General features: G+C 36.1%; 1 protein-coding gene across 1 annotated transcript; it reads left to right on the top strand.

Moving 5' to 3' along the window:
• The first annotated feature begins 15,695 nt into the window (after positions 1 to 15,695).
• On the top strand, positions 15,696 to 20,339 carry LOC147396142 (uncharacterized). The gene is made up of 9 exons (XM_086449725.1): positions 15,696 to 16,373; positions 17,546 to 18,073; positions 18,219 to 18,284; positions 18,396 to 18,562; positions 18,679 to 18,835; positions 18,924 to 18,999; positions 19,086 to 19,465; positions 19,564 to 19,668; positions 19,769 to 20,339. Exons 1-9 carry the CDS (start codon positions 16,245 to 16,247, stop codon positions 20,051 to 20,053), a joined length of 1,893 nt encoding a protein of 630 aa, XP_086305851.1. The 5' UTR covers positions 15,696 to 16,244; the 3' UTR covers positions 20,054 to 20,339.
• Positions 20,340 to 60,948: the final 40,609 nt, after the last annotated feature.

Genomic DNA, 60,948 nt, shown 5'->3' with positions numbered 1-60,948 from the left:
TTGAATTTTTTACTTTTTTACATCCTCCTCCACATCTTCATAATATTTGAGTTATCCCCCAAAAGTTTTGAACTGATAGTGTACCCCTTTGACCTTAATCTTTATTAATAGACTAAAGAAAAATGACTAAATACCATCATTTGCAACCTATAAATAAGAAAAGTTGATTTTTTCTTCCCAAAATTTGCTATCTTTAGTCTAATCATTACTTCAACTTTCAAATGCCTTTATCTCTGTCTATCAATGCGAACCGGATTCATTCTCAAGAGGTGAACCACTGACCATAAACCTGATTTGAACCGAATGAACCCATGAATCAGGTAACATAGATCTAGACTTGTTGGATGATAGACTTATTCATCTTTATAGGTCACCCACTCAAAGTTTATTTTTAATTAGTGTAAAAGTGCACATGATTTTGAGTTATTTTCCTCAAATAAGGAGTTTTTCTCTCATCATTAAATTTATAGAAGAAGAGATTAAAAGGAAGAAAATACAAGAAAATGAAAGAATCTCCATACAAGTCTGTAAATGCGTGATTTTTGAGTTCGAAGATCACCTCTACATATATTTGGATTCACCACCATTCTTTTTTATAAAAGGATGTGAATGGACACCTAAAAGATATTTTTTGTTGGAAATGTGTCATTTTGGCATCACAGTGACTCTTATACGAATTAAGATACTGGTCCACCAAGGATATAGGTAAGGGTTCGGTTGGAGAGAAGGGAAGGTGTTAAGCACTCCTCGCTATCCATCAAATGATGATAACCTTAAAACGTGGCCATTTTTAATAAAAATGAACGGAATAAAATAAAAAAAATGTTAAATGATCGACAACTTGTACCCTTAAATGTAAAGGATTTGCTATCGACTTTGATCGTAAGGATTATCTTATTGAAACAGATGATCCTCACCAAAATCTTGTTTTAGGGACACAATTTTGAAAATTGTTAGCTAGTGGCTATGGGCCCATTCTCATGGGTTGAGAAGGGCCCAATCCTCGATAGTCTCAAAAGATTTTTTTTTGTGGTATGTGCAAATTGTGGATGATGATTGTAGACACCCCATTTTTGCATCCGCCTGATTAATCAACTCGTCAACCCGATCGCAATGATTCCCAAAGATGGATGTTATTTCTATTGCTTTATTTTGTTACCAGATGTGTTTCAGAAATCCGGATGAGGTATCTTGAATTGACAAAACCTTAGAAACCACGTTACACTAGGAAAATACGACCCTAGAAACATAGAAATCATCATCTTGCAAACCAAAAAGAAGCTTCACGATAAAAATCACTAAAAATTAACCAAATTACCAAAATACCCCTAACCTCAAAACAACGTTAGAGCCTATGTTACGCTTAGGAAAACCCATTCGAACATATAAAATGACAAATCGAAACCAAATAAATCATTTCACCAATTTTAACAAAATTTGATAAAATTACGAAAATGCCCCTCATAAAGTTCACAATCATTTCACATAAAAATTTTCATAAATGATACAAACCAATATTCTCATTGAATTCCTTACGAAAAGCCGATTCTAAAACATCTTAGAACATTAAAAACCGACTTGAAACGTGAAAAGTCCTCTCCGGGGGTAAAACGGTAATTTCACAATTTTCATAATTAAAAAATTCGAAATTAATAAATAAAATATTAAATAATTAAGTGAAACATTGATGAAATTAATTTAAAAATTTGAACCTAAAAAATTGATCAATCGGACTTTCAGGCAAAATTGTTGAGGGTTCGTGAGATATTTCTTTAAGGACCCCTCCATTTGGGGTCCAAAGAATTAAAGAAATAATGGAAGGGGTTCTCCAAAAATTAAAAGTAAATCAAGCAAGACTGAAGTCAAGGTATTAAAGTCAATTAAATAAGACTGAAGTCAAAATTAAAGTCAATTAAGCAAGATTGAAGTCAAGATATTAAAGGTCAATCATTTAAGACTAAAGTCAAAACATTAAAAGTCAATCAAATAAGACCAAAAGTCATAATATAATTCTAATTAAATAATAACTCTATCTGAATAGAGTTCTAACTTAAAAATAATTCTACCTAAAACAATTCTAATTAAAACACAATTCTACCTAAAATAAGTCTAACTAAAACACAACTCTAATTAAAAGATCTCTAATTAAACACTAACTCTATCCAAATCAACCCCTAAAAACATCTATAAATAGAGGTGCTCACACCATATTTTCGTATCAAATCATAAACCCTAGGAGAAGTAGGTCTAGAAGCTCCCCTAGCCCCCCATAAACCCTAGTTTTGGAGCCCCAACTCCCTACCTAACATCCCCCCTTCAATTTTAGTCTAGAAAACATCTAAAATCCCTCTAAAAACATCCTTAAATCCGTAACAAACTTGAAGAGTTCAGATTCAGAAATAAAGAGATACCTTGATTAAGGAGATTTGAAGTCAAATCCGGAGACAGAACGAAGTAAGGGAGTACAGTACAAGGAGCTCTTTTTGTCAGATCTGAGGGAGCAAAATCCTTGCTATCGGAAAGGTATGAAATTTTTATTTTTATTTTAATCTAGGTTTTTAGCAATGTGATATCTTCGGGAATTTAGTAGAGACCGGCTTTGACCGGGCGGGGTTGGTGCCTAACACCTTCCAATCTCGTAACATGATCCCCGAATTCAGTTTTTTTTGTTTTAGATTAACTTTTATCCATTTAGAGTCATTGATTGGTTCCTAGACCGTAATGATTAGGTGGCGACTCCCAAAACTCAAGGGTCAAAAGCGGATCCGCGCACCCCGCGGATCGAGGGCGCTTTCAATGATAAAAGATGATAATTTTTGTTTTTTGTAAATGGGACTTCAACCCCTACACTTTCGATCGAACCAAAGTCCAATCTACCGTAGATAAGGGAGACTTGGCATTACATTTTAGAGATTTTCTAAAAATTAAAATTAAAGAAGTGAGGGAGGGGGAAATGGAGATGGGAGAATAGGAGAATTTGCGTAAATTAAGACCCTATTCTAGATCCACCTTGAGGCTTCCTTTTTCTTCTTCTTTTTTCTTAGGTACTTAGTATAATTATGTATATCATTTTGTAGAGAAGAAGAATAAGTGAGAGACAGAGAGTTGAATAGAGAGAGGTTCATAATTTTCTTTTAAATTTTCTTAGGGCTTGAGAGCATGACCACTTTTACGAGGGATTGAGGGATTTTTATAAGTTTTTTGGGTTGCTTTTAGGGTTAGAAATGTCAAAGGTGAAAGAGTAAAGGATAATGACATGAGGTGTAGGCATTGGAAGGTTGATGTTTTGATGTAGAGAGGAGTATACATGGAAGGTAGTGGAGATGGATCACTCTTGACTAGATTCAACCCATATAGGTTGAGTGTTAGGTGAGATTAAAGGGTATGGGTATTAGTTGAAAGAATAGTTGTGTAAAGAGGGTAGTTATGGATATTTTGGAAGGGTGGAGGAGATAATGACAAGTATCCATGTAATACCCCAAGTTTTTAACTCGTATCTCGAGGGAATCTAATAGTGAAATTTTGGGAAAAGTTTAAAAGTAAAACTTAGAGTAAAATACTCAGATTTTGTTAGGTTCACTTTCAAGGAAAATCAACTTAGCCATTGGATTCAAAATGGTCAAAATATATACTTTAGCTTATAAGCAAGCTCGAATTCGAGTTCGGATGAAAAAGTTATGAAATCCTCAAATTTTGTGTGGAGTGGGATCCAAAATAGTGAAATTTCGTTAGAGTGAGAATCAGGAAAATTCGATATCACCATTAGGTCCGCAACGAAAAACTATTCAAAATGAAATATTCATTTATCGAATTTCAAATCTGGAAAGCTAAGATATCGTCGACCATCAAAATAAATAGAAAACTACAAAGATACCCTCAGCCTTGTTATAAAAAAATGCTAACTTTCTTTTTAAGTCATTCTCTTTTTCTCCAAAGGACCAAACACCAGCCCACTCTCAATCCAAGGATTTTAAACCATTCTCATCAAGTTCTATCACAAATGGCTCCGGATTGATCGTCGACGAAGAATAAGAAATCATCGGCATCGACGAGCTCCACGTTCTCATCACCTTGAATCTTTATTTCCCTTTCTTTCTTTCCATACCTCATAAAAAATCAGTGAGTGAGCTTGAATAGAACCAACTCGAGGCTTCACTTTATTAGTAGAAAATTCGTCTTTTATTGTAGAAGAGTAGGAGAACGTCGTCGTCAAATGTTTTGCAAACCTTTGCTCATTTTGCACGTTCGACTACTATTATCTGGCTCAGGTTGATCATTGACTATGACCATAAGGTACAGGTCCTTTCACGAAGTGTCAATACGTTCGACTACTATTAGATAGTTAATGATCATTGAGTCATCATTTTCATCTAAGCCTATCAGGCGAACATATGATTCTCTAAGACATTTCTATACTTTCCACAACTACCTTTAAATTACATAGTTTACTTGTAAAAATAAAGAGGAACGTCACGAATCTTAGTTGTATTGCTACTCCCCTATGCATCTTATATTACATAGGAGTTTACCATTGCAACTGTTCATCCTAGGATAGTATGTCACTCCAGACATAATATGACAGACTATCCTTTCAGGCTTTCACAAACTGTTTAATGAATCCAAAAATAATTATGTATATATATTTTTTCCTTTTCAAAAATAAAATAAAAAATAAAACATATAAGTGTGTGGAATGGACATTCGATTTCCTATCATGCAACGGTCCAACTTGTAAAAATAAAGCAATACTCATCGCCTCGTGATAACAGAATCATAAATAAACATGCAACCATCGCCTCGCGATAATAAAAAGTAAATTAACTATCGAATATCTACTCACTATCACACGTAAAAGATGAAAGTCTATACTCTCCTTTAAAAAATTAAGGACGTCGCTTCTACAATGTGATCATTCTGAATTTCAACCTTTAAACCATTTTCTTTTTCAACTCAACAAAATATTTGTAAATTTTTTGAAGAAATAAAAGTATATTTTTTTAATAAATTCAAATATTAACACTTATTTTATAATTTTTTTTGAAAATAATGACCAAAAATGGTAAAAGATAGTTTATATAGGTAATTCGGGGTAAAATCATTGATGATTGGTTAAAGTTGTGAAAAGCTGATGAAAATTTAGCTAAGTATTGAAAATGTAATTTTTTAAAGTTCTTCAAATTGAAAATGGATTTTTGGAGACGAACATCTTAAATATGAAATTTGATATTATGTAATTTTGAAACTTAGTTCTAACGAAAAGCCCAAGAAGTCGAGAGTCAAAATTCTAATAAAAATGTTAGAAATCGTATTTTATCATTGAACCCAAACATTTGATTTTTATTTGTTGAGATTTGAATTTTTAAATCATTCCTGTTGTTTCCAAATAGAGGGTAATTCCTTAATTTCATTAAATAATTTCAAATGTTTTTAATGAAACTAAGGTGCTGAAAAGTATACAAGCTGGTGAGAAAAAACAATGTTGAAAACAAATTGAACTTCAACTTTTATATAGGGGCAAGCGACAGAGGTAGTTGGATGGTCGACCAAGCATGTTGGGTTGACTGAACCCAAGAGTTGTTTACCCTCAAGTTCTTCGTGGGGAGACTGATCGAGGTGGGTGATCGAGCGAAAGAGATTTATTTTCCTTTCGACAATTTGTTCCCCAATTTATCAAAACTTTTCAAAAAATTAATTTTTTTCCTTCTATTGATTCAACAAGAAAATACACTAAATAAATAATTCTAAACATGATATTGTAAGAGATCAATATTTTCCTAATTTAAAACAAAACATATAAGATTTTAAATCAAAAGTTATACTGCTTTGAAAACTATGGCTACTAGGAAGGTATAGAAGTTCTCCTACAATCGAAAACTCAATAAGAACATGAAAAAGAGATAAAGATTCATATGGAGCACCAAATAATACATATAAAAGCATGATTTAAAAAAAATATATTTTATCCTAACTTCAATGAAAATAACATTATTTTTTTTTAAATTGAATATTCGATGCAAATCAAGACTAAGACTATTAGGAAGGTCTACAAGTTTCCTACCTTAGATTCGATGACTAAAAACTCTATGAAGCATGTGGGAGATCGAGTTGGATCGAAGGTTCCGTGTTGTATGTTGTCGAAATTTCTAACTTGTTATATCTCTTCGAAGGTTGCAACAATCTGATCGTTTTTCTCTTCTATGCCAACGTCTAACAAAATCTCGAATTAGTTGAAAACCTAAGTTGAAGATGTAGGGAGGCTAGAGTTTCTTTAGGATTTTCTTTTAGAAGAAGGGAATGTGGGAAATAGATGAATATTTATGGAAATTGTCATGGGTCCTAGCATTTATAGTGTTAAAAGGACGTAACAATCATTATTTGATTTGATTTGTTTTAAATAAAAAGTCTATGTCTCGAATCCCGATTTTCGCAATCTTATAGTCTATTTCGATTAATTTTTTGATGCGGATCTAATGATCTAATCATTTTTAGAAATTTCAGCTTTAAAATTTTTTCCTATTTGATGACCTATGAATTTCTTCGAGACATGTGTTTAAAAATCTGGGACGTTACAAGTATCCTTGAGAATATCCAAAGTATACTTATTTTGAGAGAGAAAAATACCTTTTTGAAAACGAACAATCTCGATGCCAAGAAAATATTTGAGTTTACCCAAATATTTAATAAATAAAATTAGTTTTGAAAAACTATTTGAGGCGATAGATTGTCGAGGCATCATTCCCAATAATGATGATATCATCGACACATACCAAAAAAAATATCGAAAAAATCTCCTTTATGATAAAAATAAAAAATAATCAGACTTTGATTGAGAAAAACTAGCCTCAAGAAGGGCAGAAGAAAATTTGGCAAACCAAAGATCATCTTGTAAAAAAATATTATTAACATCAAGTTGATAAAGAGAGCAATACTTAACATAGGAAATAGAGAGCAAGGCGTGAATTGTAACCAATTTCGCAACATGTGCAAAAGTATCATGATAGTCCAAACCTTCAACTTAATGAACCCTTTGCTACCAAGCGAGCTTCACAATGCTCAATTGTACCATCTGAGCGGTACTTGATCTTATACACTCAATCACAACCAATGCCTTTATTGTTGGGTGAAAGAATGTAGAGGTTCCAAGTATGATTTTTATCTAATGTTTCAATTTCCTTTTCCATAGCATTAGAGTTAATGCTACCTAAATAGAGCATAGCCAATAATTTGTTGTATTGTTCTTGAGTGATAGCGGGCGTGCTGGTTATTATACTTTCTTCAGATTTGGATGTGTTAGTAGATGGACCAATTTTCTTTGGAGGATATTGAATAAATTTAAAGCAACGATCTTTAGTGTAACTATCACAGTTACAATGATTATAGAGATAGATGGGAATGTGATTAGATGTACCACTATGGTTAAAAGGCTTAGTAGTAAGAACAATAGCATCTGGAATTGGAGATGAAGAATCATGAATCTTTTGTTGTTTCTCTTCTTGACAGACAAGAGAATAAATTTTGTTGTGCTCGGAAAAGGTTCCATGAGAAGAATTTGACTTTGAAGAGCTACATATCTTTTATGAAGGCTTGTAAAAATTCTATCCCCCTATCTTGTTGGTGTTGTTGGCAGAAGCTTTCCCATGTGCACAAGAACAAGGTTGGATGGTAACAAGAAAATTAACTTCATTCCACAGTGATTGGTGTTTTGTTAAATAAGTCGAAACACTCATGTCTTCTTGTTGGAGAGAAGAGATAGCTTATTTTAATTCATAAATCTGTGGAAGATTAGATGGAGAAAATCACTCTGATAGATCTAACTAACTCTCCCTTGAAGTGTCGACGTACTGGATGCTACTACGAATTTTTTCTGAGACTGAGTTGAGAATCCATGAGGTAACTAAATCATTTCATCTCTCCAATTGATAGAGTTCCCTTGATATAGTCGGTCTTTCCAAGGTATCATCCACGAAGCCTACATTGTTTTTGGAATGTAAGGCCATGGTGATGGCGCGAAGCCAAGTACCATAATTATAACCTATTAGAGGATGTGCAACAAGTGCAATAGTTGGACTATCCGAGTAACGAATAAAAAGTAGATCATTATTCGATTTTTGCAATTTTGATAGTCTCAGACGAGCTTTCAACATCGGTATGATTTTTGCCATTGAAGAAGCAACGAAAGAAAGAAACTAAAAAAATTAATGAAGAGAGATCATTGATGACTTGTCCTGATATCATGTAAAAATGCACACAATTTTGGGTTATTTTCCTCAATTGAGAATTTTTTTCTTATCATTAAATTTATAAAAGAAGAGATTACATGAAAGGAAATTGAAGAAAATGAAAGAAACACTATACAAGGTTATTTACAAATAAAGGGAAATACAAAAAATAGAATGCTATAATTAAATAAGAAAATAGAATAATCAACCAATTAGGTATAGAATCATGCTAGAGTGACCTCAAGATTATACCTCACATCTCACTTTCTTGACATGGAAGTATGTTGGAACCATATATATTTTCACTTGTATCTTAATGAAAAGCATCTACAGTTTCTACACACTTCAACATTACTCTTAGGTTAATGCTCTAATCTTGCTACCCAAATATAGTAATCATAGTTTGTTGACACAAATAAAGAAATTGTAACAAGTAGATTAGTAATTTAGTGATTGTGAAAAATTGAGCCCAAGTCTATGGATTTGATTTTAATCTAATATTTAGGATAAGTTCTACAGTTGTCACATGTTATGAAACTTTTAGATTAGGATTGGATTTTCTTATAGAAGTGGTTTTCTAGTTATATTATGATAGTAGTAACCAATCACTATCTCATTGGGTTTAGAACTCCACTCCACCACTAATTTGAATCCTATTTGATCTTTAGTTTTCCCCTTTATATATTTGGGTATTGAGTTGTACTATGTACTAAGTCAATTCTTCTAAGGTTTGAGAGAGAAAAGTATAAGGGTGTACAAGGGTTTCAGGATTTGGATTTTGGAATTTGGAATTAAAATCTTGTGTGATTATTTCTTGTATTATCCTCCTTTGATTTCTTAATGAAAAAGATTATATATATCCGTGAATGTAGACATTGTTATCGAACCACATAAATCTCTATGTTCTTTGGTTTATTTATTGATTTTCTTTTATTATTTTATTTGTAATCATATTGAAAAAGGTTCTCTAAATTCACAATAATTGTCACCCATAAACTTTAGCAGCTAATCTAATCAACATCTTAAAATTTTTAGTGTTAAAACAAAGTATATAAGCTTATTTTTAGTGAGATCGGTAGCTTAATATGGAGGAGAATCAATCTCAATACTATGACATCATCGCGCTCATAGACTTTATCAACTAATCGAACTGACACCTCAATTAACTATCACCACTTATTCCCTAAATTTCCTATAGTAATCTCAAATAAGGTATTTGTATGGGTAAGACTAGGATAAATACTATTTCTAAAGATGATGTTGAACCTTTCTCTAATGTTAAAAAAGCAAAATATCAAAAGTTGAGATCAATGCTATTAAGCTTCTCTATCCACAAATAATTTTATTTATAAATCACTAATTATCTCAATGATATCATAATTCCACCATCCAACTTACTTAGTTCATTCGATTTGAATTTAGGTTCTTTGTTTGTTATTCTAGACAGACCTAAATTGTATGATATGATCTAGCTACATAGATAACTTGTTTCTTGGCTTGCTAGTTCGGTTTGCCACATACAAATTATAATAAAGTACAACTATATGAATAATAAAACATAACGGTGAATCCCACACCCTTATCGCTCACACATAAAAAGGGGTTGAGATTTAATCTCGTTACGGATTTTGAAGATAACTTTTAACTTTATTATCTGTCTTCTTCTTTTCCTTTCAAAGAGTTCTCTTCCAAGAGTGATATCTTGCTCACGGTGTTCATAGACTCTTTAGTGCGTATCACGTCAAACATGCAAGGGTAGTTTTGTAACTAATAAGGGTAATTTTGTAAATTAGGGATGTCATTCAATACATGTAAGTTCATTTGATTGGTGGATCCAAGATTTTTGTGAACAAAATTTTTCCTCTTCTAATTTTATTATCTTTCTAGGACTACCATTTTTTTAATAATACCCCTCCAACTTTGATGGTAATCATGGTCAAACTCTATTAATATTTAAAAAAATTCCAAACTTAAACATGAAAAAATAAAAGTAAAAATAAAATAAAATATGATTTGCTTTTGTTATATGAATACATGAATAAGGTAGACGAAGGAGAAAAATTAAATTTCTCTAAAGATATATATTTTGTATCTTCATTATTTGGTGCATCGAATCCAACCACAAAATCCCATGAGTCAAAATTACAAGATTTGTAGTCTAATCAGAATGAATTCATTATATTCCATGATTGGGTTTGGCCAAAATGAGAGCCAATTATGAATCTGATAACATATATATATATTGGCGTGGGACATGTAAATCTTTTAGATCATCTTATATGATTTTGGTATTTGAGATAATTATAGTCAGTGGGTCCCATCCTTTACAAGTACATGCAAGAAAGTCCTGGTATTTGCTTGGATCAAACGGTGAGAATCAAACTGGTTTGGAACAAACCCTTGGGCAAAATTTATTGAGTCAGGGAATGGGCCAGGGAAATGTCTAAGGGTGGATAGAAATGATTCATGTGTCCTTAGATTCCACGATATCGTGTCAATCTCATTATCTTGATTTTGCTATTTTTTTTTCAAAAGCTTTTAATTATGAATCTTATCTGATAGATATATATAGATAGATAGATGATAGATGTCATTCAAAGTTACAATGTGAGTCACGTGAATCGATGGCGCAGCAGCACCATACTACACTACCGCCATCACCAAACAACACATCAACTCCATCAATCCTTCTAAACACGCTTAAAATCTGGATTTCTCTCTCTCTCTCTCTCTCTCTCTCTCTCTCTCACTTTATTAAAAGGTAATTTAATTATTCCTCCCCAAGCTTTGGTAAACATTTCAGATACTCCCTATATTTCAAATGATATATTACCCCCTTGAGATAGTCTTGTCACTTGTGTCCTGTGAGGGAGATTTCCATCTCCTGAGTAGGGCTGTCAATGGGCCCGCCCAGTACGACATGTATATCGGGCCAGTCTTAGGTACTAGGCCCATCACCCAATCAATAACTTATATATTAGAATACTGCTATTGGAACTCTAACATTTACTTATTGCACTCCAATTTCTTAAATTATTTATCACACCCAATTTAGAGAAACACACCATTCAAACTTTACAGAAGTTCGATTCTAGTTCTTACTTCAACATTACTAAGCATTGTAATACATTCAAACAACTTCAATAGATGTTTACAATCAGGATTCGACTTATACAAAATCCTAAACCTTAAAAAAATAGAAATCTTAAAAAGAAGAAGAAGAAGAGAAGAGAGAGAGAGAGAGAATTTCTATTGGAATCCAACTTTTACTTATTCTCAATTATTGATTTTTTTAAATATAATTAGAGGGTAATAAGTAAAAATTGGGGTGCCAATAGCAATTCTCTATATTATATACTAAAATGTATAATTTTAAAAATAAATACATATTTATATATGAAATTTGGGACATCCTAACCTACTGTAGCCCAGTGTATAGTGTGGAAACTTGAATTGGTTGGAGAGTAAATCCATGCTCAACCCCAAGTGACGTGACCCTCAACCCGACCATCAGGTCTGAGTTCATTAACCCAAGTTCAACCTGAATTTGAATTTCTAAAATCAAATTGAGTTCAGGTTAGTCGGAATTAGGAAATTTTGGGCAGATTAGGCTCATTGTGCAACCCTAAACTTATTTTGACCAATAAATAAATTATATCTTAAACAAGAAATACAACATCCAAATCTATCATTGAAAGAATATTTAGACAAATCATATCAAAACAAAATGCACATTAATAATATTCAATTTTCCACGAACCATTATAATAAGATGAAATCAAAAGGTTAAATTGAAAAATTTCTTGATGATGCTCCCTTCACTACTTAGTCCTTAATGTTTGTAACATTAATGAAATGACTTATCTTCAAGAAATCTATGCATACCATATATAAACATATATATCAATGGACTCAAATAGAAAAAAAAAAAAAAAAAGATTTTTTCTTTAATAATGAGAAAATAATAACTAATATAAAAATATATAGCATTGGAATCTGATTGAGTTAAGCTGCCCGAACCCTCAACCCGAATTGAGTCTAGGTTGAGATATTCTAATCTAGGCTCAACTAATCCTTTACATAACTCGACCTAAGATTGCCCATCAATCGGGTTGAGCTCAGGCCAATCCACCGAGGTTGCAGCCCTACCAATGAATCAATGCGATCAGTCAAGGGCATAAGGTTTTCATAATTTGTCCCAACCCAAGTATTAGGTGGGTTGACTATGATTTTGAAGCCTGATTAGGATCGACTCATTTAAGAGCCTTGTTTACAGTAGGCCCAGACTGCCCTAGTCATCCTATTTCCTACACCTTGATATGAACAACAATGTCACCCTTCTCAACTTCAACTCTAATCAATTCTATTTGGTCTTGTGGAGAATAAAAATTGTCCTCCCATCTAGACCATTCATATTGCACCAATCAATGCGAGTCTCAATACAAGTATGATTAAGCATGGGTCAGGAGGATCGTATTGGTATGTATTCGAAGGTCTTGGTAGGATGCATCTATTATATCAGGTAGCTTCACAGGATTAAAACTTATTTAATCTCGGAAAGAATATAATCCCTACATGGAATGATTCTTTCCCGAAGGATAATTACTTTATTTAGATAATGATTAATTGACCAATTGCAATCTGATAAAAATTATGAATTGTTTCTATTATTAAGTTTTTTTTTTTTTTTTTAAAAAGGGGGGGAAACCCACTATAAAAGGGATTAGAAAAAAAAAATGGAGAAAGAGATATTTCGAAGAAGGAGGTCTAAGGACTATTATGGAACATGGAAATCATATAATATGGTTTATAATAACTACCATAGAACCCGTGAATGTAAACATTTTTGCCAAATCACACAAAATCTTTGATGTTCTCACATTTTTCTCTCCTTTTGTATTCTATGAATGATTTTTGTGTTTTAAAATCTTGTCTCGAGATAATATTTCAGAGAAAAGATAGATCGTTGAGATTGTCTCACAAAAATATTTTAATTCATTGCAAAAAAAAAAAAAAATACAAAACATAATTATGAAGTTTTGTACAAAAATTGAAAGCATAAACTTATCCATATTATGGATCCCATCCGTCATATTCTCAACGACTAAAGTCATCTCAATAAGATGACTAGGCATCCATTACCATTAACCTCTTTTCTTTAGGTTACAATGTCTACATTATTGACGGGTTATGATCAATTAATATTTCATGGATAATAACATAAAGTGGGTCATTGGTCTAATTAGGAAAAAACCATAAGTTCTTTAAAAAGTATGAAATACATTTTTCCTCTTATACATATATATATAAAATGATAGATTTTTTCAAAAAGAAGAAAATATTTTTGCCTCTTATGCAAATCGAATAAAATGGATAAAGGGCCACTTATAGCAGGTGACATAGGAAAAAAAGAAACATTAGGATGATGTCATGCTCCCATTGCATAAAATTTCAGGTTATTTACTATGCCAATCCTAAATTTTACTCTCAAAATGTATAGGTAACACTGAGACATAGTGATTATCAAACCGACATGGAAGACATTGATCTTGATACGTCACCATGGGCTGAAAAATTATTTTTGGTTCAATGGATTACATGATACTTTGGGATATGCATAAATCAAGATTTTTAAAATAATTTAAGATTAATTTGATCCATAAATTTTATTTGAGCATAATCTTCTTCATACAATTGAAATAGAAATGGAATTTTAACAATCATGCTAACTTAAGGAATATGTGGCTTTGTTTCTCCAAAATTACAATTAAAGTACCATTTTTTTTTATAAATATTTATATAATAAAATACAACGATGGACCATACTCTTTTTATTCTATTATAAAGAGGGATTAAAATTTAATTTTGCTACATATTTTGAGATTTTTTTTAATTTTATTGTCTTTCCTCTTTTATTACTTTCTAAGAACACCCTTCAATTGTCTTTGTTTAAAGTGATTGTGCAGGACGTTAAGTTTAACATTGAACTAATGTAGAGGTGTGCACAGAACCATAAATGCTCTTTCTTGCACTTCAACTTAATGTAGAACGTAGTGACATGCCTAGTCACACGAGCACGACTCATCATGAATATCCCTCCCAAAGAGGACACACGGGCGAACTCTAATACTTATGGTAAGGTGAAAACTTTGTCCTCACACCTTGACATATGTTGTGATGAACAGTGGGATAAGTTATTTTCCCCAAATTTCAATAGTATCCTTGCGGCTCGGTATCAACCTAGTACACGCTTCAATAGAGTAACAATGAAATTTTAGAGAGGTCCCATTCCTTTTGCCTTTTATGGTGCCCTCCTTTATTATAAGAGGATAGTTGCAAATTGCACACGCAACAATCATGTAAACGGAGTTGATCTTTTCTTGGTTGTCCGAATTCCAAAAATTAAGTTACTTATGTCCAATACAAATTATTGCTTGCTGTCAAACAGCTCCAAAGAGGACTTTTGTTCTTGTTAGGTTCTCCTACCTATTCTATGTACAAATGATTATTTGTTAGAAACTCTCTTTGGTAAGAATATATGTAAATGTAATCTGGAATTTCAATGATTTGTGAGTGGTCATAGTGGATTTGCGTCAACAATACTCATATTTCTAAATTTAATGATTCTAGGTCATACTTGTCTTTTCTTAATAATCAATTTTTTTTCATATATATGTATCAAACTTTTCTTCAAATATTGAATTTGTCTTATTTTTAATGAATTCGATAACTCGATGATGGAATATTGAGCTCATGTCTATGGTATTATCACCAAGATAGTTGGCGCCTTCATCAGATCTCCTCTTCCTTTTGCTAATTACTAACAAGGTAGTACAACATAAAATTGTATTTTGTTTTTTCATGAAATTTGTCAAATATGATGGATTATATTAGACAAAATGCTGTATATCCGACCAAATATGACTTATAAATCAGATGATAAACAAATAATTGAATGCTTCTGGGCTCCCATCGAACATGGGTCCTTATATTTTTAAATAAATTGTTGGGTGGTGTTCAGTAACAGTGTAAACCCCACCATCTCAAAATCTCGTGAAGATGGGAAGTTGAGGAGAAATTAATTGATATTATAGGAAAACCACCTCTCCCCCACCTTTTTGAGAGAAACAACACTATCCCATTTCCCAAAACATAAAAATTTCAATTACACAAAACCCTAAGACCCTTGAGAAGAGACATTTCTAGATCTACTTCAATAACCCACCTTGAAAATTGAGATAACTTCCCATCCATCACCATCAATCCCAATATTTTAAAACAAATAGAACTGTAAATTTTTTTAAAAAAAATTCCTCTTTTTTGTTGAAAATCCATAGCCCCAAAACTCAAACCTCCCACGACCCAATGTTTCAAACTCCATCATTTTCAGTTGGACAATTAAACAAAAATTAAAAAAAAGAAAAAAAAACCATATCCAACCAAGTGAATGAAATCCTCGTGAAGATATCTTCCCTACTTTTAAACCACTAGATTGTACTAAAGATTCAAACTTTAGCACTCTCAAAGAAAATCCAACAGTTTTAATTTTAAGGAAGATAGCTTGCTCAAGACAACAGAATCATTTTTTCTGAATAAAGGATAGTGGAACATGAGATGTTGGCGCCCCACACACATTCCCATGCACCCTCTCTCTCTCTCTAACAGTCACACTCCCATGATTTTACATCACTTCTCATATTCTTCCATGATTCCATCCCATGTATCTTTTTATCTAATTTTTGTTAATTAATTTATAAGTTGGTTTTGTTTTTTTAATACATGTTTTTGTGTCATACTTTTCACCACCTTCTGTTCTTTGTTAGTTGACACAGTAATTTCGACTTGAAACCGCCCATCTTTTCCTGTCTATAGAGATTTGATTTCTGATTTCTTTTTTTTTCTTTTTTTCTTTACCTCACTTGCCTTGTTCATGTCCTTTTGACCCTTCTCCCTTTCCCTCTCATATCAAGTAGCAGTGTTGAGTGTTGGAGCCTAATTAAAGTTGAAGTTGTAGAGAGATATCAAATGAGGTCCTTAGGAGGTGAGGTTGTGAAGAAGGCAATGTGGCTCTACCCAAAAGTTTTGGGTTTTAATCCTTCTGAGAGATGGGGACACTCTGCTTGTTGTTTCAATGGGGTTGTTTATATTTTTGGGGTAAGTATGATAATGGGTACCCATTAATTTCTATTTGTTTTTTATTTTAAATTTCTTTTGATATCTAGTGTTATTGATGTTGTTTGTAAATTTATGTTGTCTTTGTTTTCTTATTATTTTAATTTTTTTTGTTGTTGTTACCTGTCTTTCTTGAATGTTAGATGACTCTTTGGATTGTTATGGTGTTATTCTCATTATTAGTTTTTTCTTAATTTTTTTCATAGATTTTTTTCTTCTTCAAATTTTCTGATTTTCCCTTCTAAGTTCTAAGTTCTTTGTTTTTATTTTTCTTTTATAGTCCATGATTAATCCATGTTTGCTTATTCTTTTATTGAGGTATGTGTGCATATCTTGGTCTGTCTTGAATAATCTTGACTCTCAGTTTATTTATTTTCTGTTTTTATACCCCTTGTTACTAATATTTTGGAGTTCTTTTACAAGTTGTTTTCTTCTTCTCTGTAGTACAGTTGGATTTTAACAATATAACAAAAAAATTTATTTTTATAGTTAGAAACATGATGAACCCTTTGAGTTAATGGATGTATTCAACTTGGCTCATAATATTTGATTTTTATTTTTTTCTTCTACTTTATGCTTTCACTCTGATCCATTAAATGTAGTCCATCCATCCCTTGAATGGTTATAGTCATTCATACTATATTCTAATTTTTAATGTTTCATTTCTGTAAAATTGATGACCAGTTTGGGTTCCTCTCTTTAACAAACAACAAATGAAAAAGAAAAGAAAAAAACGTAAAAGAAGTTTTCATTTTTCCAGAGCACCATCTCTAATCAGTCAGATTTTACTCACACTTCTTTGTTGGTTCCTCCCTTGAATGATTTCTTCCTGACTATTTTGTTCTAAATGAGAGCTATTGATTTTTTTAATTAATTAAATTTTTTTTTTTAAATTTCTCTTTTTGAATTGCTCTGCATTTTGTTGGAAGTTATTCTCATTTTTTGATTGGGTCAGTTCTTTTCACAGTTGACATGTTTCTCAGTTTTTCTTTTAACAATATTAGTTTCTTGCCTTAACCTCTTTCCATCTATTCTTCAAATCCACCCATTAATTAATTTTGTTTTTTCAAAGATCCCCTCATTTAAAGACCATAGTATGGACTCTCCATCTCTTTCCAACATATTAAGAGATTCTTCACATTTATCTATTTCAGGGATGTTGTGGTGGGTTACATTTCAGCGATGTACTTACGCTCAATCTTGATACAATGACTTGGAACACCGTTTTAACCACGGGTCAACGCCCTGGCGCAAGAGACAGCCATAGTGCAGTACTTATGAGGCATAAAATGATAGTGTTAGGGGGTACAAATGGTTCTAAGAAAGTGAATGACCTTCATATATTGGATCTTAGAACAAAAGAGTGGAGGAGTCCTAATTGTGAAGGGATTCCACCGAGTCCTCGTGAAAGTCATAGTGCTACTGTCGTTGGAGATGACAAATTAGTGATATTTGGGGGTAGTGGTGAAGGGGAAGCAAATTATTTGAATGACTTACATGTTCTAGACCTAAATACCATGAAATGGACTTCTCCAGAAGTGAAGGGTGATCTTCCCGCTCCAAGGGATAGTCATATTGCGGTTGCAATCAGTAACAAACTTCTTGTTTATGGTGGTGATTGTGGGGACCGATATCATGGAGAGGTTGATGTCCTTGATATGGATACGTTCACTTGGTCTAGGGTATGTATTACCTCTCGATTTCATTTTAGATTAATTATGATTATTATAGTCTTTGTTGCTTTGATGTGGATTGTTTGCTATATTGTTAAGATACATCTAAATTTGGAATAATTTTGTAATTGATGGATGTTCAATGTTGCCACAGCTGATTGTTCAAGGATTGTCACCTGGTGTTAGAGCAGGTCATGCAGCTGTAAATATTGGGACCAAGGTAGGGCATTTTTCCCGAATAAATTTGAAGCAAATAGTATAAAGTTCCGTAAAGGAAAAAAAAATGTAGGATAAAAGAAAATTGGTTACCAATTTCCTTCTTGCTTTGCAGGTTTACATCATTGGTGGTGTTGGAGATAAGCATTACTATAATGATGTTTGGGTCCTCGACTTAAGCACTTGTTCATGGACTCAACTTTTTATACGGGGTCAACAACCACAAGGGCGGTTTTCTCATACAGCGGTGGTTACAGACTCGGATGTTACCATCTATGGAGGGTAAGCTGGTTTAGAGTCAAATCATTTGATCGACCTTGGCCTAGACTAATTTCTAGTTTAAAAGTTTCACTTAGAAAAATTATGTTTCGATTTGTTTCTTGATGTCAACTTTGCAGTTGTGGGGAGGATGAGCGTCCTCTCAATGAGCTACTTATATTGCAGCTTGGAGCCGAGCATCCCAATGGCCGTTACAACATTTCCTTGTGCAAGACTTTCGGAAACCATTGGAACCAAGAAAAAAGAAGATTTCTTAGAGGAGTGGATACTAATTCGGTAGGATAGACGGATACGAATACATTAATATAACTTCATTTCCATATTATTTCTTCAAACAAACAAATTGTTATTGACTTTATTGCAGGTCTTTGGGATTAATGGGGAACCAAATAGGAAAGTCTGTGAACCAGATTCAAAGCACTCTCGTCAACGTAGTTCAGGTTTTCCTTTGATTATTTCGTCAGTTTCATGATAAGTTCACCTAGAGATACAGAAACATGACCCACCTTTGATTCTCATTTATCAGATAGTTTGCATCACAAGAGGAGGAAAACTAGTGATTCAAACGTGTGTGAGATTGAGTCGGAACAAGAAGAGCATTCTCTTTCACTCTCACAGAACTCATCTCCTTCCCAATCTGACCAAGAGCAAGCCCCAATTCAAAATCTCTCCAGTTCGGTAGCCGAACCCAATGTAGCCCCTCATCGCTTTGGTTCATTGAGACATCGGAATCAGATTTCAAGCAATTTCCATCGGAGAACTCCACACGATTTCCATATTGTTGGAGGTGAGCATCCGAGACAACTAAAGCCAGAACGGTTTCTTCATGCTCACACAGGAAGGCAAGAAATGAAATACGTAACAGCAGGACAGAAGCCCCCGGAGGCAGGGCCAATACACACGTTGGTAAAACTTCGTAATTGATACCAAAACATTTTTATTGGTTTAATATTTGTTAGTTTATTTTACATTTCTATGTATCTCACTCTTATCTTTCTTGATAGATTGGAGCTGAAATCCGAGGCAAGGTTGATGGTGCTTTTGATTCGGGCTATCTAATGACGGCTAATGTTAATGGGAAGATCCTCAGAGGGGTCTTATTCAATCCTGTAAGCTACTAAAAAATAATTTAGTCCATGAACGAAACCCAAGTTTTCATTTTTGTTTGTCCAAGAATTATGACTCGATCAATTTCATTTCTGTGATCAGGGACCTGGGGTTATCCCGAGAGCGTGCGTTCTTCCTCAGAATTCTTCATTTGTGTCTGGTCGGGTTGCTGGTGTTCAACCATGTACAACTTCCAACTGCATCGGTCCCACTTATGTCATGCCTGGTCAACAACCTATGACATTCACAACTCATGAATCCAATCATCATGTTCGGCAAGGTCAATCACCTCCAGTAGTTAGAGCTGCCCCAACCTTGGCTCGAGCTGATCTTCAAGACACGCTTCTAACTCTAGGCGGACCTGGAAGCAGCCATGGTGGATCATAGGAGAATTGGTGTACGTACACACGGATGGAGAATGAATCCTTTTTTTTTTGGTGTGTAAATGTGAAATAGATCAAAAATAAAAAAAAGTTTCATGTTCATCTAGCTTTAAAAACAGTCGGGTAATTCGTTTTGAATCGGTCTTTATGTATCAACCGTTTTGGCTTGAATCGTTTGTTACATAATTTGTAAGATTAAGATGATTTGGGGTTTTTGAACAATGATATATGCTCTAGATCAATGTACCTTCTAATTATGAGCTTGTAGTCTAAGCCATACATTTTGCTCATCTGATTATCCATCTCTTTTCTCTTCATTTTTCTTTTTTCTTATTTTTAAGTATGCAACACCCTCTAACCTAAGTCAATTCTCTATTAAAACACATAAATAACTTAAATGACAAAATCTCTCATACCCTATAAACTTTTTACAGGTTCTCAAAAAAGATCATAAAGTATGTCATATCTCATATCTTGTATCTCGAGGTGTTTAAATGATTTTTGCTTAAAAGCATGTGATGTTGGTCATGGGATGGATGGTTTATAATTTATAGCAATGGGCATGAGCTTTATAATATATTATATTATATTATATATATATATATATAGATAGATTGATAGATAGGTATATTGTTTATAAAGTAAAGTTTGTATTTATATATAAATATATTTATTTTTATGCTTTTTATTGAGAGCTATTATTGGTATCCCAATTTTTATTTGTTACACCCCAATTTGTTAAATTATTTACAACACCCCAATTAAAGATTAAAATGCACTCTTCAAACATTACAAAGGTTTGGCTCAAATTATAATCTCAACATTACAAAATATTATTTATAATTATGATTAGAGTTGTGTTGGAGTGATTTTAAAATTCACTCTATCTGTTGACGTGGAGGTGTAAGTATAACCTTTTATATTTTTCATTTGCATCTCGATGAAAAAAATCTATGATCCATACACATCCACATTAGCAAAGTATGAAACGAAGTGAGCATTTTCCTTCTGATTAGGCACATGAAATCTGAACCGAAAAATTAGAAATGTAAAAGAATTAAAAAAAAAACACGAGTTTCTTTGACACCTCAAGTTTTACTTATTCTTAACCCTTACCTTATTTTCTTAATTATAAATTGCATTTTTCTCAAAATGTATGTCACAATATCAAAATTTCAATACAATCTTCATTTTAATTCTCAAAACATGTTTTTCTAATGAATTGGTCATTTCTATAATCAACAAATTCTCTAATAACATAAGTGATGAATTCACAAATTTGTAGACTATAAAAGTGTGATGAAAAATATGTTTTGGAAATCAAAATGAACATTCTATGGAATTTCGAATTTCGAATTTCGTCATATTTATAATTGGGTGTGCTAAGTAAAAATTGGGGTGCCAATAGCACATCTGTTTATTTATGTGAATAAGAGAGTGATGTAGGTAGGTAGGTTGGTAGGTATGATTGTGAAAGAAGAGAGTCCAGCTGTACGAAGATTTTGCGGGGTGTGACGTGTGTGGGTGCACGGAAAAGCTCCCGTGGTTCCCGCGGGATGCACTTTAGTGAGTGAGTGAGGGAAAAACAGTCGCTTTCAGCCGTCTGATCTGTCTCCCCCAAGTCATTCCATCACTTCGACAAGACGTCTCTCCTGAATTTCATTACGTCATCCACGAGTTTTCAACTGTGTGTGATTCCTATTTTGCTCCGTACCTTACTTACATACTTTACAACTTAATCGCTCACTACCGTTACACGTGTATTAATTATCAATTGTTTGTTATTTTTCACAGTTATTAGGTAGAGTTTTGTACACGACGATGTCTCTTGGGAACCTAAAATAAGAATTTTTTATATTTATTTTTTCTTGATTCTTATTTATTTAGATTATAATTCTAATTCTAAAACAAGTGGATCCGAAATTAAATATGTCAAAATGCCCGTGGGTATCTAAAATCCAATAAAAGGAAAAATAATCAAAACATTATAAAAAAATTCTTTAAAAAAAATAATATATCATTTAAAAAATATCGACTTAATTACAATTTATTCTAGTAAAGATATAAGTTTATTTTTTATAAGAATTAAAATTTCTTTTCTTTACATGTAAAAATCGTTTAGGAAAAGTGGCTCATTTTAAACTTCAAAACATAGTTTATATAAAAATTTGAAGAACTTTGTGTAAAAAATGTAAGGAAATCTTAAATAATCTATAATAATAAAAAAATGATAAAATAAATTGGTTTCAAGTACTGATGGTTACCCATTGAATAGAACCTGACGGTTTTGTTCCTATCAATTCAATTTCATTTAAGAATCGACTATAGTTGGATATACCGAAAAGAGAACTAAAATCAAGGTTTTCAATTTAATCTGATTAAATGGATATTGATTGACGCCCCTATTTTAGAATTTTGATCTTGTATCCACAAAACCAAGGTTAGACTCTAAGTCTCCATGATCATTAAATTTGGATTTTGTTAGGACTTAACAATATTGTATGTTAGGCTTGGCATGTTATCTAAATGTAGTCGGTGCTAGTCAACTCCATTGGTAAAGTCTACGGGTTGTCAAAAAATATATAGTTCGATGTAGAATTTTGTTGAAAAAAATAATGTCATAATATTAAAAAATAATAAGTTTACATTTATCTCTAACCATTTTTCAACTACGATTAAGATTGAACTTTTATTTTGATGAAAACTAGTTTCAAACGACTCTAATCACCCACAAAAGGTGCATGAATTTGAGATTTTGATAAATGATCAACTCTACGATCAAGAATCAATATTGAAAAATTATCAAATTTAATTAGTAGATTTTATTAATCAAGTAAAATGGTTTTATTAAGGATTGAGTAATATAGTTAGTGAATTTAAAAAGCACCTCAATGCCATCCCCCAAGGGTTAGTGGGATGGCAAATACCACATCTTAAGAAACAAAGGTCTTGAGTTTGAATCTCCCCTTAGGGACTAATTATAGGTATAGTGTAGATACTCCAATTTGAACGGATCCCCACTTGAAAAGGACTTACAAAACATATTTTATCAAAAAATCTTCAAGGGGCTTAAAAGCTTAAATCTTAAAACTCAAACTTATCATTTAAAATAAGGACCTTAGGACATCTAAAAATCCTATGGACTCACAATAAAGCTTCTAAACCCCATCATCTTCACAATCCTTCATCATTCAAACCCCAAACCTAAAATGAATCTCAAACCCATTTTTAAGTCCATTTAGAACTCACTAATCATGAACCACCCTAAACCCCCATTTTAGTCCTATCTTAAATCAAACCCAAACCTAAGCCTAACGTTAACCTTAAACCTAAGCCAATTCTAATGCAATTTCTAACCAAGGCTACAACCGAATCCTAAGCCCAACATACAAATACTCACTTTAAATAAAACCCCTACTAAAGCCAAAATTCATATCCATGTCTATAAACTTAACCAATGAAGATCTACACAATATCAAAAGCCCATGATCATCAAGTTGGACACTTGTCACCATGCCAACCCACCTCCCAAAGTCAATCTGTTTAACACAATGACCGTCCTCAAAAGCTACACAACTCATACATCTATCCACCCCACTTGTCATCACTAACCTCTATCATTTTTTTTCAGACTTTCATCACAAGCCATCCCTATACTCTTTCTCCTTAATCAACTCATATGGTCTACCAAAAGTAAACACATACTCCCACTTTTGTCACATGTCACCACCTCCTCAAATTATCATCACCAATCACTTACATTAACCAAATTTCTAAACTAATACCCACACACTCTAACTTAACCCTCACTCAACTTATGGATGGGTTGTCTAACCAACCCAATTGGATTTTATCCATGTGTTTGAGTCAAAAGTAATCCAATTACCCCCTTTGGTTACATTTATCTTTCCCTAACATCAAAATGCCAAATTCACCATGCCTAAACCTTATGATATTTCCCTTCACTTTTTCATCTTGACTACTTTAACCTCAAAAGTTACCCCCAACACCTATAAAAATCCCTCTTTTCCTTTAGAAAAAGCCCATGTTTGAATTCCCCCCTCAAGTCATCTCCCTCTAGCCCCCCTCTGAATTTAAGAATTATACAAAAATCACTACTTAATCTTCTACTCTCTTACTTAATTTCTTCCCTAAAAACAAAGGACTAACATAAGTACTTCATCAAGAGCCTAAGAAGAATAATGACTTAAAAAGAAGAAAGAAGAAAAATCAGTTTTAATTCATGGAAATAGAAAAAAAAGAATTCAAATTGTATAAAAAAAATCTTCGTTTACAAATCGAGATTGTTTCAATTTATAGAACACAATCCTAACTTAGTTAGATAACTAATCATACAAGAATAGGAAAACTAATTCCTTACATATTAGCTCTAAATCAGTGTCCTACAGCTATACGATTTGTAGATCCCGAATTACAAAAGAGTAAATCTCAACACTCCCCCTCAAGTTGGTGCATAAATGTCACACATACCCAATTTGTCTAAAAATTTTAAAAAAACTCGATTTGAGACTACTTTGGTGAGAATGTCAGCTAGTTGATCCTCCGATCAAATCTTCGGCAACTCCACAATTTTTTCATCTACTTCTCCTTAATGAAGCATCTGTCTATCTCAACATGCTTTGTACGATCATGTTGAACTGGATTATGGGTAATATCACATGATGCTTTATTGTTACAATATAGTTGAATTGGTTGCCCAGATGGATAACCCAAATCCTGCAAAAGAAGTCTTAACCACAATGATTCACAAAGTCCAAGCACCATACCTCTGAATTCAGCTTATGCACTTAAGCGAGAAACAACATTTTGTTTCTTGCTTCTCCATGTAACAAGATTACTTCCTACGAAAGTAAAGTAACCAAAAGTAGATTGCCTATCATCTATGGCTCCAACCCAGTCAGCATCAGTATATGCATCTATGCTTTGATAATCAACATTTTTAGTGAATAAAATTTCTTTTCCAGGAGCTGATTTCAGATATCTCAAAATGCGCATAACTGCATTCATATGTTGTTCTCCAGGATTATGCATAAACTGGCTAACAATACTCAATGCATAAGCCAGATTTGGTCTTGTGTGTGCTAAGTACATCAATCTCCTTACAAGTCTTTGGTATCTTCCTTTATCAGTAGGTGCTTGATTGGACTCAACACATAACTTCAGTCCTTCTTCTACTGGTGTATCAGTTGGTTGATATGCTGTCATACTAGTCTCTTGTAATAGATCTAAGGCATAGCTTTTTTGAGATAGAAATATTCCTTTATTAGATCAAGATACTTCAATCCCAAGAAAATACTTTAAAGGACTTAGATCTTTCATTTTGAATTCTCTAGACAAGTAATCCTTGAGAGCCTTCTTTTCTTCTTGATCATTTCCTATAACTACCATGTCATCCACATATACAATGAGTGCACTGATCTTACCCAGTTGTCTTTTCAAGAATAAAGTGTGGTCTGAAATTTTCTGATGGTAGCCAAAGACTATCATAGACTTTGTGAATCTTCCAAACCATGCTCTCAGAGATTGTTTCAACTCATACAATGATTTCTTTAACTTGTACACCTTTCGACTATGCCCTTTTTGTATCATGTATCATGGTGGGAAACCCATGTAGACTTTTTCAGATAGTTCACCATGTATAAATGCAATTTTCACATCAAATTGTTGCAATGGCCAATCAAAGTTTACATGTGCGAACTGTATTGATTTTGGCTACAGGTGCGAATGTCTTTGTATAATCGATCCCATAAGTTTGGGTGTAACCTTTTGCCACCAATCTCACTGTAAAGCGTTCAATTGTACCATCAGCCTTATACTTCATAGTATAAATCCATCGACATCCGACTGGTTTCTTTCCTGGTGGAGAATCAACGAGTTCCCAAGTTTTAATTTTTTTCAGAGATTTCATCTCCTCATTCATATCTACTTCCCACCTAAGGTCAGTTAAGGCTTCCTACACACTGCTAGGAATAAATACAGTAGATAATTGATTTACAAATGACAAATTTGATTTTGAGAAACGAATGTTTGACACATAATGACTCATAGGACACTTAACTTTATTAGAAAGTTCAGGTTCATATGTGAGTTTAGGAATACCTTTAGTGTGACACCGTGGTAGTTATTTTTTTAGTGACTCATGCACTAAATCAGGAACATTCTCAACAATCGATTGGTTTGATATATCAGTTGCGAGGGACTCGAACTCGGACGACGATGGGGTTGGAGCCATACTTTCTATTTCTAGGCATTCATCACCACTTTGATTAAAACTTATACCACTCAAATCCAATTTGCCCAATTCCTGATTGGCTGGTCCACCTTGTGAGTCATCACTACTAGAATCCAAGTCCAAGTTTATGCCCACATCATGGTTGTGATCTTTGAATTTAGAGGATTCAATTTCCTAAAAAATGTGATAATTATAATCTAGAATCTAAATTTCTCTCTAGTACTCCCCTTGAAGTTCAGGCTCAAAGGAAAAATACATTGAGTCTTCATGAAAAACAACATCCATTATGATGAACATTTGTCGAGTTGGAGGGTGATAACAACGGTACCCCTTTTATTGAGTGTCATATCCAAGAAAAACACATCGTAATGCTCGAAGAGTTAGCTTGTTGCATTGATGCTTATGGAAGTGTACAAATGCTACACAATCAAAGACACAAGGAGGTAAATTGGGGATGATTAGGGCAACAACTGTGTTAGTGAGAGCTTGCAATGGTGTATGGAAGTTAATAGAACTGGAAGGTAAATAATTGATTAGATATGCCGCAGAGGTAAGCGCTTCTCCCCAATATGATAACGGCATATAACCTATCAATGAAGCACGAACAACCTCAAACAAGTATCAAAATTTTTGCTCTACAACCTCGTTCTGCTTGGGGTGTGTGGACATGGGATTTTAACTCTTTTTGAAACATCCCTCCACTTTGGGGGATTTTGGAGTCGCCACCATTCATTTTCGGAAATGGGTATGAATGGTCACTCGAAATTGTATTTTTTGAAAAATATGTCATTTTGACTTTTGATGACTCTCGTATGGATAGGGTACATAGTCCAACCTTGATTCAAGGTAAAGGGGTCCATTTATAGAGTAGGGAAGGTGTTAAGCACCCTACTCCATCCACTATAGGAGGTAACCTCGGATTCGATCAACTTTTAAAAGTGAAAATGACATTATAAAAATTAAAAACCGATATGTGCCCTTGTGTAGGAGGGGCTTTGATGTTTGTTTAGTCCATTAAGGACACCCTTATTAACAAAGGGGTCTCCTTTGATGGTTCAAACCATGGTGGTGTGTGCAAATGTGTATAGAAAGGGGTGAGTAGAAGATGAGAGTTAAAGGAGGTATTCTTTTGTCAAATCCACCTTGATTCAATCTTGATCTTCTTAGATCTTCCAAGATGTTCTCCTTTGAGTCTTCTTTTTTCCTTTCTTGATTTGTTTGAGAGAAGGTTGAAAGTTGAAAGTGGTGAGATGAGTTGAGAATTGATGGTGGTTAGGGAGTAGAGTAAGAGTAGAGAGTTGAGGGTTGAGTTGAGGTGAGTTATGATTTTTTTGAGGTATTTTTCTTAATTTTTCATTAGGTGTTGGATATTAGATTTTTCATTAGGGATTGTGAGTTGAGATGATGGGATTTTATAGAATTTGAGAGTTATTTTGAGGGTAGAGTTGGGTGAAATGATTAGAATTGATAGAATGGTGTGGGGTTTAATAGAGGGGTATGTATAAATTGATGAGGTTTGAAGGGTATTTGTGTAAGAAGGTTAAATGGGTGAGTTTTGACCCAAATGATTTGGATCCTACCCAACCCATTTGGGTGGAGTGTTTAGTGAGGTGAGATGATGGGTTTTTAAGATGGTGGTTGTGATTAAGTGTTATTTGATTTAAGAGAATTGAAGATTTAAGAGAGTGATTGATGATATTTTGGGAGGGTGAGGGAGATGATGCCATGTGTCAAAGTAGGTGGAAATGAAGGGTTGTGATGAGTTGATGGAAAATGATGAGTGTTTGATTTGAGAAGATGGGTGTAGGTTTAGATTGTAGATGTAGGTTTTGTAGGAAATGATGAAGGTAGATTAGAGGAGGGTGATGGTTGGTTCGTAGGGAGTGATGGGGGAGTGTGTAGGTTGTAAGTGTTTGATTTGAGAGAATGGATATGATAGGTTAGGGGAGAGGTGTAGGTTGGAGGTGGGGTAGATGCTATTTAAAGAAAGGTGATGGGATAGGTTGGGGATGAGGGAGGTGAGATAGGGTGATGACATGTGTCCACCTTGATGATTGTGGTGATTGGTTGTGATGTTGGATTGGGTTGAGTTGGGTTTGGGTTGAATGATTTGGGCTTGGGTAGATTGTTTGATTGGCCTTAGGTTGTTGGTTGAATAGGAATGGATTTAGGTTGAGTTGAATAGGTTTGGATAATGGGTAGAATAAGAATGAGTTTAAGCTTATGTTGGATTGAGTTGAGTGGGCTTGGGTTTGGTTAGAATAAGAATGTGTTAAGGGAAATAAAGGAGTGGGTAAGTTTTTGGTCCGTGGTCCACGTAAGAAGTCTTATGCCATTTATTGAAAAATGAATAACAAAATTCATTGGATTTTTGTAAGTTTGGGCCTCGGAGTCCATTCCAATTTTTACGATTTTGGGGGCATTTTACATCAAAGGCCCGGTCAAATTTGGGTATCTACAGCTGCCCCTCTTTGTAGGAATTACGTGCAAAGAACTGTAAAGAATAGACGAAACCCTGATTTGTACGGGCCCGAGGATTTTGCTCAGACAAGTTTGAAACCTCCGATTTGATTTGACGAATTTGATGGTAAGAAGTGGTTACCCAAGCACAGGGTTTGACAGGATGAGCCTTTTGATTTCCTCGTCCTCGTGACGCGGAGCTCGTGTGAGGTCTCGTATTTGTGATAGTTTGGAAAAAAACTTTGAAACGTGAGTTTTCTAACAAGTCTTGGACAAATGAATTAAGTTTTTGCAAAATGTTATTTTTCGATTTTTTAGATTTTTTTATTTTTTGATTTTTTTGATTTTTTTGATTTTTTTGATGATGATTATTATTATTATTTTGATGATTTTTGTTTATTTTTCCACAAGTTAATCTTCCCACTTCATGCGTTGTCCCTTGTAATGGTGCCTTTGATCCTTTCAACGGTGCAAGTAGTATGGTTGTTAACATTTATCATAAATCCAAAAGAGAGTTTTGTTATTGGACCACAAGTTAATCCTCCCAATTCATGCGTTGTCTCTTACAATGGCGCCTTTGATCTTTTCAACGGTGCAAGCAATATGGTTGTTAACAGTTTTCACTGATCCAAGAGAGAGTTTTGTTGTTAGACAACAAATAATATGGTTGTTAACAGTTTTCACAGATCCAAGAGAGAGTTTTGCTGTTGTAGCACAAGCAATATGGTTGTTAACAGTTGTCACAGATCCAAGAGAGAGTTTTGCTGTTGGAATTGAATCGACTAAGATCTGAAGATAGGAGGGTTACATAGTATGCGTTACCCCCATTTAGAACTACATTCATTGCAACAATATCAACAAGAGCATATACTACGAATGAGCCTGTTGCATCGGTGCTACTCTCTTGTAATATCTGCATGTTGCTCTGGTTGGAATTTGGAGTATTTACTCGCAGTAGAGATACACTGTTATCAAGATCAGGAGGTCGGCCTAGGTCTTTGAGGAGTAAGGAATCTTCCATTTTGAGGGCTGAGATTGGTGATCTGCGGGAGAGGCTTGCTTAGGGTCTCTGCTCTGATGCCTTCACGTCTTACCTGGTGAGTCATGATGTTTTGAACGCTGAGGTAGTGGTGATGGGGAAAGCTGTTCGAATTTGTGCCTTAGAAGATAGACTTGATTCTTTTTTCATTTCTCGTCGAGATGCGTGATTGGCACATATATATTTTTTCTATTTTTTTATTTTTTATTTTTTTGAGATGAAGATAAAATAGGTTTTATTTTTACGTACTTGGCCTCAATTGTATCTATTGCTTTGAAAACATGAAGTTTGAATAAGTCCTAGATTTTTCATCACTGGCCAAAATAGTAGTTTTGAAAATATTTGAATTTTTGGTGGTTTGTCTTTGTCGAATAGATATTGTAGATCCAAAATATGAAGATTTTCGAAAAACCTTTGTTATCTCGATGATATCTGTGCTTTTGCCAACTACTGAGAATATAGATGTCAGTAATTCTTAGGCTCTTTTTAGAGTCATCCTCAGTGCCCCAGTACTGGGTGAATATCGATTGAGCAGGGGATTTGGAATTTTGGGGAATTTTCGTCGTTCACAGTTTATACTCATGCGGGCAAGGAGTTCTTCATATATTTTTTGTTTTTTTTTTGTTTCCTTACTGCCCCTGGTGCCAGTTACGGTTTTCACCAGACCTGGTTTCCATATTTTTGCGCATCGACGCCTTTTTAGGTTTTCATCGTGTCAGTGGCTTTGATCTTGCCATAGTCTGATTTTTTTTACTCATAATGCCCTTCCAGGTTTTCACTATGCCATTTCAGACTATGTTTGTATTTTTTGGATTTTACATTAGAAATCTTGTTTGGAGCCTCTGTGTCTTTGTGGTTTGGTGACTCAAGTTGAACTGTGAGATCGATGACTCTATTCTTGTAGTGACACTCTTTCTTGAGTAACATATCTAGATTCTCCTCTCGAGTTTGCTGACAACTATTCGTGGCTTGACAACTAAAGTTGAGCTGCGAGATCGGCTACTCTACACTTCGAGTACTCTTTTTTTTCGAATATTCGGCCTAAATTCCCCTCTCAAGTCTTCCAACGACTATAAGACTTGAGGTCCGGATCAAGTCACTAGATCATTGGTGCTGCTACCTTTATTATGATGCCTTAGATCATTCTTTGATCCGAAAGGACTTTTGATGGGACGAAGTGTTGGCTAAAGCTGAGTGCAATGGAAGGTATAAAAAAGGTTAAGGTTTGAAGTGGGCTAGACATGGGGTTCGTCTATTTTTATTTCGAAAAGGTGATCTATGTCTCCTCACAACGTCTCTCGAACTTGTTTAGGCTGGAGATTTGGGTCAAGCTCAAAATCAAGTATCCGAGTTTTTTGACTTTTTTGATTTTTTTTGTATATTAGTCGTTCACAGTTTATCCTCATGCGGGCTAGGAGTAACTTGATGCTTTGACTTTATGATTTTCTTTTCTTTCGAATTTTTTTTTTGTAACGTTGACTTGCCCCAGTCTTAGGTTAAGAAATGAACGTGATGGCTCAAAAGGGTTGACTAGGGTGTGATAGTTAGTTTGGGATAGCAAAGATAGCATTTCGTTATCTCAGGATCAGGTCTTAGGCGTAGTATTTTTTGACAATGTCAGCATTGATCGGTTGAGGAAAAACTTGTCCGTCCATCTCTGTAAGGATCAAAGCTCCTACCGACATTATCTTCTTCACAATGAATGGTCCTTCATAGTTTGGTCGAAACTTTCCCCTGACATCTTCTTGGATTGGCAGGATCTTTTTAAGACAAGGTCTCTTGGTGAGAAATTTCGAGATTTGACTTTCTTGTTGTAGGCCCGAGCTATTCGTCTCTGACAGATCTGTCCGTGGCAAATAGCTGCAAGGCGCTTCTCTTCTATCAGATTTAGTTGATCAAATCGAGCTTGAACCCATTCTATTTCATCCAACTCTACTTCTTTTAAGATTCGGAGGGAGGGAATTTCAACCTCAACGGGTAAGACTGTTTCCATCCCATAGACCAGTGAATACGGAGTTGCCCCAATCGAAGTCCGAAATGAAATCTGATAAGCGTGAAGGCAGCATGTCGTGCCAATCCTTGTAGGTGACTGCCATTTTTTCGATGATTTTTTTGATGATCTTGTTGGCAGCCTGAACTGCTTCGTTCATTTTGGTCCTATACGGTACAGAGTTGTGATGAGTGATCTAGAAGTCTTCGCATATCTTGATCATATCCTTGTTTTTGAAGTTCTTGGCGTTGTCAGTCACTAACCCACTGGGAAGCCCATATCTGCAGATAATATTGTTCTTAAAAAACTTTAGAACACTGCTCTTTGTGACATTGGCATAAGAAGCTGCTTCTACCCATTTCATAAAGTAATCAATAGCGACTAGGATGAAGCGGTGTCCATTTGAAGTTTTTGGCGAAATTTGTCCAATAACATCCATGCCCTAGAGTGAGAAGGGCCAAGGAGTTGTCAAATTGTGCAATTCTGAAGGTGGCGCGTTGATCTTGTTGGCATAGATCTGGTAGAGATGGCATTTACGGACGTGTTAATAGCAATCATTTTCCATGGTAGTCCAGTAATATCTCATTCTCATGATCTTCTTAGCAAGCATGTGACCATTCATGTGAGGTCCGCAGACTCCACCATGTACTTTTTCGATCAGTTGTTTTGCTTCTATTTCTACTACACATTGGAGTAAGACTTCATGATGTGATTTCTTGTACAGAATGCCATTGCTCAGGAAGAATTGGACTGCTAGCTTTTGAATAGTCCTTCGATTATTTGACGTTGCATCTAAGATGAGGGTTCGATCTTCTAGGTATGCCTTGATGTCCGAGTACTATGACTTTTCTTCAAATTCTTCTACTTCAACGGGTAGGCACTAAGCTGGCTCATCTTGAATACCGATCTCAAAATGGGGTCAATGACTAAGTCCTCCGAGATACTAATCATAAAAGCAAGCGTGGCTAGCGCGTCAGCAAATTGGTTCTTAGCCCTTGGCATATATGTAAATGAAATCTTGTTGAAGCTTGAGCTTAACTCTTCGAGATACTCATGGTAAGGGATCAATCTCTATTCTCGGGTATTCCATTCTCCAGTTGTTTGATAGACTGCTAGGCTTGAGTCTCCGAAAACATCTATCTCATTTACCTCGAGATCCAATGCTACTTTCAACCCTGCTATGCATGCTTCGTATTCAGCCTCGTTGTTAAAACATTGGAACTTCAATCTGATTGCAATTGGCACGTAGGACCCAACTGATTTGATCAATACTATCCCTATTCTGCTCCCTTTCTAATTTGTTGTTCCATCAAAGTACATTTTTCAGCCTGGTTCGTCGTCATCATCCTCAATCTTAGTGAGCAATGTGGCTTCGTCAAGAAAATTTGTCTTCAATGGTTCGTAATCAGCCAATGGTTGCTCGACTAAATGATCGGCAATGGCTTGCCCCTTAATGGCCTTTTGAGTAACATAGATGATGTCAAACTCAGATAATAGTAATTGCCACTTTCTAATTTGCTGCTCCCTTTCTAATTTGCTGTTCCATCAAAGTACATTTTTCAGCTTGGTTCTTCGTTATCATCCTCAATCTCAGTGAGCAATATGGCTTCGTCAAGAAAATTTGTCTTCAATGGTTCGTAATCAGCCAATGGTTGCTCGACTAAATGATCGGCAATGGCTTGCCCCTTAATGGCCTTTTGAGTGACATAGATGATGTCAAACTCAGATAATAGTAATTGCCACTTTGCAATACGACCTGTTAACGCTGGCTTCTCGAAGAGGTACTTGAGAGGGTCCATTCGAGCGATGAGCATAGTCGAGTAGCTGAGGAGATAGTGGCATAGTCGTTGAGATGCCTAGACCAGTGCATAACAAGTCTTCTCGAGTGGTGAATACTTTGCCTCATAATTAGTGAACTTCTTGCTGAGATAGTAAATGGCTTGCCCTTTTCTTCCTAACTCATCGTGTTGCCTCAGTACACAGCCCATAGACGTTTCTTGCATCGAGATGTACATCAGTAAGGGTTGTCCTGGCATAGGAGGAACCAAGACTGGCGGATAAAGCAAATATTTCTTTATTTTGTCGAAGGCTTCTTGACAGTCCTCGTTCCATGCTTTTGGCATATCTTTTCTGAGCAGCTTAAATACTGGTTCGCAAATAGGCATGAGTTGCACAATGAATCTGTTAATATACTGTATTCTACTCAAAAATGTTCGGACATCCTTTTTTGATACCGGTGTGAAAGCGCCCTCGATCCGCGGGGTGCGCGGATCCGCTTTTGACCCTTGAGGTTTGGGAGTCGCCACCTAGTTATTATGGTCTAGGAACCAAACTGACTCTAAAACGGATAATGAACTAATCTACTATAGAAAATCTGAATCCGGGGATCATGTTACGGGGTTGGAAGGTGTTAGGCACCAACCCCGCCCGGCCAATGTCGGTCTCTACTTATCCCAAATAAATCTACATCGCTAATAACAAACCTATATTAAAAAATAATGAAAAATCTTACCTTCGATCTGCAAAAGTGTTATTCCCTCAAATCTGGTGAAAACGACTCCTTGTACCGTATTCCTTACTTCGTTTTATCTCCGGATCTGATTTCTGATCTCCGAGGTAAGGTATCTCCTTCTGGGATCTGGGTACTTCGAATTAGTTGTGGGTTTTTGGGGTGTTTTTGAGAGGTTCCTAGGTGTTTTTCAGACTGAAATCGAGGTAGGGGTGTTAGGTAAGGAGCTGGGGCTCCAAAATTAGGGTTTTGGAGAGGTTGTGGAGGCTTCTTCACCTACTTTTCATAGGATTTTTTCTTTGATACGAAAATAGGGTGTGGAGGCTTCTATTTATTAAGTTTTTTAGGAGAATTAGGGTTTGATTAGGGTTTCTTTTTAGGGTTTCAATTAGGGTTTAGACTTTGGTCTCATGAAATGGACTTAGTCTTTAGGGTTTTGACTTAGGGTTTTGACTTTAGTTTTATGAGATTGACTTGATTAGTTTAGATTAGGGTTTTGATTTAGGTTTTGACTTTAGTCTTATGAGATTAACTTGATTAGTTTAGATTAGGGTTTTGATTTAGGATTTTGACTTTAGTCTTACGAGATTGACTTTAATACTTGACTTTAGTCTTACTTAATTGAATTTAATTTTGACTTTAGTCTTATTTGATTGACTTTAATATCTTGACTTTAGTCTTGCTTGATTGACTTTAAATTTTTGGAGAACCCCCTCTATTATATCTTTAATTCTTTGGACCCCCAAATGGAGGGGTCCTTAAAGAAATATCTTGCGAACCATCAACAATTTTGCCTGAAAGTCTGATTGATCGATTTTTTTGTTCAAATTTTAAAATTAATTTTATTAATGTTTCACTTTACATTATTTAATGATTTATTTATTAATTTTGAGATTTTTTAATTATTAAAATTGTGAAATTATCATTTTGCCCTCGGAGAGGATTTTTTACGTTTTAAGTCGTTTTTCAATGTTCCAGGATGTTTTGGAATCAATTTTTCGTAAGGAATTCAATGGGAGTGTTGGTTTTTTTTCATTTATGAAATTTTTTGTATGAAATGGTCGTGAACTTGATGAGGGGCATTTTCGTAATTTTGTCAAATTATGTGAAAATTGGCGAAATGATTTATTTGATTTCGATTTGTTATTTTATGTGTTTGAATGAGTTTTCCTAATCGTAACGTAGGCTCTAGGGTTGTTTTGATGTTAGGGGTATTTTGGTAATTTGGTCATTTTTAATGATTTTTAACATGAAGCTTCTTTTTTGTTGCAAGATGATGATTTCTATGTTTATGGGGTCGTATTTTCCTAGTGTAGCGTGGTTTTTAAGTTTTGTCAGTTCGAGATACCTCATCCGGATTTCTAAAACATATCTAGTAACAAAATAAAGCATTGGAATAGACATCCATCATTGGGAACCTTTGCGATCGGGTTGACGACTTGATTAATCAAGCGGATGCAAAAATAGGGTGTCTACACGGTGATTTCATTTCAAGAATGTACTTGGTCTTTGTCGGATCTATTTCAATGCCTCTTCTACTGACGATGAACCCTAACAATTTGCCTGACGTTGCTCCGAAGACACATTTTACTGGATTAAGCCTTAAACTGTACTTTTTTAACCGATCGAATAACTTTCTCAAGTTTATCAGATGATCTTCTTCTAAGCTAGATTTAGTAATCATGTCGTCTACATAGACCTCCATTTCCTTGTGGATCATGTCGTGAAATAAAGTTGTCATTGCGCGTTGATAAGTTGCCCCGTCATTTTAAAGCCCGAATGACATGACTTTGTAATGAAAAGTGTCCTAGGGTGTGATGAATGTTGTCTTTTCTTCGTCTTCTTCTGCCATTTTTATCTGATTGTACCCGGAGAAATCATCCATGAATGAGAACATACCATGCCCTGCTGTGTTATCGACTAGAGTGTCGATGTGAGGTAGTGAAAAATCATCCTTAAGACTAGCTTTGTTCAAATCCCGATAGTCGACACACATTCATACTTTTTCGTCCTTCTTCGATACTGGAACGACATTGGCTAGCTGTAGACACCCCATTTTTTACATCCGCCTGATTAATCAAGTCGTCAACCCGATCGCAAAAGTTCCCAATGATGGATGTCTATTCCAATGCTTTATTTTGTTACCAGATATATTTCAGAAGTCCGGATGGGATATCTCAAACTGAAAAAACTTAGAAACCACGCTACACTAGGAAAATACGACCCCAGAAACATAGAAATCATCGTCTTGCAAACCAAAAAGAAGCTTCACGATAAAAATCACTAAAAATGACTAAATTACCAAAATACCCCTAACATCAAAACAACCCGAGAGCCTGCATTACGCTTAGGAAAACCAACTCAAACACATAAAACAACAAATCGAAACCAAGAAAACCACTTCGCCAATTTTCACAAAATTTGACAAAATTACGAAAATACCCCTCATAAAGTTCACGACCATTTCATACAAAAAACTTCATAAATGACAAAAACCAACATTCCCATTTAATTCCTTACGAAAAATTGATTCCAAAACATCCTGGAACATTGAAAAACGACTTAAAACGTAAAAAAATCCTCTCCGAGGGCAAAATGATAATTTCACAATTTTAATAATTAAAAATTTCGAAATAAAAATTTCGAAATTAATAAATAAATCATTAAATAATGTAAAGTGAAACATTAATAAAATTAATTATAAAATTTAAACCAAAAAAATTGATCAATCAGGCTTTCAAGAAAAATTGTTGATGGTTCGCAAGATAATTCTTTAAGGACCCCTCCATTTGGGGGTCCAAAGAATCAAAGATATAATAGAGGGGGGTTCCTCCAAAAATTTAAAGTCAATCAAGCAAGACTAAAGTCAAGATATTAAAGTCAATCAAATAAGACTAGAGTCAAAATTAAAGTCAATTAAGTAAGACTAGAGTCAAGTATTAAAGTCAATCTCATAAGACTAAAGTCAAAACCCTAAATCAAAACCCTAATCTAAACTAATCAAGTCAATCTCATAAGACTAAGATCAAAACCCTCAATCAAAACCCTAATCTAAACTAATCAAGCCAATCTCATAAGACTAAAGTCAAAACCCTAAATTAAAACCCTAAAGATTAAGTCAAAATCCTAATTGTAACTCTAATCAAACCCTAATGCTTCTAAAAACTTTATAAATAGGAGCCTCCACACCCTATTTTCATATCAAAGAAAATACCCTTGGAAAAGTAGGTGAAGAAGCCTCTACAACCTCTCCAAAACCCTAATTTTAGAGCCTCAACTCCTTACCTAACACCCCTGCTTCGATTTTAGCCTAAAAAACACCCAAAAACCTCTCAAAAACATCCCAAAATTCCATAACAAATTCGAAGCACCTAGATCCAAGAAGGAGATACCTTACTTCGGAGATCAGATATCATATCCGGAGATAGAACGAAGTAAGGAATACGGTACAAGTGGCCGTTTTCACCAGATCTGAGGGAATAACACTTTCGCAGATCGAAGGTAAATTTTTTTTCATTATTTTTTTAATCTAGGTTTTTCATTAACGATGTAGATTTATTTGGGATAAGTAGAGACCGGCAATGGCCGGGCGGGGTTGGTGCCTAACACCTTCCAATCCCGTAACATGATCTCCGAATTCAGATTTTCTGTAGTAGATTAGTTCATTATCCGTTTTAGAGTCAGTTTGGTTTCTAGACCATAATAACTAGGTGGCGACTCCCAAACCTCAAGGGTCAAAAGCGGATCCGCGCACCCCGCGGATCGAGGGCGCTTTCAGTGGCGACTCCACTGGGGACTATTGAGGATCAGACTTGAAAAACCCCAAGTATGGGAGCATTGCCATGATGATCTATTTTTTTTTTAGTTCGATTTATTTTATTTATTTATTTCTTTTTGTGGCTTGATTGTGGATGATTTTGGGTATTGCATTTTTTTTCAATTAAGGATCACTTTTTGATGACCCCTAAATAATGAAAGATTCAAATTGACATATGAAAATGAAGGAATGATGAAGGTTGGGATAACAATGTTAAAATATTTTTACAGAATATTTTAGTGAGAATTAAATCTGGGAACCTCTTAATAAAACGTAGATCTCATCGAGTAGATTAATTTAGAACCTGAGCTCACTCGATTTCATTATCCGGAGCCTTAGATATCATCGATGCAAGTTCAATCTATAAATCTGGAATTATTGCTGAATGAAGGTTGGGACAGCAATGTTAAAATATTTTTACAGAATATTTTAGTGTGAATTAAGTTTGGGCACCTATTAATAAAACGTAGATCTCATCAAGTAGATTAATTTAGAACTTGAGTTCACTCAATTTCGTTATCGGAAGCCTTAGATATCATCGATGCAAGTTCAATCTATAAATCTGGAATTGTTGCTGAATGAAGGTTGGGACAGTAATGTTAAAACGTTTTTACAGAATATTCTAGTGAGAATTAAGTTTGGGAACCTATTAATAAAACGTAGATCTCATTGAGTAAATTAATTTAGAACTTGAGTTTACTCAATTTCGTTATCGAAAGCCTTAGATATCATCGATGCAAGTTCTATCTGTAAATCTGGAATTGTTTCTGAATGAAGGTTGGGACAGCAATGTTAAAACGTTTTTACAGAACATTTTAGTGAGAACTAATTCTGGGAACCTATTAATAAAATGTAGATCTCATCGAGTAGATTAATTTAGAACCTGAGTTCACTCGATTTTGTTATCAGGAGCCTTAAATATCATCGATGCAAGTTTGGATTGTATTTTCCTAATTCATAGAAAATCCGAATTTATCTAATGTTAGCACAATTAATGTTCCTGAGAGTGAGCTCATCTCAACCATTGTCATTCTATCATTGATGTAACATCTATTGGAATCTCGATTTATTTTGGATCACCCAAAAGTGATCATTGATTGGACCTTAAAAATTATAAAAATCATGCCTATTGCAATGTTTGTTTGATCAATTATTCTATGCCATGCTCCTTAATTGATTTGCCATTGATCTTGATCAGATATATAGTTGATGTGCTTATTAGTGATCTTAATGATTTTATTGGACTGGTATTTGTTTTGGCTAATATTCATATGGTATCAATGTGTGATGGTATGTTCAGGCCCATGGGCCCATTTGTTTGGAAAAGGCTCCGGGCACACCCCACCCTGTTTTGCACACACCACTAGCACGTTTATATTATTGCATTGCACGTTACATGTCCCTTATAGCCAACGTGGCACTAGTGCGTGACCCACTCTCTTCGGAGATGCGATGTCATTCATGAAAATCACAACTCCAGTCACGTACCTTAGGGTATATCAAACTGGGAATCAATACTGTCTGATCAGGTGATTCTGAGAAGTATATTGGTGCACCCAGGCTGGAGTGACCTGAGCCTTTGACCTATTGTGAGCCACACAATCACATGTCCCGATTGCCAACGTAGTACTAGTACGTGGTCGGTCCCCTCATGGGATGCCAAACCATTTATGAAAGCTACAACTCTTGACTCGTACCCGTAGGTATAAAAGATAATCTAAGTATATCAATTGCACTTCTTTGTCAAAACCGATGCCTAAGCAAGATCTTGCCCCGCTGTACCCTACTGTACGAGGGGGATAGACTACGTCTATTCTATACGAGAGGTATTTAAGTGGGCCTTTGCTCAGCATTGTGCTCCACCTCTCAACTGGAGATCAAACTGACTGTTTTTGGATTCAGAGAAATGAATTGAGGTTTTGGATTATCACCTATACGGTATATCAAACCAAGTCACCACGTATCGAAAGATATATAGGTGTGCTTGGGTAAGGGTGGCCAGATAAAAATACATTGCACGTAGTAAGCTTAGAGTCTAGAAACCTTCCAGTAGGTCACAACTCGAACTTATCGTGGGTGTTCCCGGGTTGTTTATTAATTGGAACCTGTTGATTGATGAATGTATGTGAGTGTTGTGAATGATGAGATCAAAGTGTATGATTGTCCTCAAGGATCAAAAATTTGTTTTGAAAATTAAAATGGGTACACCGACCCAATAAAGAATCCATTCTTTTACAATAATGACCCAGTCCATCCCGATCCAATAATCATGATGGGCCGGGCCATTTAAATCAAATTTTCAAAGAGGAAAAATGGTTTACGAAGGGAAAGTATTTTCCAGAAAAAGTGTTTTCCAAAAGAAGTGTTCTTTAAAAAAAAATATTTTCTAGAAAAAGTGTTGTTCTCTAGAAAAAATGTTTTCTAAGAAAAAAATGTTTTCCAGAAAATGTTTTCCATAAGAACAAGATTTTCCAAGAGAAAATGCTTTCCAAATAAAAATTATTTTTCAGAGAAAAAATGTTTTCAAAAGAAAATAAAATGAGGGAAAAATGATTTACAAAAGATCTATTTTTGCATGGAAAATTTTTGAAATATATTTTTTACCAAAAATCTATTTTTGCATGGACCTTGTAAAATTATCAAAATACATTTTTCTAAAAAGAAAATGATTGCAAAAAAAATCAGAATTTTTAAAATTATTATTCAATAAAAACAGTATTTTCAAGAGTTTAATAAAATTATTTTCCTTCTAATAATCATTGAATGTATGAATTGTTTAATGGATTGGTGCACAAAATTCAATAAAATCTCAGGGTTCATTTAAAATGTTATCAAGGGGGTGACACTATTGGTTAAATTCACCTTCAAAAAGGTTTAAGGGTTATTATTGTGTTTAAACTCAATCGTCCATCGTCTAGCTAGGGTTGTAAATCCGGTCAGTTAAAGTAAACGTCAATATCAAATCAACAGTCAGAAATGACCTCAAAATTTCTCAACATCGTTTAGTTGTTCTTTGAAGATCATAGTGTTTCAATCCTACCGATTATAAGCAATATCTCAGTCTTCAGTCCTAATCAAACTCGTGTGGGTACTTGTCTTGAGTTTTCATGAGTCATTTGGGTTAGCTCGAGTCTTTTTTTCCAGCAAGGTCATGTCTTCCTTAGATTGAGTCTACTCTTTCTTATTGAGTCAAGTTAGTTCATCGAGTCTATAGAGGTGTCTATTGCCCCATCTGAAATTGATTGGATAAAGGAAATTTTTGAATACCTCGAGCGCATTAACGAATTAACTAATAATTTGATAGATTTCGTTTCTGAACAAGAAGATAAGAGTCGGGCTCAACCTTTAATCGAGAAAGGAAAGGTTTTTGACCTCGAAATAAAAAAATAATTCCTAAAGAGATTCAAATAGAACCATCTTATCCCTAAAGGAACACAAAGGGATAATGAATTTACTCAGAAATTTCAAAAGACTTGTTCGTGTGATCATATGAGGGTATGTTAGGTACAAGCTTGGGTGTTGTTCAACACGGAATAGCTACTCGTCTATATCGATGGAATTAAAGAAGATGTTATAAAATGTATCAGCACTATCCTTACTACATCTTGAGTTTCAAATCACATATTATCAGTCGATATGGGGGTACCTTTTGAACTGATCTCTGATAATGGGTCGTACTTCAAAGCATAAATCATTACTCTATGTTTAAAGTGGAAGATCCGAAAGCACAAATCATCCCCTTACCGTCCTCAGATCAATGGAACAGTTGAAGCAGTTAGTAAGAGTCTCAAGACTATCATAAGGAAAATGTGTCAATCACATCGAGATTGGTTAGAAAAATTATCATTCACGCTATGGACATATCGAACTTTAATTCGATCCTCTACTGGAGCTACTCCCTACTCCTTAGTGTATGGCATAGAAGCAGTCTTGCCAGTTGAAATGGAAATTTCATCTCTCAGGGTCTTGTTGGAAAATCATTTGTTAGAAACAGATTGGGTTCGTCAGCAGTATGAAGAATTAAACTTGATCGAAGAAAACGAGTTAAAGCCCTGTACCACGTGTAGGCCAATCAAGAAGAGTCGCCCGTGCATTCGACAAGAAGATTAAGGCCTGACATTTGTAAATCGAGGATTTAATACTTAAAGAAAATCAGACACCTACCTTTGACCCTAAAGGGAAGTTTAAACCAAATTGGGGAGATCCGTTTATCATCAAGGAAATGTTACCAGGAAAAGCTGTCAGATTTCGAGATCATGATGGAATATAATTACCAGAACCAACCAACCTTGACCAAATCAAACGGTACTACATTTAAGGAGGCCATATTTGATCGAATCAATTATCCTATTACCCAGTTTAATATATTCTTTCTCAACCCCTTTGCAGCCTTTTCAAGAAGAAAAATTATGCTTTTCTTTTTCTCAGCCCGATCACCTAACCTAGGGGAGGGAAGATTCGAACTACGTCTTGGTCTGATCATAAAATTCTGGGGTACGTAGGCAACCTGAGAAGTTACTTCAGGCCCGACCACATCAAAATAAAAAAAAATAGATTCCCTGAAAAAAAAAATCTAAAAAGAAAAAAAATCAAAAGAAAAAGAAATATCATCTAAAATGGGGAAGAAAATTTAAGAAAAAAATCTTAAATGAATTGCCACACAAGGGGCATTTGGGTTTTTGAGCCTCAAAATTCATTTCTTTTTATACCAAATCCTAAGCCTACCTATAAAAGTCCTTATAAGTACCGTACGAAAAGTCAAGGAAGATAGCAAAGCATGATCAGACAGCAACTCTAGAAGATCAAAAAAAAATGATGAAGCCTGTTAAGTTGAAAACCCGAAAAGAGCGGCTTAGGAAAAAATTAAGGTAAGCTCGCAAAGTTGAAAATCTGAAAGGACAACTTTGGCAACAATCAGAGCCGAGAAAAAAAGAAGAAAAAGCTCGCTAGATCGAAAACCTGAAAAGGCGATCTAGGCAAAAGTTAGAGCAACAAAGAAAAACAGAAGAAAATCCCAAGCCAAGAGCGGTCCGAGCTGAAACATTAGAAGTCTGAATAATCAAGGTCAATACTTAACTTAAACCAGGCATAGACTCGGAAGCCACAAGTATCTTGTCTGCGATTGATCTGAAAATTCTTACTACCCCAAGTGAACCAAGGGAGAAAAGAATGAATTCTATGATGAGTCTCAAAAGGGAAATAATTTTGTTCTCTTGAGCCTTACTCAAAACTTTCAATAAAATTAATCAAAATTAAAAGTTGGATCTTTATTGCGCTTGTGGTAATCAAAAATTTTAAACCTTCATACAAGGGGCATTTTTCATTTTCCTCTAATATGTAGTTTCCCCTTATACTAGGGGTATTTTTTTTATTTTTTCATGATGTATTCAATTATCTTCAATGTCATGTTTATTGTCAAACTAGGGGCATTTTATTTTTGAGCAATGTTAATCCTAAAAGATAATGAGAACCCCAAACTTAAGGTTACCCTCTTGATAACAGTTTTTCAAAAAACTTGTGAGGTTGAAACTCAGGTTTTTAATTCACAAAACTTTTTTGATAAAACCTTGAGGTTCAAACAAATGCATTCTGAATCTCACATAGGAGATAGGGCATCTATTCTGTCCCAAATCTGTTCATTCCCAGATTCAACCACTATTTTCCAGATTCATTTTCAATCGTTTCTCTCCCAGATTTATTTTTTTGTTCTCAGTTTTACTCACCTAGATACCGTCGAGGGTTTTCTCGGAACTATGCTCAGATGCCGCCAAGGGTTTTCTTGGAACTATGCTCAGATGGCGCCAAGGGTTTTCTTGGAATTATGCTCAAATGCCACCGAGGGTTTTCTCAGAACTATGCTCAGATGCCGCCAAGGATTTTCTTGGAATCATGCTCAGATGCCGCCGAGGGTTTTCTCGGAACTATGCTCAGATGTCGCCAAGGGTTTTCTTAGAATTATGCTCAGATGCCGCCAAGGGTTTTCTTGGAATTATGCTCAGATGCCGCCGAGGGTTTTCTCAGAACTATGCTCAGATGCCGCCAAAGGTTTTCTTAGAATTATGCTCAGATGCCGCCGAGGGTTTTCTTGGAATTATGCTCAGATGCCGCCGAGGGTTTTCTCGGAACTATACTCAGATGCCGCCGAGGGTTTTCTTGGAATTATGCTCAGATGCCGCCGAGGGTTTTCTCGGAACTATGCTCAGATGCCGCCGAGGATTTTCTCGGAATTATGCTCAGATGTCGCCAAGGGTTTTCTTGGAACTATGCTCAGATTCCGTTAAGGGTTTTTTGGAATTATGCTCAGATGCCGCCGAGGGTTTTCTCGGAACTATGCTCAGATGCTGCCAAGGGTTTTCTTGGAATTATGCTCAGATGCCGCCAAGGGTTTTCTTGAAATTATGCTCAGATACCGCCGAGGGTTTTAACGGAATTATGCTCAGATGCCGCCGAGGGTTTTCTCAGAACTATGCTCAGATACCGCCAAGGGTTTTCTTGGAATTATGCTCAGATGCCGCCGAGGGTTTTCTCGGTACTATGCTCAGATGCCGCCAAGGGTTTTCTTGGAATTATGCTCAGATGCCGCCGAGGATTTTCTTGCAATTATGCTCAGATGCCGCCAAGGGTTTTCTTGGAATTATGCTCAGTTACCACCAAGAGTTTTCTTGGAACTATGCTCAGTTACCGTCGAGGGTTTTCTCGGAACTATGCTCAGATACCGCCAAGGGTTTTTTTGGAATTACGCTCAGATGCCGCCGAGGGTTTTCTCGGTACTATACTCAGATGCCGCCAAGGGTTTTCTTGGAATTATGCTCAGATGCCGCCGAGGATTTTCTCAGAATTATGCTCAGATGCCGCCAAGGGTTTTCTTGGAATTATGCTCAGTTACCACCAAGAGTTTTCTTGGAACTATGCTCAGTTACCGCCGAGGGTTTTCTCAGAATAATGCTCAGATGCCACCAATGGTTTTCTTGGAATTATGCTCAGATGCCGCCGAGGGTTTTCTCGGAATTATGCTCAGATGCCGCCAAGGGTTTTCTTGGAACTATGCTCAGATGCCGCCAAGGGTTTTCTTAGAATTATGCTCAGTTACCGCCAAGAGTTTTCTTGGAACTATGTTCAGTTACCGCCGAGGGTTTTCTCGGAATTATGCTCAGATGCCGCCAAGGGTTTTCTTGGAATTATGCTCAGTTTATATTTACTTCATGCTCATATTTGACTCATTTCCAACTCAAACTCTTTGAAATCAATCTCAGATTTTGAACCCACACACTTGCACAGTTGTTACATCAGTCAAGGAGAATTTTCTAAAATTCAAGGATCTCACACTACCAGTGAGAGCTCGCGTTCAAGGACCTGACATTTTTCTAGTTCGGGGAGAGTTTTACGCTCAAGGATCCGAATACTCTGACGAATTGCTAAATCAGACTGCAAAATGAACTGTCACTAGCTTTGGCATTCGGATATTGCACTATCTACCAAAATAGATTTGCTATCTAGTTTGCTTCAACCCTCTGCCAAAGAAGGGCATCTGTAGACACCCCATTTTTGCATTCACCTGATTAATCAAGTCGTCAACCCGATCGCAAAGGTTCCCAATGATGGATGTCTATTCCAATGCTTTATTTTGTTATCAGATATGTTTCAGAAATTCGGATGGGGTATCTCGAACTGACAAAATTTAGAAACCACGCTACACTAGGAAAATACGACCCCAGAAACATAGAAATCATCATCTTGCAAATCAAAAAGAAGCTTCACGATAAAAATCACTAAAAATGACTAAATTACCAAAATACCCCTAACATCAAAATAACCCTAGAGCCTGCATTACGCTTATAAAAACCCACTCAAACACATAAAACAAATCAAAACCAAGAAAACCACTTCGCCAATTTTCACAAAATTTGACAAAATTACGAAAATACCCCTCATAAAGTTCTCGACCATTTCATACAAAAAACTTCATAAATGACAAAAACCAACATTCCCATTGAATTCCTTACGAAAAACTGATTCCAAAACATCCTGGAACATTGAAAAACGACTTAAAACGTAAAAAATCCTCTCCGAAGGCAAAATGGTAATTTCACAATTTTAGTAATTAAAAATTTTGAAATTAATAAATAAATTATTAAATAATGTAAAGTAAAATATTAATAAAATTAATTATAAAATTTAAACCAAAAAAATTGATCAATCAGGCTTTCAAGAAAAATTGTTGATGGTTCGCAAGATATTTCTTTAAGGACCTCTCCATTTGGGGGTCCAAAGAATCAAAGATAAAATAGAGGGGGGTTCTCAAAAAATTTAAAGTCAATCAAGCAAGACTAAAGTCAAGATATTAAAGTCAATCAAATAAGACTAGAGTCAAAATTAAAGTCAATCTCATAAGACTAAAGTCAAAACCCTAAATCAAAACCCTAATCTAAACTAATCAAGTCAATCTCATAAGACTAAGGTCAAAACCCTAAATCAAAACCCTAATCTAAACTAATCAAGTCAATCTCATAAGACTAAAGTCAAAACCCTAAATTAAAACCCTAAAGACTAAGTCAAAACCCTAATTGAAACCCTAATCAAACCCTAATGCTTCTAAAAACTTTATAAATAGGAGCCTCCACACCCTATTTTCGTATCAAAGAAAAAACCATAGGAAAAGTAGGTGAAGAAGCCTCCACAACATCTTCAAAATCCTAATTTTGGAGCCTCAACTCCTTACCAAACACCCCTGCTTCGATTTTAGCCTAAAAAACATCCAAAAACCTCTCAAAAAATCTCAAAAGTCCACAACAAATTCGAAGCACCCAGATCTAAGAAGGAGATACCTTACCTCGGAAATCAGAAATTAGATCCGGAGATATAACGAAGTAAGGAATACGATACAAGTAGTCGTTTTCACCAGATCTGAGGGAATATCACTTTTGCAGATCGAAGGTATGATTTACAAAAAATCTATTTTTGCATGAAAAATTATTGAAATATGTTTGTGGAAGTTGTTATTCAATGAAAATATTATTTGTCAATATTTTTCAAGAGTGCAATAAAATTATTTTTCTGAATAATCATTACATTAATGAATTGTTTAATGGATTGGTGCACAAAATTCAATAAAATCTCAAGGTTCATTTAAAATGTTATCAAGGGGGTGACACTGAAATTGGTTAAATTCACCTTCAAAGAGGTTTAAGGGTTATCATTATGTCTAAGCTCAATCGTCCATCATCTAGCTTGGGTTGTAAATCCGGTCAGTTAAAGTAAACGTCAATATCAAATCAATAGTCAGAAATGACCTCAAAATTTCTCAACATCGTCCAGTTGTTTTTTGAAGATCATAGTGATTCAATCCTACCGGTTATAAGCAATATCTCAGTCCTCAGTCCTAATCAAACTCGTGTGGGTACTTGTCTTGAGTTTTCATGAGTCATTTGGGTTAGCTCGAGTCCTTTTTTCCAACAAGGTCATGTCTTCCTTAGATTGAGTCTACTCTTTCCTATTGAGTCAAGTTAGCTCATCGAGTCTATAGAGGTGTCTGTTGCCCCATCTAAAATTGATCGGGTAAAAGAAATTTTTGAATACCTCGAGCACATTAACGAATTAACTAATAATTTGATAGATTTCGTTTCTGAACAAGAAGATAAGAGTCGGGCTCAACCTTTAATCGAGAAAGGAAAGGTCTTTGACCTGAAAATAAAAAATAATTCCTAAAGAGATTCAAATAGAACCATCTTATCCCGAAAGGAACACGAGGGGATAATGAATTAACTCAGAAATTTCAAAAGACTTTTTCGTGTGATCATATGAGAGTATGTTAGGTACAAGCTTGGGTGTTGTTCAACACGGAATAGATACTCGTCTATATCGATGGAATTAAAGAAGATGTTATAAAATGTATCAGTACTATCCTTACTACATCTTGAGTTTCAAATCACATATTATCAGTCGATATGGGGGTACCTTTTGAACTGATCTCTGATAATGGGTCGTACTTCAAAGCATAATCATTACTCTATGTTTAAAGTTGAAGATCCGGAAGTACAAATCATCCCCCTACCGTCCTCAGATCAATGAAACGGTTGAAACAGTTAGTAAGAGTCTCAAGACTATCATCAGGAAAATGTGTTAATCACATCGAGATTGGTTAGAAAAATTATCATTCACGCTATGGACATATCGAACTTCAATTTGATCCTCTACTGGAGCTACTCCCTACTCCTTAGTGTATGGCATGGAAGCAGTCTTGCCAGTTGAAATGGAAATTTCGTCTCTCAGGGTCTTGTTGGAAAATCATTTGCTAGAAACAGATTGGGTTCGTCAGCAGTATGAAGAATTAAACTTGATCGAAGAAAACGAGTTAAAGCCTTGTACCATGTGCAAGCTTATCTAAGAAGAGTCACCCGTACATTTTACAAAAAGGTTAAAGCTCATCATTTACAGGTCAAGGATTTAACTATCAGACTTCAAAGAAAATTGAACACTCCTCCTCGACTATAGGAGAAAGTCTGAACCCAATTGGAGAAATTCATTCATTAAGAAAATACTGTCTGGAAAAGTCGTCAGACTTCAAGAAGTGAACTACTAAAGTCAACCAACCTTGACCGAATCAAATGGTATTATATTTAAGGAGGCTATCTTTGGCCGAATTAATTTTCCTGCTACCCAATTCATTATCTCCTTTCTCAGCCCTTTGCAGTCTTTTCAAAAAAAAATGATGCCTTTTTCTTTCTCAGCCCGATCTCCTAACCTAGGGGAGGGAAAATCCGAACTACGTTTTGGTCTGATCTCAAAAATTTGGGGTACGTAGGCAACCTGAGAAGTTACTTCAGGCCCGACCACATCAAAATAAAAAAATAGATTCCATGACAAGAAAAAAAAATCTAAAAAGAAAAAAATTCAAAAGAAAAAGAAATATCTTCAAAATAGGGAAGAAAATTGAAAGCAAAATAAAAGAAATGCCACGCAAGGGGCATTTGGGTTTTGAGCCTCAAAATCCATTTCACTTTATGCCTAGTCCCAAGCCTACCTATAAAAGTCCTCCTAAGTACCGTGTGAAAAGGTCAAGGAGGGTAGTAGAACATGATCGGACAGTGATTCTAGAAGGTCAAATGAAAAGAAAAAGATGCTCAGTTGCCGCCTAGGGTTATCTTGGATTTTGCTCAGTTTCCGCCAAGGGTTATCTTAGATTTTGCTCAGTTGCCGCCAAGGGTTATCTTGGATTTTGCTCAGATACCGCCAAGGGTTATCTTGGATTTTGCTCAGATACCGCCAAGGGTCATCTTGGATTTTGCTCAGTTGCCGCCAAGGGTTATCTTGGATTTTGCTCAGTTTTCGCTAAGGGTTATCTTTGATTTTGCTCAGATGCCGCCAAGGGTTATCTTGGATTTTGCTCAGTTTCCGCCAAGGGTTATCTTGGATTTTGCTCAGTTGCCGCCAAGGGTTATCTTAGATTTTGCTCAGTTGCCGCCAAGGGTTATCTTTGATTTTGCTCAGTTTCCACCAAGGGTTATCTTGGATTTTGCTCAGATGCCGCCAAGGGTTATCTTAGATTTTGCTCAGTTTCCGCCAAGGGTTACCTTGGATTTTGCTCAGATACCGCCAAGGGTCATCTTGGATTTTGCTCAGTTGCCGCCAAGGGTTATCTTGGATTTTGTTCAGTTTTCGCCAAAGGTTATCTTGGATTTTGCTCAGATGCCGCCAAGGGTTATCTTGGATTTTGCTCAGTTTCCGCCAAGGGTTATCTTGGATTTTGCTCAGTTGCCGCCAAGGGTTATCTTGGATTTTGCTCAGTTGCCTCCAAGGGTCATCTTGGATTTTGCTCAGATACCGCCAAGGGTCATCTTGGATTTTGCTCAGTTGCCGCCAAGGGTTATCTTGGATTTTGCTTAGTTGCCGCCAAGGGTTATCTTGGATTTTGCTCAGTTGCCGCCAAGGGTTATCTTGGAATTTGCTCAAATACCGCCAAGGGTCATCTTGGATTTTGCTCAGTTGCCGCCAAGGGTCATCTTGGATTTTGCTCAGTTGCCGTCAAGGGTTATCTTAGATTTTGCTCAGTTTTCGCCAAGGGTTATCTTTGATTTTGCTCAGATGCCGCCAAGGATTATCTTGGATTTTGCTCAGTTTCCGCCAAGGGTTATCTTGGATTTTGCTCAGTTGCCGCCAAGGGTTATCTAGTATTTTGCTTAGATGCCGCCAAGGGTTATCTTGGATTTTGCTCAGATACCGCCAAAGGTCATTTTGGATTTTGCTCAGTTGCCGCCAAGGGTTATCTTGGATTTTGCTCAGTTTCCTCCAAGAGTTATCTTGGATTTTGCTTAGATGCTGCCAAGGATTATCTTGGATTTTGCTTAGTTTTCGCCAAGGGTTATCTTGGATTTTGCCCAGTTGCTGCCAAGGGTTTTCTTGGAATTATGCTTAGATACCGCCGAGGGTTTTCTCGGAACTATGCTCAGATGCCACCAAGGGTTTTCTTGGAATTATGCTCAGATGCCGCCAAGGGTTTTCTTGGAATTATGCTCAGTTTATATTTACTTCATGCTCAGATTTGACTCATTTCCAACTCAAACTCTTTGAAATCTATCTCAGATTTTGAGCCCACACACTTGCACAGTTGTTACATCAGTCAAGGAGAATTTTTTAAAAATTTAAGGATCTGACACTGCCAGTGAGAGCTCGCACTCAAGGACCTGACATTTTTCTAGTTCGGGGAGAGTTTTACGCTCAATGATCCGAATACCCCGACGAATTGTTAAATCAGGCTGCAAAATGAATTGTCACTAGCTTTGGCATTCGGATATCGAACTATTTACCAAAATAGATTTGCTATCTAGTTTGCTTCAACCCTCTGCCAAAGAGGGGCATCTGTAGACACCCCATTTTTACATCCGCCTGATTAATCAAGTCGTCAACCCGATCGCAAAGGTTCCCAATGATGGATGTCTATTCCAATGCTTTATTTTGTTACCAGATATGTTTCAGAAATCTGGATGAGGTATTTCGAACTAACAAAACTTAGAAACCACGCTACGCTAGGAAAATACTACCCCAGAAACATAGAAATCATCATCCTGCAAACCAAAAAGAAGCTTCACGATAAATATCACTAAAAATGACCAAATTACCAAAATACCCCTAACATCAAAACAACCTTAGAGCCTACATTACGCTTAGGAAAATCCCTTCAAATACATAAAATGACAAATCAAAACCAAATAAATCATTTCCCCAATTTTCACAAAATTTGACAAAATTACGAAAATACCCCTCATAAAATTCACGACCATTTTACACAAAAAATTTCATAAATGATAAAAACCAACATTCCCATTGAATTCCTTACGAAAAAACTGATTTCAAAATATCCTGGAACATTGAAAAACGACTTAAAACGTAAAAAATCCTCTCCGAGGGCAAAATGGTAATTTCATAATTTTAATAATTAAAATTTTCGAAATTAATAAATAAATCATAAAATAATGTAAAGTGAAACATTAATAAAATTAATTTTTAAAATTTAAACCAAAAAATTTATCAATCAGGTTTTCAAGCAAAATTGTTGAGGGTTCGCAAGATATTTCTTTAAGGACCCCTCCATTTGGGGGTCCAAAGAATTAAAGATATAATAGAGAGGGGTTCTTCAAAAATTTAAAGTCAATCAAGCAAGACTCAAGTCAATCAAATAAGACTAGAGTCAAAATTAAAGTCAATTAAGTAAGACTAGAGTCAAGTATTAAAGTTAATCTCATAAGACTAAAGTCAAAACCCTAAATCAAAACCCTAATCTAAACTAATCGAGTCAATCTCATAAGACTAAGGTCAAAACCCTAAATCAAAACCCTAATCTAAACTAATCAAGTCAATCTCATAAAACTAAAGTCAAAACCCTAAATTAAAACCCTAAAGACTAAGTCAAAACCCTAATTGAAACCCTAATCAAACCCTAATGCTTCTAAAAACTTTATAAATAGGAGCCTCCACACCCTATTTTCGTATCAAAGAAAAAATCCTAGAAAAAATAGGTGAAGAAGCCTCAACAACCTCCCCAAAATCCTAATTTTAGAGCCCCAACTCCTTCCCTAACACCCCTACTCCGATTTTAGCCTAAAAAGCACCCAAAACCTCTCAAAAACATCCCAAAAATCCACAACAAATTCGAAGCACCCAGATCCAAGAAAGAGATACTTTACCTCGGAGATCAGAAATCAGATCCGAAGATAGAACGAAGTCAGGAATATGGTACAAGGAGCCGTTTTCACCAGATCTAAGGGAATATCACTTTTGCAGATCGAAGGTAAGATTTTTCATTATTTTTTAATCTAGGTTTGTCATTAACGATGTAGATTTATTTGGGATAAGTAGAGACCGGCAATGGCCGGGCGGGGTTGGTGCCTAACACCTTCCAACCCCGTAACATGATCCCCGGATTCAGATTTTCTATAGTAGATTAGTTCGTTATCCGTTTTAGAGTCAGTTTGGTTCCTAGACCATAATAACTAGGTGGCGACTCCCAAACCTCAAGGGTCAAAAGCGGATCCGCGTACCCCGCGGATCGAGGGCGCTTTCAGTCTATCTAACCGAAGCTCTTTTTTCTTGTCATTCATATCCGATATATCCTTTTTCATGGGTTTGAACCCCAGGCCGAAATAAGGAATGTGTTTTTTTTACTTCGACTGGTGTATCTTTCCCTTTTCCTCCCGGTCCTAACCCTTGTCTAGGTTGGTAACCTACTTTCTTCAAAACCCGATCAATCATCAAATTTGTTCTCGATAGCTCTGCCTTTACCTTTTCTTTCTCCTTCTCAATGTGATTGACAACAGCGAATTGATAAGAGTGATAGAGTGATTTGTCTTTCGTCATCTTTATATCGATGAATGGCACGTCTGGAGCTCTGCTAGTCGGAATAAGATTTTCTGCCAGCACCGATATCATCCTTTGTCCCATAATAAATTTGACTCTTTGGTGTAGAGAAGATGGTACTGCCCCGACAATATGGATCCATGGTCTACCCTGTAGTAAGTTGAATGTCGTTGGTATTTCCATGACTTCAACTGTTACCTTAAATATACATGGGCCTATTGTGATGGGTAGATCCACTTCCCCCAACGAATCCCTTCTTGAACTGTCGAAACCTCGGACGACCTTGTTGTTGGGTTTAACATGTGACTTGTCGACGTTGAGTTTGCGGAAGGTTTCCAGAGGACAAACATTAAGCGTTGAGCCGTTATCAATCAGTACTCTAGCAACCATCATGCCCTTGCACATGACCATGATGTTTAACGGTTCTCCGTGCCTCCGTCCTTCAGGCACAAATTCACTTTCAGTAAAGATAATAGGATTGGGGGCCATGATTTGGCCAACCGTCTGTTCCAACTGTACCGGCGAGGTACTTGCAGGTACATGTGATTTTCCCAAAACTCTCAGTAATGCCTCCTGGTGTTCCTCTGACTTCTGCATCAGACCCAGCATACTGATTTGAACTTGCTGTTTGTTTAGCTGGTCCACAATATTATGCTCACTATTGCGAACGAGCTTAATGAAGTCTGCAGCCTCCTTATCTGTGACTTTCATCTCAGCCTCTTTACTTGTCACTTTCACCTTATCTTTTTTCTGGTCACTCTCACTCATTTTGCCCTTTCCTTTTACTTTTCTTTTCTCTTTATCTGTCATCCCCTTTGTTGTTTCTTCAGTCTCTTCCCTGATGCTTACCCCTTTTTTTAATTTTTTTACATCTCCCTGCCCTTGTCATATGACCAATATCAGCCACCATTACTTTCTTCATGGTCTTAACCCCTGAGGTTGTGGTAATGATGGTTTCATAGCTCCAAGGAACTGGCTGGTCGGAGCTATAGGGGAATGGTTTAGGTGAGTGTATGGTCATGGGAAGTGGATCGGGTTTTACATTGAGAATGAGGGGTGGTGGCGATGATTTGGATATAGTGGTGGTAGGAGGAGTTGTATGAGAAATTGATGGAATGTACGAAATAACGATTGGTGGACGTGAAGATGAAGTGTATGGTATATGAAGAGGGGGTCAGGTTGATCCTTGAGAATTTGGCAGTGTGTAGGGTATAACAAGAGGAGGTCGGGTTGCATTTCGATGGTTTGGTGATCCATAAGATATAACTAAAGGTGGTCGAGTAACAATATTTTGATGAATGGGATGGATGGTGAAGTCGGCCAATCTGAGTGGCAATTGCGAGTTTTGAGATGAATTTGTTGTATAATGGTTGACTGTGTTGACTGTTGGTGCTTCTGATCCCTGAGTTAAATAGACCTTGATTTTGGACCTAATAGGGGCTATCAAGACAGACGGATTGAAATCGAGTTTCCTGTGAATGACATTCACCCTGTGCCCACTTCCCCCTCCATTGTGAGTAGGTAGGGGATTGATGTTCTGTTGTTGGGGTGGGTTGGCAGGTCCATCCAGGATGAGAGCCTTCTTATTAATGAAGTTCTGTACCGGATGTTTGAGTTGCCAGCATTGATCTGTAGAATGCCCTGGTGCACCCATACGAAATTCGTAGAACAAATTGGAATTGTACCCTGGCCCCTTGGCAGCCTTAGGATTTGGTCGACGTTTTGTGAGATACTCACCCCTGAGCAAGATTGGCAGTAACTCCGATATTGTCATGGGTAACCGGATAAACACTCTATTTACCCTGTTAGGTCGTGTTTGTTGGTTCTACCCATATAGTGGTGCTGGTTGTGCTTGTGGAGGAACTGTCCAGAAGGGATTCTACGGTGTTGGAGCCCAAGCAGCTCGAGGTACTGGCGCCCAAGGGGCCTGGGGTGCCCGTGTCTGCTGAGCTGGTGCCTGAATGACGAGAGATTGGCTGGGTTGTACATTATTGACTTGGATTTTCTCTTTTTTTTTGACAAAAGACACTGATTTCTTCTGTGTCGATGTCCCCACTGTTACACTCAAGGCTGTAAAGTCGAATATTAAACCAGTTCGGATCCCGTCCTCGACTCGGTCTACTACTTGAACTAAGTTTGAGAAGGTGCCTGTAGTATGTCCAACCAGATGAGTGTAAAAAGCATGTCCTAGTATTGAGATAAACGTAGTGTTCATCTCATGTTCAGTCATCGTAAGCCGTACTTGTGAAGCGGACTCCCGCCATCTCTAGGCATACTCTCTCACTGTTTCCTTGTGTTTCCTCGTCATCTTAGCCATCTCATTTCGATTTAGACCCACATCTGTATTGAACCGATAATTATGCCAGAACATTTCAGATAAGTCCTGCCAACTCTTGATGAGTGTATGGTCCAATCCCGAGAACCATTTGAGGGCCGGTCATGTTAGGCTTCTTTGGAACAGTTGTATCAGCAGTCTGTCATCCTCACCATATTGACACATTGACCCACAATACAATTTGAGGTGCGATAGAGGACATCCAAGGCCATTATATTTCTCGAATTCCAGGCATTTGAACTTAGTCGACAATTGTGCGTTGGGATAGAAGTACAGGTCCCTGAATCTTATTCTCCCTATAGTATTTGTGCCCTTCATCCGTCGCATTTCCTCTTGGAGAGATTCGATCTGTCGTGCCATTTTTTCGTCGGTAACACTCTTAGCTTCGGGAGCCCTAAAGTCACACTCATCATTTGGGATCACCACCGGAAGTGGTTGATTCTATGGTATATAGAGCGGAGGACCCTGACATATTAGCACAATAGAAGGTGGGGTGGTTTGTTGATCTGGTCGAGGTTGCTCGGGTAGTTCGGGGTTCGACCCAAATGCCTGGTGCTGGGTGGCTTGTAAAAAGTTGGTACTACTTAAAACGGCCATCAACATTTGTTCATGTATTTTGTTGTTTCTATTAACTTTGCTATTATCGCATTAGCTTTGGCCAGTTCATTTGTAGTAGGTTGTGGGTCATTTGAGTTACTCATAGTTGATGAAGATGATCGAAGAAAGTATGGAGGCTTCTCAGAGTGTTTGTATTTTTTTCGTTTGGCCACCTGCGGGTATAAAAGACCAAGCGTTACTATCTTACTTATCAAAAAGAAAATGCATGATGTTTTATTATGTCCGGTAATTATTAGGGATGTCACCCAAAAGAAAATTTTAGTTAAGTGAATTTTAAAAAAACATGGTTTGTCAGTGCAGAACTAGATCATTTGAGAAAAAAGAATTACATCAGCCAGAGCTGGCATCAACACAGAGTCAGTAAGATATTTTGAAAGAGAAATTACATCAGCACGGAGCTGGCATCGACACGGAGTCAATAAAGTATTTTAACAAAGAAATTACATCAGCATGGAGCTAGCATCGGCACGGAGTCGGCAAAGCATTTTGAAAAGAAGTTTCATCAGCACGGAGCTGGCATCGACACAGAGTCGATAGGATATTTTGAAAATAAGTTTCATCAGCACTGAGCTGGCATCGACACAAAGTCGGTAAAGTATTTTTTAAAAGAAATTACATCAGCACGGAGCTGGCATCAACACGGAGTCGGTAAAGCATTTTGAAAAGAAATTACATCAGCACGGAGCTGGCATCGACACGGAGTCGAAAGAACATTTTGAAAAGAAGTTACATCAGCACGGAGCTGGCATCGACACGGAGTCGGTAAAATATTTTGAAAAGAAGTTACATCAGCACGGAGCTGGCATCGACACGGAGTCGGTAAAGCATTTTGAAAAGAAGTTACATCAGCACGGAGCTGGCATCGACACGGAGTCGGTAAAGCATTTTGAAAAGAAGTTACATCAGCACGGAGCTGGCATCGACACGGAGTCATTAGGATGTTTTGAAAATAAGTTTCATCAGCATTGAGCTGGCATTGACACGGAGTCAGTAAAACCTTTTGAACAGAAATTACAACAGTACGGAGTCGAAAAAACATTTTGAAAAAGTAATTTCATCAGCACGGAGCTGGCATCGACATGGAATCGGAAAAATATTTTGAAAAGGTAATTTCATCAGCACAGAGCTGGCGTCGACACGGAGTCGAGAAAATATTTCGAAAAAATAATTTCTGAGATGAATCAAGTTGGAATAACCCATGTTTTTGGTAGCCTCAAATTCAGTTCTCTGAAATCATCGCCAGCCAGGCAGATCTCCAAATGGCACTCTTAAATCACCTTATTCCCTGAATAAACGTAGTCTATCCCCTCATATCAACTGGGTAAGATCTTTCTAGGCACCGACTTTGATCAAGGACTGCAATTGGTACTTTTCGAAATCCTCTTTTTTTTTTTGAAAGAGATTGAATTTATTTGAGTTGATTGATCGGTTGTTAGCCTTGCTAGATCATAGATGGATCATGGACTTGATTCGATATGGGTCGTGGATTTGGGACGTGGATCCGATTTGAAATGGATCTGGGTCGTGGACCCAGTTGAAGTGGATCTGGGTCCAAATGGATCTAGGTCGTGGACCCAGTTGAACAGATCTGGGTTGTGGACCTAGTTGAACTGGATCTGGGTCGCTGACCCAGTTGAAGCGGGTCTGGGTCAGACCCAGTTGGAATGGATCCGGATCTGGGTCGCGGACCCAATTGAAGTGGGTTTGGGTCATGAACCCAATTTTTAAAATGGATACTTAGTAAGAGATGATAATGGGTTTGATTATAACTTAGATCGATAGCGTGTCGCATTTGGCAACATCAATCATGAGCGGGATCAATTCTAAGTGGTAGACCCTGAGTTTAAGGGTGAAGTGAGTCGTTCGATCATTTTCAAGTCTTAAAACTCAAAATAAAAAAAAACTCTGAGAAGGAAAGTTGTCAGGATTAACATAAGGAATAAAATGAGAAATTTTTTTTTTTTTTGGGTCCGTTTTTCAAGTACAGACCAAACATTTTTTGCTGATCCGTACTTCAAATACAGACCAGAACATTAAAAAAAAAAAATAATTTACTTTTTACACTCGTTCGTGCTTCAAACACGGACTTTACCATTTTCTTGAGTTCGTGCTTCAAACACGGACCAGATCCTTTTTCTTGAGTCCGTGCTGCAAACACGGACCATAACCTTTTCTGGCTCTCCAAACTTGCTCTGTTTTTTCTCCTCATCCCATTTTAACCCATAATTTATGGATTTTGAGGCACGTAGCCTCTGTTTTTTGGCTTGGGCCACAAAAATATCACTTTTTTTTTATAATGCAAACATAAACAAAAAGCGATTTTCCCCTTTACCTAGAGGGACATGAAACAGAACATAAAAGGGGAAACCTCCTATCATCTATACAACTTTCCATCGTGGGCTAAAAAAAAAATTACATCACATAGGAGCATGGGATGGATATGGAATTAATTTTGAAAGCCTTAGTGTCCTTTTTCTATTAATTACGCTTCGATGCATGCGGTTTATATGTAGTTTTTCGGTTACCCATTCTTCAAACCTCGATGTACACTGAAGTGTGCATGTCTTAGGTTGGTGAATGGGGTGGATGTTCTCCTCCCTGCCACCCAAAATAGCGATCTCGAGGGCTAGAGAATACCGGCATCTGGGATTAGAAATTTAAGAAGGAGGGGGTGGATTATGCATAGGGCTATGAATCGCATGTGCATGTGCGTGCATTTTTTTGAAGAATATGTATCCATCCTTACATTCCTTGTCAAAAAATAAAAATAAAACAAAAAGCTTATGTAAATAAACATTACAACCATTTCCATATGAAACTTGTGAAATAAATAAATAAAGCAAACGTTAGTAGATTAACAAAAACAAAACAAAACAAAAAAGAAAACAAACATTTTATTTTTTTTAAATAATCGAATCAAAGGCGAGGGTCAGACCTACTAGTATGTAGTCCCCAGTGGAATCGCCAAGCTGTGGAGATGGGATTTTCAACTCTTTTGAAACATCCCTCCACTTTGGGGGATTTTGGAGTCGCTACCATTAATTATCGAAAATGGGTGTGAATGGTCACCCGAAGTTGTATTTTTTGAAAAACATGTCATTTTGACATTTGATGACTCTCGTATAGATAGGATACATGGTCCAACCTTGATTGAAGGTAAGGGGGTCCATCTATGGAGTAGGGAAGGTGTTAGGCACCCTACTCCATCTACCGTAGGTGGTAACCTCAGATTCGGTCAACTTTCAAAAGTGAAAATGACATGATAGAAATTAAAAACCGATATGTGCCCTCGTATAGGAAGGGCTTTGACGTTGGTTTAGTCCATTAAGGACACCCTTATTAACAAAGAGGTCCCCTTTGATGGTTCAAACCATGGTGGTGTGTGCAAATGTGTATAGAAAGGGGTGAGTAGAAGAGGGGAGTTAAAGAAGGTATTCTTTTGTCAAACTCACCTTGATCCAATCTTGATTTTCTTAGATCTTCCAAGATGTTCTCCTTTGAATCTTTTTTTTTCCTTTCTTGATTTGTTTGAGAGAAGGTTGAGAGTTGAGAGTGGTGGTTAGGAGTAGAGAGAGAGTAAAGAGTTGAGGGTTGAGTTGTGATTTTTTTGAGGTATTTTTCTTAATTTTTCATTAAGTGTTGGATATTGGATTTTTCATTAGGGATTGAGAGTTGAGAATGATGGGATTTTTATAGAATTTGGGAGTTATTTTGAGGGGTAGAATTGGGTGAAATGATGAGAAATGATAGAATGGTGTGGGGTTTAAGAGAGGGTTATGTGTAAATTGATGAGGTTTGAAGGGTATTTGTGTAAGAAGGTTAAATGAGTGAGTTTTGACCCAAATGATTTGGATCCTACCCAATCCAATTGGTTGTAGTGTTTGGTGAGATGAGATGAGATGATGGGTGTTTAAGATGGTGGTTGTGATTAAGTGGTGTTTGATTTAAGAGAATGGAGGATTTAAGAGGGTGATTGATGATATTTTGGGAGGGTGAGGGAGATGATGCCATGTGTCAAAGTAGGTGGAAATGAAGGGTTGGGATGAGTTGATAGGAAATGATAAGTGTTTGATTTGAGAGGATGGGTGTAAGTTTAGATTGTAGATGTAGGTTTTGTAGGAAATGATGAGGGTAGATTAGGGGAGGGTGATGGTTGGTTAGTAGGGAGTGATGGGGGGGGGTGTAGGTTGTAAGTGTTTGATTTGAGAGAATGGATAGGATAGATTATGGGAGAGGTGTAGGTTGGAGGTATGGGTAGATGATATTTAAAGAAAAGGTGATGGGATAGGTTGGGGATGAGGGAGGTGAGATAGGGTGATGACATGTGTCACACCTTCTTGATTGTGGTGATTGGTTGTGATGTTGGATTGGGTTGAGTTGGGTTTGGGTTGAATGATTTGGGCTTAGGTAGAGTGTTTGGTTGGCCTTAGGTTGTTGGTTGAATAGGAATGGATTTGGGTTGAGTTGAATAGGTTTGGATAATGGGTAGAATAAGAATGAGTTTGGGCTTATGTTGGATTGAGTTGAGTGGGCTTGGATTTGGTTAGAATAAGAATGGGTTAAGGGATATAAAGAAGTGGGTAAGTTTTTGGTCTGTGGTCCATGTAAGAAGTCTTGGGCCATTTATTGAAAAATGAATGACAAAATTTATTGGATTTTTGTAGGTTTGGGCCTCGGAGCCCATTCCAATTTTTACGATTTTGGGGGCATTTTGTATCGAGGGCCCGGTCAAATTTGGGTGTCTATAGGGTGTATTGGAACAAGTGGTTTGGTGAATAGTTCTATGTGCTTCCAAATACTACTGAAGGTCAAAACTTTGATATTGCCCCCCATTATCATTGTGAAGAACCTAAACATGTGCATTGTATTGAGTTTTTAAACATTTTATGGAACTTTTGAAATAATAAGTTCACTTTACCTTTGGACTTTATCAAGCACAACCAGGCCATCCTGGTATAGTCGTCAATAAAGATAAAAAACCAATGTGATCCCCCCCAAATAGTAACTTTTGACGGACCCCAAACATCG

Source organism: Akebia trifoliata, chromosome 8, assembly GCF_017979445.1.
Source record: "Akebia trifoliata isolate Shusen 1 chromosome 8, ASM1797944v1, whole genome shotgun sequence".
Taxonomy (NCBI): Eukaryota; Viridiplantae; Streptophyta; class Magnoliopsida; order Ranunculales; family Lardizabalaceae; genus Akebia; species Akebia trifoliata.
Note: the sequence above shows the minus strand (reverse complement) of the source record. Positions and strands in the feature narration are given on the sequence as shown.

Excerpts from the sequence above, each read along its gene's own strand:
- LOC147396142 (XM_086449725.1), top strand. The coding sequence starts at position 16,245 with ATGAGGTCCTTAGGAGGTGAGGTTGTGAAGAAGGCAATGTGGCTCTAC. Across the intron at positions 18,285-18,395 it reads CTGTAAATATTGGGACCAAG|GTTTACATCATTGGTGGTGT; the intron begins GTAGGGCATTTT and ends CTTGCTTTGCAG. Across the intron at positions 19,466-19,563 it reads CAGGGCCAATACACACGTTG|ATTGGAGCTGAAATCCGAGG; the intron begins GTAAAACTTCGT and ends CTTTCTTGATAG.